At 40.3% G+C, this 72,089-nt stretch overlaps 4 protein-coding genes across 4 annotated transcripts; 3 read left to right on the top strand and 1 right to left on the bottom strand.

The window, feature by feature from the left end:
* The first annotated feature begins 6,091 nt into the window (after window positions 1–6,091).
* LOC122660006 (probable membrane-associated kinase regulator 1) lies at window positions 6,092–7,177 on the top strand. Its single transcript, XM_043855182.1, has one exon. The coding sequence runs from the start codon at window positions 6,189–6,191 to the stop codon at window positions 7,173–7,175; it is 987 nt and encodes a 328-aa protein (XP_043711117.1). The 5' UTR covers window positions 6,092–6,188; the 3' UTR covers window positions 7,176–7,177.
* Window positions 7,178–16,158: 8,981 nt separating this feature from the next.
* LOC122658441 (pentatricopeptide repeat-containing protein At3g05340-like) lies at window positions 16,159–18,321 on the top strand. The gene has a single exon (XM_043853412.1). It carries the CDS (start codon window positions 16,216–16,218, stop codon window positions 18,196–18,198), a length of 1,983 nt encoding a protein of 660 aa, XP_043709347.1. The 5' UTR covers window positions 16,159–16,215; the 3' UTR covers window positions 18,199–18,321.
* Window positions 18,322–24,631: 6,310 nt separating this feature from the next.
* On the top strand, window positions 24,632–25,514 carry LOC122648612. Its single transcript, XM_043841823.1, has one exon. The coding sequence runs from the start codon at window positions 24,705–24,707 to the stop codon at window positions 25,419–25,421; it is 717 nt and encodes a 238-aa protein (XP_043697758.1). The 5' UTR covers window positions 24,632–24,704; the 3' UTR covers window positions 25,422–25,514.
* A 1,950-nt stretch (window positions 25,515–27,464) lies between these two features.
* On the bottom strand, window positions 27,465–43,293 carry LOC122657079 (putative leucine-rich repeat receptor-like serine/threonine-protein kinase At2g14440). The gene is made up of 10 exons (XM_043851844.1): window positions 43,028–43,293; window positions 42,372–42,918; window positions 41,322–41,779; window positions 40,727–40,862; window positions 40,562–40,633; window positions 40,402–40,470; window positions 40,013–40,084; window positions 27,857–27,928; window positions 27,704–27,770; window positions 27,465–27,624 (listed from the first exon to the last, which is right to left on the bottom strand). Exons 1-9 carry the CDS (start codon window positions 43,128–43,130, stop codon window positions 27,719–27,721), a joined length of 1,581 nt encoding a protein of 526 aa, XP_043707779.1. The 5' UTR covers window positions 43,131–43,293; the 3' UTR covers window positions 27,465–27,624; window positions 27,704–27,718.
* Between the last annotated feature and the right edge of the window lie 28,796 nt (window positions 43,294–72,089).

The raw sequence follows: 72,089 nt of genomic DNA, 5'->3' as shown, positions 1-72,089 counted from the left end.
ATATGAAATCCTACAACAACTAAAATTCTCCAGATCTGTGATTTTTTAATCTGTTTTCTGTATCTGATTTCAGATTCTAGTTACTTGACTGAATAGTTACTTAACACCTTAATCGTATTCTATTCTGAAAGCCTAGAACTTGCCCATCGATTATGCAGTTCGAAGCCTTTCTACTTCCACTAGCTTTTCTACTTCCACTAGCTTTTCTCCATATCTTGAAATCTGGCCATCGGAAGTACATCAAACTTTGCAAGGCTGTACATCCAACTATAGTACTCTGCCAGACTTTCAAGCATTTTTGAATCCTTTTAACTGAGTTCTTGAAATTTCTCTAAAATCTGATTCTCCTAGCAGGGAAGGCGTGGTAAAAGGGTTGGACAGGGAATCTGATTTGGTGGAAGAAGGGAGGTGAAATTAGAGGTTTTTGACCAAAGGAGCTATTACTTGAATTAGGGTTTGAATTTGAAACTCCTGGTATTTGGATTTTAGAATGGCAGTTGAGTGGATCTTTAGGTTATAAGACAAGGATTGGAGAGCATCTGCAGAGTCGTTGGAGTTTGCCGGTGTTGCCGCAAAAAAGCCTTCTGATGACGTATGCAACCTGCAAGGTGGGAAAAGACAAAAAAGAGACTCGGAGCAGACTCCGAGGGGGGACTCTCCAATGCCAAAGTCAGTCCAGTGTACAGATAAATAGTTAGAGAAGGGGTACGAAGAGGAGTAAGTGAGTAAAGTTCTGAGTACCATACCTAGGTCCCCTCTTCCCTTTAATACCTGACGCAGTTATCAAGTCGGTTGGTAGCTTCCCAGTCTCCCACCTTCTGACACGTAGCAGTAGTGGAGCCGGTTATCTGCCTCAATGAGGGGGACGTCTGCTAGTGGGAAACAAGATTCTCTCCTATGTGTCATTGGTTCTAATGGCTCTTTGGGTCACGTTTGGAGTCAGTTGCTTGCCCCCCAAGGCAAGCTCTGTTCTGTGACACATGTCGTGTGATCGGCTTGGCTGCCTGGTGGGATCCTGCCATGTATCAACCGCTTCTTGGTCAGATATTTCTAGGTGTATCAGCTGGATTGGAGAGATTACTCCTTGCAGATCGCTAGAGAGGACAAGTTGATATATGTAAGTCGCCGGGGAAGAAAGAGGTGAGATGGAAGATGATGTTGGAACAATGGAACATTGAGGAGATGAGTTTGGGTTTTGTAATGTAAGGGTAAAAGGATAAACCTCACTAATGAAGGATAATATGGCCATTTATGAATTTTTTTACTTCAACTAATGGTTTCAACTTAATAGACTGGGGTGGAAACATGCTACAAAAGCAAAAAATTAAAGGGTAAATTACAAGTCACCCCCTAGTTTTGAAACGAAACTTAGATCACCCCCTGGTTTTTGAAAAAACTCAAATCACCCCTTCTACAGTAACGATGTTAGTCTGCTGTTAGTTATTGGTGTGAAAGGACTATTTAACCCTTGTACTAAAATATTAGAATTAAATTTACAATACTACCCTTCTTTCATCTTCAACATTGGTCAAGGGTAGTTTAGGAATTTAAATTTATTTAACTGGCTGACATCATCACTTAACAACATAAAACTAATAGCAGGGACTAGTTTATCATATAGGGGTCTAAACCAGAGGGTGATTTGAGTTTTTTTAAAAACCAGGGGTGATCTGAGAATCGTTTGAAAACCAGGGGGTGACGTGTAATATACCCAAAATTAAAATCAAAGAAGTGTGGTGCTGCAACAAAGACTTGTGCAACTTCCTTCACCCCACTGTCTCTCTTCGTCTTCCTTGGAACTTGGTTAAACTTTGTTTTAATCTTACTGATGAAACTACTAACTTCTCTAGTGTTAGTTTTTATCGGTGCAGTAAGGAGCTTTTGTACTACAAAGTCTTAGATGTGGCCTGTGAGATATTTACCAATCACTGTGCCATGACCCACTCTAAGCGTTTTGTAAATTCTACTGTTTATGTAATATATATATTTTTTTCTTTTCATCAAAAAAAATAAAACGTAATGGACTGGGGTTATTTGTAAGCCCCACCATAGTCTGAGGGAGGTCCATGTAATTGTTCAAACAATGGGAAGTTTCTTGAAATTGGATCAAACAATAGGGGAGGTACATGTAAATTACCCAAATATCATTAATAAAAAAAATGAAGAAGGATAAAGTATGGAATGATCATATTAGAGCAGACTTCGGAGTCGCTCTGATTAGTTACAAGCTCCGAGAAAGAAACGCCCCAATAAGGAGGAGTGTTATGATTCCGATTGAAAGAATTAATAAGCTAGGGGCAGACCCAAAATGACCATAGGGGGAAGTGGTCATGCATAGTCTAGGCCTTGTACCAAGTATGATCTCAGATAGAGCCTATTGGAGGGCAAGGATCCATGTAACAGACCCCATTTCGTTGAGATTCTCTCGACATGTTGGCTTGTGCCTCTTTCCTCTTATTATTTTTAAACTTTCATATTGCATATTTCATTTTTCTATGTATTTCCTTTTTTCCATTTCTCATTTTCTATTTTCATTGCTCCTCTCGTCCCCTACTTTCCTTCCCTTTTTTTGTGGTTAGAACACAGTTTTTCTTACTTTGTTTTATTTGAATCCATGTGGGCCAACTCCATTAAGTTGGGATAAAGCTGAGTTTCTTGTTGTTGTATCATCAATAAATAAAAATAAAAAGAAAAATTACCCAAACATTTACTTTAGAAAATGTAATTAATCGTCTTCCCTTAGCTCTCTCCCTTCTCACGTGATCAACATCTCCACCTTATACTCCTCAATAATCTCCAAGAGGCAACACCACTCATCTCTGTCAAATCCGCTAACGTATTTTTTATTTTTTATTTTTTATTTATTAATTAGTGCTTCTTTACTTAAAAAATAAATAAAAAATTAGTCCTTAGTAAGTGATATTAATTAAGGATTAAAAATCTGATTAATCTATAGTCTAATATACAGATACGAACGGAAACATCCGCCGTTCATTTTCATGATCACATCCAATCATCATATACTTCTCTCTCTCCACGATTATAATGACTAGATGATCCTTATAAAATAATAATAATAATTTGATGAAGAATAGTCAATATTTTTTTTTTTATGAAACCAACCAATCGAAGTATTGTGGTAGATATGAATTCACCTCTCGGCCACGAGCCGTGGAAGTGCATGTTTACGGTCATTCCGGGCAGCCGGGCATAGTATCCAATGGACCATGGCCGGCCTGGCCCATCAATCGTTAGTTAGGCAACAAGCCAACAATATGCATGATTCCCTGAAGCGACAATCTTTTAGAAATAAATGGAGCCAAAAGGTACACAGTAAACCATGGCCCACCTTGTGTACAAAAAAAATAACACATGGCCCACCTTGTTTGAGTCAGTTCAATTCGAATCGGCTAGTGCATGTATGGAATATAGAGTCGGGGTATTTTGTTTCATTTTTCACCAATATACAAATTATATGTCTACCAAAAAAAAAAACATATATAAATTTTGGGAAGCAGTTTTTTGTACGAGAGTGTGGCTTACACCAGCACTCCCATGTGTCTATCTCTCTCCTCCTTAAACCAAGGGGGCAGAGGTGTCTTTTCATATGGGAGGAGAGAGATAGACTCATGGGAGTGCTGGCATAAGCCACACTCCCGAACAGAGAACTTTTTCCCATAAATTTTATATTCATTAAGTAGGTAATTTTCTTGTTTACCAAAAAAAAAAAAAGTAGGTAATCTTCTTTGGGGAAATGTTTTCTGAATAAGCGGTCTAACCCACTCTTAGTAAAAACGCATTTAAAACACGTTTAAAATTTTGTTCCTGTTTCTTGAAGTTTTAAATACATTTCGCTGTGTACTTCTCAAATGAACAGAAAAAAACATATACATACTTTTAAAACGCGTTCATGATTAATTGAAACTAAAAAAATACCGCGTGTATCCTATGTGCAATTCACGTGTATAAAGTATATACCGATAAGGGAGCATAAGACTTCTATTTCCATGTGAGATGAGTCCTAATTAATATATAAAAATATCGAATCAATTGCTTATGTTGAAACAGTTCCTTGTGCAAGATTACAACCCATTTCATTTCATTTTTATGCTTAATTAATTGTTTTTTTATGAAACTTATAATGGGTTGTGAAATATATATTCATTAATGTTGGATATTATAGTTGTTTTGAACATTGATGTAGGGTTGATCCAGGGCTTGCTCTGGTGGTTCGCTACTCCCTTGGGAGAACTGCGTCAGGCGCTTGATCGGTGGTTCAAGTCTCCTTAACGACACTTAAGCCACATTTAATTGCTTTCCCAGAAGTGGAGCCTTTGGGTACCATATTTGACCCCTTGTGGATCCCCTCATTGCCTCCTTGTGGGATCCTGTTGAGGTTGATGGCCTGTGGGCCCTTGAATTGCACCCAAAAAAAAAAAAAACATGGATGTAGGTATTTAGATCGATAAAAATTCATAACAATGCAGTTTTTAAAAAGTAGAAAGTCATTTAATGGAGTATCTATGTGAAACGATGGACTTATCTCCATAGAAAAACTATAACTTTTGGAATAAGACAAAAGGACATTTGTACATAAGCATAAAATTCTAAATACAACTATAGAGTATCAGTCGGTACTCCTTTCAATTCTCCTATATATTCTTGGGGTTGGCGTTCTCTATGGGGGAGTGAGGCCCCAGGTGTGTGCATACAGGGGCCAATAAAAGCACGCACGTTGTCATCACGGGGACAAGATTTGCGTCTTTCATGAGGGCCGAGATGGTCATTTCGTTCCTCTTTGTGTCTGGGTGTGGGTGGTACACTCCTCCATAGAAAACTTTTCTCCATATTCTTGTTTCTCTTATTTTTTGTGCACGATCACCAAATAGCTTTGTCAAATAGGGGTGTTATGATTTTGATGGGGGGGTGTTCTGTCTCCATGGGTTTTCTTGTGCGTGACCGTAAATGCACCCTGCATGCACTATACCTCAACCATTAATAATACAAACCATTGACACATGCATGGTACATGGATGGGTTCCACACCCCATGGATGGTAGAGTTTTTCCCCACCCGTCCCCATGTGGGGAGCGAGTCTTTTCCCTGATACGTAAGAGTACTAACTTCTTTTTTTGGACACAAGATTTGGCAATCAAATGAAGTTATTTCAGCAACAATGAAGGATTTCCACGAGTATAGTGCTATTCATGTCACTGTCCTTTCCGCTCCTTCAACACCTGTTGCATCACCTCCTTAATGGATAGCGCCTATAGCAGGTACGGTGAAATACAACAGTGACACTAGTTATTCAGCATCTTTGGACAAGTCAGATGTTGGTTTTGTTTGTAGATCACAATGGTTTGCCGTTGAAAGCTATCTCATGTCCATCTTCTTTCTCGGATATTTTGGTTGGTGAAACTCTTGCTATTCAACTGGCGATGCAGGAGATGACCACAAATGGTTTTGAGAGGGTTGTGATTGAATCTAATAATATAAGTCTAATTACCTACATTAAGAATGGTGGCAGTGCTTCTCCTTTGCATATTCAGACTTTAGTGGACGACATCATTCATCTCTCTTTTCCTTTTGTATCTTGTTGTTTTGTTTCTATTCCACGACAGCTTTGCTAACTCCTTGGCTAGGAGGGCTTTGTCGTTAACATGCACCACTGATTGGCTCCTGACCTCTCCATGGTTGTGTGAATTATGTTCGTCACTACCTCCATGAGTTTATGGATGTCTTATCCTCAATAAAGACTTATTTAGATTAGAATATTTACACGTACGTGCTGGTGCACATACATGTGAGAGGCAAACCACCTGTCCTTTTGTTCCTATAAATATCGTTTTTTACTTTTACACTTGGTAAATGACAATCATATGACACGTGGTTGCCTCCCACATGTACCGATGTACCTACACGCGCATATGATCCAAGCTCTTTTACAAGCAGACGTACGTATTCAACTTTCATCTTCCCCTCCCCCATGTGACCCTTCTGTTGCCCTTCTTAAGCTTACATCCTCCATTATTATAATTATTATAATATCACTCCATATCTCTCTCACTCTCTCTCTATTCAACTCTTTATTTCCTCTCAAATTCTCCAAACCCATCTATGTAATCTTATTTTTTCTTTTCATTTCAAGCACTACTCATTTTGATAATGTAGTAAAGCAACAACCAAAGATGGGAAGAAGAAGTAGAAGAAGAGGAGGAGAGAATGAAGAATCATCAAAGTCTCTCACACTCCCTTCCTCTCCCTCTCACTCCTTCTCTTCATCATCTTCATCTGACTTCGAGTTCACAATCTCTCTCTCCCCTCGCAAATCTTCTTCTAATCTCTGCCCTGCCGACGAACTCTTCTACAAAGGCCAACTCTTACCTCTCCATCTCTCTCCTCGCCTCTCAATGGTTCGAACACTCATACTTTCCTCCTCCAGCACTTCATCTTCGTCCGACACCACAACCACCGCCTCTCGTGACTCCACCGGCAGTTCCAACGATTCCCACTCGTCTTTCTCCAGCGATCTCGGCTTACTCGTCGAGTCCGACTCTTCCCGACCGAGTTCCGTAACCGAAGAAGATGAGTTAAAGCGACATAGCAAGGTAAAACCCAAGTACTTCTCCTTGTCGAGATTCTCTTCTGTGTTCCGCAAAAGCAGAGATCAAGAGAACGTAACGGTGTCAGAATCTTCGGTTAAGAAAATGAGCTCATCGGCAAAGGACGTTTTTCGTAAGTATTTAAAGAAGGTGAAGCCTTTGTATGAGAAACTTTCACCGAAGCAACAGCAGAAGATTACGACAGAGGAATCCATCGGAAAAGACATAGAAACCGCCACCACCACCGCCGGAACCACCTCCACCACCGCAGTAGTTTCGAATACAAGGAAGGACAACAATGGTTTGGGTCATGTGATATCTCATTCATTTTCTGGAAATCTGAGTTTAAGATACCCAAGAAGGAGAAGCTGCATCTCGAGCTGCCCTTCGTCGATGCGGTCGTCGCCTAGTCATTCTGGAGTTCTTAGTCGAAGTGGTGTGGTGAGTGGAAGTGATGTCGGTGGAAAGAACTATTCAGATTCATCTTCAATGGAGGAATTACATAATGCGATTCAAGGAGCTATTGCACATTGTAAGAACTCCATGGCTCAGAAGGTGAGTAAGGAGATCTGAAAGCTTAAAATTAATTTTAGTTTAATCTGATAAAGTTCGAACCAGATTTCTGGGTTTTATTGAGTGTTGGGTTTGGTGGAGAAAGTAATAATTATGCAATTATCAGATAGATCTCCTGTTCTTCTTCGCTTCTTCGTCACATCAATTTGAATTGTCGCTTCTTACATCTCTGTGTCTGTTTGTGATATTTTAATTGCAATTCCGGGTCAGCGGGAAATCATCCATGTGCAAATGTTAGGAGATTTCAGATTTTCAGATCACTGGATATATTTATGACGAAGTGTCGTATTAGCTTCTAAGATAGCTTCTCTTGATAAACCCACCAATAGAATGGTGAGATTTTGAATATTTTTTTAAAAAATTTTGGGAGATAAGGAGATATTATGAAATATTTCCTTCAGTGGGCCTTGCCATACACACCGTACGTCCGGCCCATCAATTCAAGGGGTCAGGAATCAGGATCCTGTCACCTGGGGGTTTGGAATCGGAAGGGAGAGAATGAGAGTTACGACGATAATAGAGGATTCCTCTACTACCGAGTTGCCTAGCAGGGTTGTGCTGTATAGACATGGTGAGCCACACAATGATCATTTTATTTAGGCGATCATTGCATGATTCATCGTGTCTAAGCAACACGATCCTACTAGGCAGCTCAGCAATAGAGGATTTAAATTTTTTTTTTTTTTTTTTTTTGTAACAGTTGAGGATCCAAATTGAATACTAGAATAGAGACTAGAGAGTGTTTCTGTTAAGGGTATTTTGGTAAATAAAATATGAAAATATACATCTGTATATATGAATCTACATTGAAATTTGAAGTGTCAAGTGGATTGGTAGAGAACTTCCTGCGGAATTATGGGGACATAGCTCAAGAACCAAGACAAAGCTGGGATTTTTTTATTCTTTATTTTTTATTTTTTATTTTTGAGAATGAGCTGGGAATCTCTTTGGGTAATGAAATCAGTAATGAGTATTGACTTTTGTAACGTACGATATGGGATTATGGATTCTGTAGTTGCGTGGCCAAAGCAATTGATCGATTGAAGAATATTGTGAATCGACGGGTGGATGGTTAGAATATTGTGCGATTTGTGTCCATGCCTGTTCGATATTTTGTAAATTTGGGTATCGTGATCGGATTGGTGGATCGGATCGGTGTACGTCAAATAAGATGTAATTACTTCTGTTTGTTTTTTTCCATAAAAAACTGTTTTTATTATCATTTTACCCTTTGTTCGTAAAAGTGTATCGGATCGATATTGGGACTGGTCTTGACTCTTGACCAATAGTGATTCAATCTGGACAATTTTGTCGACCCGAAACCAAGATTAAAAACGTTATGAATGTGATACAAATTTAAAAGATGAAAACGTCAAAATAGTTGAAAAATCAGGTTTTTTGACTCGATTCGTTCTTTGTACATACTTGTGAGTTGGGCGAATCAAACCTGATCAAGGATGAGTCATGCTTTTTCCCTATTTTGAAGCATTTCTTCAATCATAAGATGAGTTGCAGAGAACTGGTGCTACTTTGAGTCTGTGAGTGAGAGAGAGGGGCTAGCTTAGAAATCCAATAAATAGAGAAGAAAAACGGAAGGACAGAATAACTTCTTGATTTCAGACGAAATAAATCTAATAGGACTAAGAATACAATTGAAATTAATACAATATATCACTCTGCAACTAGAAGGAGGCGGAACCCCTAGCTTGGTTGGGAGCTTCATGCGAAACTAAAACTAACTTTATTCACCACAGATTTGAGTTGGATTATGAAGACTGACTTAAACGACCCTTTTAAGATTGATTTGAATTTGCAAAAAGAGAAAACAAAGAATAAATTCGAAGTTGCAGATAAAGATGATTGAAACTCATTTGGAGTGGAACTGTTCAAATCCTCCAAACCTGGATGTTCGAAGGCAGAGTGATGGGTATTAGTCGAAACTAGAAAGAAAAATTGTGAGCAAACGATTATCATCACAAGATAAGGCTGATGCAGAAACCTTCAAAAGAACAAAACCCACAAAGAACATTTTGACACCATGACGGTGAAAGAGGTTTGACCTAACTCGGTGAATTTCATGTGAGAATGAAACACCGAGTCCCTTGTAACTCGAGTGACTCGATCGAGTCAAACTTGATTTTTCAACTATGGGTCAAATAAAAATTTATAATTTTTATTTTTTTATTTTTTGAAATAAAAATTTATTGATAGAAACCTCTAGGATGTTGGTACAAAAAATAACATAAAGAAATCATAACAACAAAAAGGGTGGGTGGGTGGAGATACATTAATTGGTAAGCTCCTTTGTCCCAAGAATCATTTTCATTTTTTTATTATATGCTCTCTCACCACTTCTAGGTGGAATAGACGATTTAGATTTAAAAATATCATAAAAATAGATGAATCAAAATTTTCTTGTGTTTCTCAGAAGCTTCACATTCCTCTATTACATGGATAACTACTACATAAAATAAATTAATCTCTAAATACATTCCCTCTTGTAACAAGAATTTTTGAATAAATAAATAAATAATGGTTTTGAAAATGTTTGTTTTTTCTTTCCGATCCTATTTTATACTGTTTTGCCTGATTCTCAAATCAATTTTTGAAATCAATGGAGACTGATCTATTGTTCGATTTCGAGTTTTAAAACCTAGGACATGAATTGGTACCATACAATACAACCTCTAAACAAAGTTTGGATAAAGAATTCAAGTTTGCAAAATTGCGAAATAAGGGGTGGGCGCTACGATGCGTCAAATAAGGGGGATTTGTCTTTTCGATCCCTTCTTTTGCAATCGTTATCCTCTTCTATTAAAGCATGGTGCAGTACTGCATCGTGCGGCGCTGTAGAGATCATGTGGCACAACAGGCCCCACATGGTGCACATGGCCTCTGCAGCCGCCGCACGATGCATTATTGCACCGTGCAGTAACAGGAGAGGATAAAAATTCCTTCTTTTGAGAGGGGGTTTAGGACCGTGCACATAATCTTTTGCCAAATAAAAAATTGAAAATTAGAACTATTAGTAGATATAGGATGCACAAGACTATAGTGGGAGTGCATCGAAATACATGAGAGCACATGAATATTAGATGAGAGAGTAAATGATTGTGTTGTGTTCCACCCACACCATTGGTTGCTAAAGGAGATGAACTGAATGGGAGACTTTAAAGAGTTAACACTTAGATTCACCAATTTTTCATTCACTTTTAAATTCAAAAAGGGTTTTCTTCATCGTTACTATGCTTAGTGAAGTATAACGTTTCAATATTTTTTATCTCGCAATACATGAGTTAGACCATATGATAGAGGATTAGGTAAGCATCTCATTCGTACAGTTCTCGCTTAAAATGAGTAGAGGAATTAGCTAAAATTAGAAAAGATGACATTTGTATTTTATATTCATCTCCATTTGTTGGCATTTTGGTAATTTAACTTACTTTAAATCAGTTTGAGCAACATTCTTTACGTACTTTGGACCAAAATTTGGCCATTGAGATGTATGTGTGGCCCTTTGTCACGTGGACTAATAAGACATGCACTGCCAAGTGGCAAATAGTGAAGCATTACACTTCATGACGCATAATGATGCCTAGAAAGACCCATTCCAAAATAACAAAATGATTTGGAATTTCTTTTGGGAAAAAGAATTGTGTGTGTGTGTGTGTGTGTGTGTGTGTGGGGGGAGGGGGGAGGGGGGAGGAGCATGCGTATTGCGTACTGCACTTAGACACAGAGGAGACAAATGACCACCCCACCCCCATGAAAGGCTAAAATGCTTGCTTTGTTGATGATTCCACGTGGGCAGTGACCACTCTTCCCCCATAGGGAACTCTCCCCCCCCCCCCCCTTTTTCTTTGGGTGGTTAAGATAGATGTGTTCATATGATTTGACTATTGGGGTATCATTAGAGTGCGTTTGGTAACGTTCGAACAGCAGTGCGAAGCGGTTCTTTGTTCAAAAAGAACAAAAAAACATGAAAAAGTGTTTGGTTTTGCGGTTCATTTTTCGTTCTTTTAGAACGAACCGGAGGTCTTGAGCACCAAAAGAGCGTTCTTTGCGGACCGTCTTGGAGGGCATGCAAAGAACAAGAACGAAAAGTTGTCGCGATCAATCGTCAAAACCCGTGATTTTGGGTTAGAAGGCAAAAGCTTGCGATAGATGCGGGGAAGAGAAGGGAAGAGAAGGGAAGAGAAGTAGCAGGCAAAGAAGGTAAACCGGTCGATCTCATCTCTCTCTCTCTCTCTCTCGCCTTCTCTCTCTGTCTCTCTACCTCTCACTCTCTCTGTCTTGCTCTCTCTCTCTCTCTCTCTCTCTCTCACTCTGTCTAGCTCTCTCTGTCTCGCTCTCTCCCTCACTCTCTCTGTCTCGCTCTGTCTCTCTCTCTCTCGCTGTCTCGTCTCTCTCTCTCGTCTCGCTCTGTCCCTCTCTCTCTCTCTGTCTCTCTCTCTCGCTCTCTACAACTCTTTATCGCAATCCTCTGCAACTCTCTCTCTCTCTCTCTCTTTCTCTTGTCCCAGTTCTTCTTTTCTTTGATTTGTTTGTTTCCTCTTCTATTTCATCTTTCTCTTGATCCTCGGTGATGAAGCTGATGGGGAATCTAGTTTTGGAGGGAAATTTGCTCATAAAGGTTCTTCATATGGGTTGCATCAATCTCTAGATGGTTTTTAGGGGATCAAAGAAGGAGTCCAGCTCCGTAAGGGACGCCATGAGTTGCGTGGGGCTCTCTCGAGTCGAAAAAAAGGAGATCATCATTCGCATCTCAAGTCTCGGGCTCATCGACATTCTCCTTTCGAGGTAAATATTATAGGTGGTGATCGTGTTTCTCTTTCACAATCTGATTTCTCACTTTCTCTGCAACCCCCTTTCTCTGCAAATTAGATTTTATTTAATTTGAAGCGGAAGTTATGCTCATCTCAAGGTTCTCAAGTGAAAAAGTCACCTGTGATATCCGCTACTATAAAGTTTTAATGTTATTTTGCATTTTCGAAAGAGTATGGACATTAGGGTTTGCCCAAGCCTATTTGATTTTTACGATTGTCTCTGTTTTAGGTATACATTTGTTCAATATGTTTGGTCTTTGCTCTATCTCTCCTATGGATGTTCATATGACCACCCAATGCTTGGGCTATGTTAATAAATCAATCAAAAGGCAGAGGCTAGATTCCAACCAAGAGATACCAAGAAAAAGCAAAGACGTTAAAAAACAAACATAGATGATGATCAGGAACACTGAGGTTGATTGGGGGTTTCATTGAGGTTTATTGAAATTTTGAATTGAAAACAGTGAACAAGGCAATAATATTGATTGTAGCTATTAATGTGTTTTAAAAACCACATTGTATCATGCAAAATATAGGGTATAAAAAGTGAAATTTATTCCTTTGAATTGTACTATTCTAATAAAAGTTCTGAAGATTTTAAAGGAGAGAGATCTTTCCTCAGTCTCTGTTTATAAGCTTTGACTATGAGACTTGTTTTTCTCGAGACATGAAAGCTTAGTGACATCAAGCATTTGTGTACCTATTATGCCCATTGGTCTCTAGCCATGAAAGCTTAGCAGACTTGTTGTTCTATCTTTGTATAAAAGATTGGTTGGGTGTGACTTGCGAGGCCAAAAGGTAGAAAGCAGGGCCATAGAGGGTTCCTCAAGCACTTCTATTTGAAAGAGAATATAAATAAAGAACAACCATACTATACTCTGTTGTTTTCATGTATTCATGTTTTAAAATTTCATTGCTACTTAATAAAGGCCTCTGAGAAGTATCAAATATCAATCCCCTCCCCTGTTAAGTGTGAATCGAGAGAGAGAGAATGAATGATGCATTGGTGTGTATCGGCGTGAGGGATATGATGAAGAAGATCTGTTCCGAGTTGCGAGCCAAGGGAGGAGGAATGATGTATTTCGTTTTAGACCTTTGCCCATTGCATTCCTCATGTAGAGATTCATGCTACTTAATTTTTTTGTTATATTTCTCTTTTGGTTCTCTATTTGATGGGTCTTTAGCTCAAATTGGTAGAGCACTTGGCACATGAGCATGTTCCAAGGGGATGGTGGTTCGAATCCACCAAGGCCCTTTTTATTCAACTATTCATAGCATAGTCAATTATGACACTAATCCACACAAGAACCCAATTTTAATGGCATCTTTCAAATTTGAAATATTTTTATACTTACTTAGGTTATGTTAATGAGATATTTTAATTTTATGCTAAGGTTGGTAAGAGAAAGGTTTTTACAAGTATTTTTTTTGGTATAATTGACTAAGAATGGCATTATTGTAATTAATATCAAATAAGGAAGAATAGATTTTACCAAACACCATTTTCGTTCTGAACAGCGTTCTTGAGAACGTTACCAAACGGTCATTTTCGGTCTCAGAATGCCGTTCTATACCAAGAACGTAAAAGAACGTTTCTAGTCAAGAACGGACGTTCTTTGTTCAGACCGTTACCAAACGCAGCCTTAGAGTCTGGCTGTGTCTGGTATGCATTTTTGGAATGCATTCTAGGTTGATTTTGTATTCTCGGACTATAAAAACAACTATTATTATCCTCCGAGAATGCTTAATCGACCTAGAATGCATTCCAAGAAGGCATACCAAACACTGCCTCTAACTCCTTATCGCTATTATTGCTACAATCAAAATTACCTCTTCCTAATGCAATCCGATAGCATCGATAGACGTGGATGTAGAAATTTCTATTCACCGTTATCGAAAGAAAGTCGGTCCAAATGACCTTTTACAAAAGGAAACAAATCGGGATCCCCCCCCCCACCCTTCTTCTTTCTCAGTTGGCCGTCCAATCCCTAGTCCCTATACATTCTTCTCGATTATGCAAGCCTTTACTCAGAGTAAAAATATAATAATAGGGATAAAGAACGCCACCCGGTTGTGCAACGCACGCTGTCCTTGCACCCAGACACATGGGCACACAAAGTGATCACCACACCCCTGGTCATTCCCATCTTTCCAAGGGGTGCCACGATCATTTCATGCGCCCTTGTGTCTTGGCGCAGGGGCGGCGTGTGCTACGTGACTAGGTGGCGTTCTTTCTCCCATAATAATAATAAGGGAAGAACAACGTTGCTGATCATGTGGCCCCTACACTAACGCAGGGGCATCGACCAGGTTTTTTTTTTTCATTTTGTAGGGGGTAGGGCAGTCATTTTAGGGGGCTGTGTCTAGGTTAATAATAATAATAATAATAATAATAATAATAAATAAATACATAATGGCAAGATATCACTACTTGGTTGCGTAGCCCCTACACCAATGTGGCGGCCAATGACAATGCACATGGGCATATACATGAATTTGATTTGAATTTCATAGGGGATGAGGTGGTAATATCACGAGCTCATGTGTCTAGTGTAGGAGCTACGCAACCAAGCAACGTTCTTTTTCCTTAATAATAATAATAATAATAATAATAATACAGAGAGGATTCCCTCTGATGCCCGTATACAGTTTTAGGTGTTGGAGGAGGGTAATTATGGAAAACCTTTAAAAAGGGTGTGTTTTGGGGATTTCAAGGGGGATGTTGTAGTCAAATGGGGGACGGCGTGCAAAAGGGGTTGGGACATTGGTGATGTGGGGGGTCTTTTTTTTGTTTGGGTAATAAGTGAGCTCTCTATCCACAAAAAGAACGTAGGTAGCATATGCTAGTGTTCCCTTATCCTATCTCTTTCCTCTCACAACAAAGTTAAATATATCATTTCATAGGAGGAGGAGAGAGATAGACATTGGGAGGCACTAGTGTACGCTCTTCTTCAGGACAGAGAACATTTTCCCTCACACTAGGATTTCGTATGACTTTCAGAAAGAGAAAGAAAAAGAAGATGTTGCAGCCAAGTGCTAAAAAAAATCATGTTGAAAATCTTAATCATGGAAACTTCACCATTGACCATTCCCTCCTTGTAAACTAAGGCTGTGTTTGGAATGTATTCTAGGTTAATTTTGCATTATTGAACGATAAAAACATATTTTTTTCACATTCGAGAATGCAAAATCGACATAGAATGCATTCCAAGAGTGCATACCAAACACAGTCTAAAATTGTGTCAAATTGAAATCACAATCGAAAATAGAAGCCAGACCAAAAAAATCAAATCGGACCAAACAAAATAAGTCTGTTCCAAATTCGGTTCTGAAATGTAAGTTTTAAATTTGGTTTGGTTTCAATTCCGATTCCGACTTATGAATCGTCAGGTCGAATCAAAACCGAAACCAAATTGAATTAGGGGAATTGCCAAATGATCTCAAGTCTCCAATTCCTCGCACGTGTGTTAGGTTTTTGGTTTTTGCGTAGGGACTTGGGACCTTAGCGGCTTAGCCCAACTGGTCCTCGACACTTGCATATGCCCTGAAAATTTATCTCCTCTAGTTCCTTACTCGACCCAATTCCCCTAGTGCCTGTAATAAGGGGGGGGGGGGGGGTGGACCCCACCTGGGCAGAGTGTTCGGCCAGGGGTAAGGTGGTCATTGCGCCCCTTTATTACAGGCACTGGGAGAACTGGGTCAGGCAAGGAACTGGAGGGTACAAAGATCGCATATGCTCTACACATGTGTACCAAATCAACGTCGGATCCGAAAAATTATCTCCTCCAGTTTTCTATCCAACCCAGTTTCCCAATGCCTTTAATAAGAGGGGGGTGGACCCCACCTGGGCAAAGGGTACGGAGGTCATTACGGCCCCCCTTGTTAAAGGCACTGGGAACTAGGAACTGGTCCATTTCCCCAAGTCCCTCTAATAGGAGGTGGACCCTATCCATGTTCGGGCAGGGGGTAGGGTGGTCATTTTCTGCCCCTATTGGAGGAATTGCAGGAAATGGACGGGCAGAAAAATTGTGAACCGGAGCGGATCATCCGCTAGGACAGAAACCGTGGAGCTGACCGAAGGGAGAAGGTGAGTTGAAGTCAGGACGCACGTCGATTTAGGTATGCTCCCTTGCCAAGTGTGTTGTGCTCGCTTGCTTCAGTTGCTTTAAAGGCCGTTACCGCTTCTTTTCAAACAGTGAGGCTGTGTTTCATGGATGAAAGCGAGATGGGTAATGAGCAGTTTCAATTATCACCTTTCCTCATGTCCGTTATCTTCTTTCTTGAGAAACAGATGTCTGAGTTTGCGAAATCTTTCTCTCTATACGAGAGATGTTGGCATTGCCGTCAATTATGTGGAGACAAGCCGTCTTCTTTCCCTCTGTGGAAGAGAAAGACATCTGGGTGTTGGGTCTTCTCTCCATGCCTGCATCATTAAGCATTCTGAACATTTCAATCTCAGGGATCAGTTTAATATACGGAATGTTCTTGTTGTTTGGAATTCCCTCATCTTTATGTACTCAAATTGCGGGGAATTGTCCTACGCGGCCAAGGTGTTCGATCGAATGCCTATCAAAGACACCATTTCATGGAATTCACTGATATCAGGTTATTTAAGGGTTGAAGAATTCGAAACGGGATTTGGTTTCTTTAAAAGAATGCATAGTTCGGGTAATTTCCAATTTGACCCTGCAACTCTGACTGCCGTTTTATCTGCATGTGATAAAACGGATCTTCTTTCTGTGATTAAGTTGATACATTGTTTGGTATTTTTAAATGGGTATGAGCAGGAAATTCCGGTGGCAAATGCTTTGATTACTTCCTATTTCAAATGTGGATGCGACATCTCAGGGAGGAGAGTGTTTGATGAAGTGTCTGAGAGGAATATCATCACTTGGACGGCTGTGATCTCAGGCCTTGCGCAAAGACATTTTTATGAGGAAAGTTTCAATTTTTTCTTGAAGATGCGGTCTGGATCAGTAGTGCCTAATTCTTTGACATACTCAAGCTTGCTGTTGGCATGCTCTGGTTTACGGGCTCTGAAAGAAGGGCGTCAGGTACACGGACTTGTCCTGAAATCAGGATTTCAGTCAGATTTATGCATTGAAAGTGCACTAATGGATATTTATTCCAAGTGTAATAGCGTGGAAGATGCATGCCAGATTTTCGAGGCTGCTGAGGAGCTGGATGAGGTTTCCATGACTGTGATTCTTGTGGGTCTTGTTCAAAATGGATTAGAAGAAGAAGCTGTCCAGTTCTTTGTAAAGATGGTGACAATGGGCATTGAGATTGACCCAAACATGGTTTCTGCCATTCTCGGGGTGTTTGGCATGGATACATCTATGGCTCTTGGCCAACAAATTCACTCTTTGGTGATAAAGAAAAACTTCGGGGTTAATGCATTTGTAAGCAATGGGCTAATTAACATGTATTCCAAGTGTGGGAATTTGGAGGAGTCTGTTAAAGTCTTTCATCAGATGGTCCACAGAAATTCAGTCTCATGGAATTCCATGATTGCAGCCTTTGCACGTCATGGTCGTGGCTTTGAAGCACTTCAATTGTATGAAAAGATGCAACTTGAAGGTGTGGAGCCAACGGATGTTACATTTCTATCATTACTTCATGCCTGTAGTCATATTGGATCAGTTGAAAGGGGCATGGAGTTCTTGGATTCAATGACTAACATTCATGGAATTAGTCCAAGGGTGGAGCATTATGCTTGTGTAGTTGACTTGTTGGGCCGGGCAGGATGTTTGAATGAAGCTAAGAGATTCATTGAGGGGCTGCAGGTGGATCCTGGCGTGCTAGTCTGGCAGGCGTTGTTAGGTGCCTGTAGCATACATGGGGATTCAACTATTGGGAGATATGCAGCTGACAACTTGCTTTTGGCTGCACCTGAGAGCCCTACGGCTTATGTTTTGATGGCAAACATATACTCATCTGAAGGGAAATGGGAAGCGAGAGCAAAGGTTATCAAGAGAATGAAGGAGATGAAGGTAAAGAAAGAGGCAGGGATGAGTTGGATTGAGCTTGAAAAGACGGTCCATAGCTTTGTTGTAGGGGATAGGACTCATCCACAAAGTGAGATTATCTATCATGTTTTGAAAGAGTTGATTAGGCTCATGAGCGATGAAGGATATGTGCTGGATGAGAGGTTTTTGCATTATGATTTAGATCAAGATTGCAAGGAAGTTTGTTGAAGCTAATTAGGAGCATGGTTTGGAAACTAATGTTGGAAGCCCGAACTTATTTCAGTATTTCATTAGAAACAGAAATTTCATAAAGGGAATAGAATAAGAAAGAATTAAAGGTTTGCAATACAATAAATTTCCTAAAGTTCCATGTTCCATGTTCCATAAACTAATAGCCTCTTCTTGCAAATTTAGTTTCAGAAAATTGAGTGAACAGGTGCAAGTGGGCGGGCCTGGGTTGGAGAATTGATAAATTATGAACCACATTGAGCCTGAGCCCAGCTCACCTGCTCATTGCTGTTCGAAAATGCCCGAAATCAGCCTGATTTGCACCCCTAAATTGAGGATACTCTGTGGTTTATTGTTTAGAATTTCCTATATTCTGCTAGAATATAGTTGTTTGGTATTCTGATAACACTACTAGAATTGAGAATGTTGTCATTTATTTATGAAACCATTGGTTGTATAGTTGTTTTTGTCAACTAAAACTCCACGTTCAATAGAGTGCTTGTACTTTGCAGCCCATTAGTAAATTATTTGGAGGACCAAAAGGTTACTTCATTCAACTTTCTGATTGAAATTTGCCTTACATTTGCAGGAAGATTTGTGATCCTTTCAAACATTTGGATTAAAACCCATGGTGAGACTCACTAATCACTAATACTTAGATTTCTATTCAATGTATTTACATCCAGCATCATGTGCACCTCATTTAATGCATATCCTTCCAATATCACCTGACCTGGACTGATAAAATAAAAATATCTTGCCATTTCCCCCATTATTCTTCACATTTAGATACTTTTTGTTGCATAGTTTTTTTCCCCTTCATGTGGGTATGGGGTAAATTGGTAGAATCAATTACATTAATCATACTCAAAATTTAATGATTTCTTGACTTGTAATCTCTTAAAGTTTCTATGACATAAAAACTAAGGTTGTTTTTGGTCAGATGTCCTTATCATTCTTCAATGAGAACAGAGGATTCACTAGCTTTCACTGCGTCAACTAAGTTTGAAGATTTAGATACTAACTCAAAACCTGGAATCATCATTTGTTGGATAACAAGAAACAAACTCAGCCTTATCCCAACTTAATGGGGTTCGCTACACGGATCCAACAAAACAACGTAGTGAAAACTAAGGTCTAAACAAGAAATAGGAGCGTGGATCAAGTCCTTGTACAAGTACCCGTCCAATGCCCTCTAGGGTCAGTCACATGGAATCCACTGCTCCTGGGTCCCACAGTGGATTCCATGTGATTGGCCCTGGAGAGCATTGGACGGTACTTGTACAAGGACATGATCCAGGTTCAAAAAAAGGGGGATAAAGAGATGGGAAAGAGAGGGATGGGGGTGGGATGAGAAATGAAAAAAAATGGAAAATAACAGCATAACTAAAGATGAAATATGAAAGTAAGAGGAAGGAGGCACAGCCCAGCAAGTCAGGAGAATCTGAGCTAAATGGGGTCTACAACATGGATCCTTGCCCTTCAACAGGCTCTATTTGTGGTCCTACTTGATACAAGACCCAGACAGTGCATGTCCTTCCTCACAACTTCTCCCATGGTCATTTGTTGGATGCTTCAAAAAATTTATTTTTCTTCTATCCATCTTGATTACATGGTTCAGAAGGATTAGTGGTAACTTAATTTTTATTAGAAATAAGATGAATGACCTGATATGTGTCCATCAAACTGATATTGAGTGACCAGCAAATTGAATGACATGAAAGCAGGGGTAAGGCTGCATACATTATGACCCTCCTCAGACTCCCGCAGTGGCGGGAGCCTCGTGCACTAGGTATGCCCTTTTTTTATCTTGACGAAGATATCAGGCCTACAATGTAAAAAAAGATGAGTTCATGAAGCAGCAGACAGTGACCCTTAAGTTCTTGTTTCCAACTTCTTATGATTCACTGGTAGTTTAAAGTCAAACCTCCATTGCTTCTCCATCTAATTAGTGATTACAGCTAATCATAGATAAAAAATAAACATTTGAGATGAAGGGTTCACGTTAACAGCTATGTTCTACCTCAAACTAGACTCACTGAACCTCTATATTAACAAATTCAAATACAGGAATTGTGGTCCTCTCCGGCAGTCTGGCACTCTTGGGTCTCTCACATTAGAGTGTTTTCCGGGTCAATTGGCATCTGGGCCCCCCTCTCTTAAGAAGCTCTAACTCTGTAAGAGATAAGGTAGTTGTTGTGAACTGGTCCCAGAGAAACACCATTTTTTCTGCTTCAGATTCTCTGTTTCAAAGTGTGAGCTTAAGCTGTGTTCCATATCCTCCATTGGTTGATTAATTTAAATGTAGCCCACAAAAGGGAAACCTTAAGAATTAACATTCTTGTCTCTCCTTCTTCCCTTTTTTTCCCCTCAATTATAAATGATGCTTATTCTCCTTGTATTCAGACATGGTTACCAAAAGAGTACTGTAACTAGTTTTTTTTTTCCCCAGTTATAGACGATGTTTATTCTCCTTGTAATCAGACATGGCTACAGAGTATGTAACCTGTTTTTTATGTCTCTCACGATCTGACATGGATCAAATAAGACAAAACGAGTATTACATAAATGTATTAATCCAAAAAAGAAAAATTTTAATTATGGTTTGTAATATCATGTTTACTAAAAATAAGTGTGTTACCTATCATTAATATCCTTCCCTATTATATGAGTAATGAAGAATAATTTTTTTAGGTAGAGGATTGGGTATGGTGTCAGTTTTCGGTAAGCTAGTGGCATACATCAATCACAGGACTTAGACATGAGAGGGCAATGAGATCTTTTCCAAATGGAAATAGAGAGGATGACATGCTGGGAATCTTGCCGTTTCCCAATTTTTTGTTTAGTAGAAATGATGTGTAAAGAATAGCAAATTTGGTATGGTGACACTCAAAATTTGTCAAGGTGATGGTCGCACTATAACCGACTGTAGCTTATATTATACAAAAAAAGAGACCCATAAAAGATAAAGAACTAAAAAATAAACAGAGATTTTAGGTATCTATATATTTTTGGCCATATCAGCCTATCGGTATCGGTATTGATGGTGAGTTAGTGATCAATACCGATGTCGATACTTGATCGATACGAATCAGCCAATATGGTATTGATATGTTTTTTTTTTTTTTTTTTTGTATTTATGAAAAATGATGTCTTGATCTTGTATTGGACCGATACAGCCCAATATGGTGAAATATGTATCAGTATTAGTATTGATATCTATATTAGTACCATTGATACTGATGTCAACCACCTGTCGTTGTGGACGAAGAAGTGCATGTTTCTATGGCATTAGATTGTGGTATTTGTTCTGGGGTGTACTTCTCTTATCTAACCTAGCGATAGTGCTCCATAGAGTTGATCATTACGAATATTACGATTCATTCGATTGAGAGGTTCAATGTGTTTCGAAACCTTCCTCCCAGATCTATGACCACCCTGCTCCTGCATCGAGAATTAGGAGTCTCAGTTCGCCCCTATATTATTCTAAAGGAAGTCTTATTGGACCACTTCAGGAATTCATTCTTCTTGGCGGCTACCCATAGTCGTTTGGGACCAGGGATTCTACTAAAGAAATTCCTGGATCAAGATCGTCTCCAGGGAGCAAGGAACACCCAGGGCGCTGCAAGCAGTTGGGCTGTACCGCACACATCCCTTGGTGTGCACTGAGATGTGTGCAGCACAGCTCAACCGCTAGATGCCCCCTGATAGCACCCTGGGTGCACACCTCCCTGGAGACGAGCTAAATTCGAAATTCCTGGTTAACACAGTAAGTTTTTCAAGGTGGATCCATTATCTATGTTGATATAAAGCTCCTCAGAATAAGCTGAGTATCTTGCGTAGCATTAATAGATGACATTAATTGAGAGTAATAAAAGAACATAATCTATATAAAAGAATGTGTGATTACACTCTCATCAAAAAAATAAAAGAACATAATCTATATAAAGTGCGAATTACAATTAATATATGAGTTGGCTAATAAATATGAACAGTTATTAATGACTCCAGTTAATTTTAGCACATTAACAAATTACATTTTAGTAGTACTACGAGGAGTGGAACGTTGGAAGTAGCTCAGATTTTGAGAAATTTTTTATAGAAAAGGATTAATTACCTTTTGTCGATAGTTTTCCTTCACCCAATGAAGGATTCCCCCCCCCCCCCCCCCCCCCAAAAAAAAAAAAAAAAAAAACTGCCACATAATTACCTGCTCTCCTATATGTTGGATGTCCAAAATGTCTTTCTTGTTGAGGTTTTGATTACTTGACTTCTGATGATGGACTGTTGTGGTTAATTTGGTATTTTTCTTGTACAGGGTTTCGCTATAAAACATGTAACAAAAGTTCTTTTTCTGTAACGAAATTCTGAGAGAGGTGTGAAGATGAGCAACTGTAACCCTATTCTCCATTGATAGTGAAACAGATCTCATCTCACCATGGACGCAGGCAACCTTGTCGAACCACCTAAATCTTCATGCGCATTGTGTGATCGTTGTGTTTGTGTTTCCATTCTTCATTGCATCATGCTAGGTTTTACACTTCTCTACTATTTCAAGCCACTAATAATAGTTCATTAATTTTAAGGGTATCAAAAATCCAACACGAACTCATTGAACAAAATCGTATTAGTTTTTTTTGGAGACTAATACAAAAAGGGACTGATAAAACCAACCGAATTACCCGATGGGATCAGAAATCGAACCAAAAAATTAGAACCAAACTGATTAGAAACCAATAATAAACTGAAAAATAAAATAAAATCATGATTATATTACTTTTTTTTAATAAGTGTATGTAACACCAAAACCATATTAAACTAATAAATTAACACCTTAATAAATAATAATGGCCAGCCATCGGTGAAGGAATTCTTCTTTCATCATGGGTGAAGGAAATCTCGGTCCCTCTATTATTTGGACCCCTCTAATGTGTCCTTATCTTTTATGTCTCATACCACATAATTATAGTCTAAAACCTACAAAGTGTAGAGATAATGAAGTAGGGGAAGTGGTTATATTTACCAAAAAGACATCCAACGTCAAAATTCTATCTATTTGGACATTTGTAATAACCATCAGATCTGTCATATTCCTTGGGACAATCTTCCTCGAATGTAGGATATTGATTGCATGCATGAACAACACGTGTCCATATAAAACCCTAAAATTTTACTTAGCTGTATAAGATACCATTGGAGCTACCAAAATCAGCTTTCCTAAGGAGATGAACGTGATGCCTACTACTTGTAGATCTATTCAAATGACCAAACCACCCTCCTACTCCTCAGTGAGATGTTTAGGGGATATAGCATCACTGACCAAACTCTGAAAGGTTATTTCTGTCATTTAAAAAAATATTTAATAAATAAATAATCTAAGTGGTGGGTGCATGGGCCGTCACATGGCAAGATATTTCCATAATGTGCCCACATGGTTGGGATTAGCCCACGTTAGAATCTTGTAAACAAGTAGGTCAAAGCTTCCAAAGCCTCATCAGCCTTATCTCTTTGAATGATCCATATTAAAATAATTTTATGCCATTAATAGAGCTAATAAATTACCCTAGTTTAGTGAAATACTAGAATACCACAAGCCCACTTCCCCATCTTTTAGTTTTTCTCTGAAGTGACTCCTTAATCTATGAAGAGTAAGCAAAAACTTCTGGTTAAGGGAAAAATAAAAAGTTTAAAAGAAGAAGAAGAATAGTTTTCCCCTAAACTCTTTCCTTTTTTTTTTTTTGCAAACTATTTCTGACTCTCACTGATTCCTCTTTCTACTGTTATGGGATTTCTCATTAGCCCCTTTTTTTCTCTAGTTTTCTGAGGCTCCATTCTATTGCAAATCTATTAAGTGACCAAGCTCAATTAGTGCCATGAGAGATGGATAATGATACTGTTATACATAAATGATATTTTGCTAATTGTTGGTTATTCATTTAAGCCAAATTTGCCAATATAGATTACATGTAGATATTAGTAATAGTTCTGCAAAGATAACATTATTATTTAAAAAAAAGACGCACTCAGTGCACAAGGCTCCCACCACTGCAGGGTCTGTGGAGGGTCATATTGTACGGGCCTTACCCCTGTTTTCGCAAAGAGCCTGTTTCCAGACTCGAACCCATGACCACTTTGTCACAATGAAGAACTCCATTGCAAAAGATAACATTATAAACATTTGCAAAACAATTCCATGCAAAATTTGAAATGTCAATTTGTTAAAACTTGAAAAAACTTTTGTCTTTTACTTCCACTGAGCTCCATGTGCTGTTCCCATATTCTAAACAAAGCCTAGCTCACCTGTTTCAGCTTCACCAGACCATTTGGTTTTTATAATCTCACCGTCCCAGCATCTACCAGCCAAAGAGAAGATTAAAAATACAAGGAAATGAAAGCACCACCTTCACTCTATAGAACACAGTTAACACCCCCATGCACCCCTTAAAAACACAACTAAAGACTTTTTCAGTTCTCAACACCCTCTCCAAAACACAAACACTACCACCATGGTCTCCCTAGAAAGTGTTCAGGCAACCTTTAGATCCACAGAGCTTACATCGAGCCCTCGAATCTCTTTCTCTTCCGACTTCCTTGATGACAAGAATTTCATCTCCATAACCCCAAAAGCTGATCAAACCAGCAGAAACCATGATACAGAACAAGAGAAAGCACGTAATCTAGACTTTGAGTTTCTCTCCAGCAATGCTCCTAGTGATACCATGTTAACAGCAGATGAGCTCTTCTTTGAAGGTAAGCTGCTTCCCTTCTGGTCAATGCATCATGCTGAGAAACTCAACAGGATCTCCCTTAAACCAAAGGAGTTGGAGGAGGAAAATGAGAAGAAGAAGAAAGAGGAGGAGAGTAGAGTCAGCTGGTTCACGGATGATGACCCATCTCCTCGGCCCCCTAAGTGTACTGTTATATGGAAGGAACTACTAAGACTGAGGAAACAGAGGGCATCTTCATTGTCACCATCTTCATCTTCTTCATCATCTTCTTCGGGTTCACTTGCTGATATGTGCTCTATGGATGATAGGAAAGAAGGCAAGGAAAGACCATGGAACAGAGAGAAGCATGTGAAGAGGATAAAGAAAGAGGTGGAGAGGACAAGATCAGCTAGTGTAAGAATAAGGCCAATTGTCCATGTTCCCCCTTGCACTCAAGTAAAGACTACTGCATTCCCATCCTTGTTTTCTCTTAAGAAAGGAAGTGTTGATAGGTAAACAGGGTGTAGGATTGCAGTTAGCTTGTTTTATAGGATTTGTCCAAAATATTTATCATTTCTTTTTTCATATTTAGATGAATTATGTTGAGTTGTAGATCCGGTGCTTTTTTATGTAAATGTGCCTCTTTCCCCCCACCCCCTCTTTGGTGGGTTGGATGACATTAACATTTTGTATCTTATCTTTTTTCCAACTATGGGTAGATCTAATGTGAGAATTCAGAAAGGAAAGAATACACAGATACAGGCATTTAAGACTGCTAATTTGATGGTGTCTCATCCAACCAATGTATGTTTTGGGTTGATAGTCGATCAACTCGAGAAGATGATTACAAAACCATATTTGTTGTTAAATTATATGTGATCTGCTGAGAGAAATCTACTACCAGATGTCCTAGAGATTAGGTTGATTTAACAAAGAAGATCTTCAATGGCTCATTAGGAAGTGGAACTTCACGGTTCTCATAAATTGGAATCCACAGTTTACAATTTCAAAAAACCATTATTGAACTCTTAATGCAGTTCCGGCTTTAGTAACAAAGGGAAGACATACAGATCCTGTGTGCAACCTTGAGGTCAAAGGTTCAAGGCTTGGTAGAGAGAGAGAGAGAGAGAGAGTAATTTGGTTGAAGATATCCCATTAGTATTCACAGGACGGACGTTATATGATAATGCACTAGACCCTGAAATCGCTCATTGCAACCAATGCCAGTATTAGTCCACGGAAAGCAAATAGGCCCTACTTAAGACATTTTTTTTGGCCAAAAATGAGCTTGAACAGATAACTCCAAGCATGTCTCTTTTTTTTTCTCTTTTTTTTTTTTTTTATCTTTCTTTGATCTTTAAAATTAAAAGGAGTGAGAGAAACTCCATTAGTAAATCTATTGATGTGGATAATTGGGGCTTCGAGTTAATTGAGCCAAATCACATGAGGTAAATTGGGGTCACTGGGTGTTTGGGCATACATTCTTCCCAATCTGGTTCAAGTTTATTAATGGTGTTTCCTCCAACATGCTGAAACAGTGAAATTAGACCTTCCATCTGATAGAGGACCTCCAGAATAACCACAAGGGCAGTGTCTTTTCCAATTCGACCCAAATCTAGGTCATAAATACTTTGGATTTTTAGAGGAACAAGGATGTTTCATGTTCTTTAACTGGCTGATCTATTTTTTTGTTTGTGAATTAATATATTTGGCTACTCATGGTTAATAATAGAATATGGACAGAATGAAGGATTTTACAATTTCCAAGTAATGAATGTCAGAAATGATATTGATTGAGGTTGATCTAAGAATAGGGATTTGTTCTGTATTTCCGTAATCTTTCATGTTCCTAACAGCTAATTAACATAGAAGATATAGAAGGTGCTCAAGCAGATGAGCAATTGTGGTTGAACATTGAATCAGGGTATAAAGAATAAAAGAAGGCAAGAATATGAAACATTAGTGATATTTTAATACTTTTCCTTATTCCTCCATGAAAGTTGCAACTTGAAAAGTAAATCATGCAACCTAGGAAAAACCTTCCCTCCACCCCACCAATCCCCTCCCCCCCACACCCCCCCCCCCCCAAAAAAAAAAATTCAACAATTATCCTGTAAATGAAAGGAAATTCCTGATTTGACCATCGATGACAACATTGCTCTATTAGAAACCATGCATTTTAGCCAAGTTATTTTATGTTTCTGTGCACTGAACTCAGCTAAGCCCTATCTCAACTACCTGGGGTCGTTTTCATGATCTCTGTGACAAAAACTAAGTATCTGCATAAAGCGCAAGGCAAGCCTAATACATATAGTTCAACCATATGATATTCCAAGTTCAAATACATTTGAGCTCTATACAAATTATGGTACACATACAGAAGAAGGAACCAATATTTACACTAAAAAACCGGATCTCATTCATCATTTATTTCTTTCTTCCCTCCACCAAAAAATTATGAGCTTTTCCAAAGGAGATTGGAGAATCTGTATATTCAAAAATGAATAAATTTGACTATATGCAGACAACAATTTCAAGCACAAAGTTTTGTTAACTATATGCAGACAACAATTACAAGCACACAGTTTTGTTACTTCAAATTGCAGTGAGGAGATCTTATTTGGCAATTACAGGGCGCTTAGGCTGGAAAACTTTTGATTCTGGCTTGCATGTATTTGCATCTCTAAGCCTCTCTCATGTCAATGTCACACAGATGGTTCTGTAATACATGAAAACAAAAGAAATGAATAAATTTTGTTAACCGAAAGATTGTCAATTGAAAGAGAGATGTACTTTACCTACAGTTACCCAAACTATGCTGCAGGAGGAGGTGACGGCAATAAAAAGTTATTTCCAGGAGCGGTCCTAAGAAACAAATAACATCGATTAATTGTTTGATATGAAATTTAAGGTAAGATGTGTGGCCATGAGTTGAGGTGGTTCACACTCACTTGAGGTTCAATCCAGGTTTTGTTTTAAGACTGTCCGGAATTTGTCCAGTCAGGTGGTTGCTTTCTATGAAGCTGAAAAACCCAAGCAATAAAACTATGTTATGGCTAGTATCAAAATAAGTTGCCACAATAAATCATAAAGAAACATAAAGTAATCATCCTCGCTCCCCCCCCCCTTGAAAAGAAACAAAAAGTTGGGGGACAGGGTGGGTTGTGGACATTGTCAACGCAGGTAAGAAAAAGACATACATACAAAAATATCTATTCTTCACTTGAATGTTTGAATAAAGATGAAGAAAAAATTTAGGGGGAAATATACCTCCACCATTATATATGGCTAACATGCTAAACATTCAACTTAAGTTACGAAAATCATGTTGTAACCAAGCTTGATGGAAAAGAAGTTGTAACCTCACTTTTTTGCACTTCTAGTATGACACATTTTTTTTCCTTTCAATGAGGGTAAAATCCTGTCATTTCACATGTCAACACGAAATGCGTGCAAGAAAATGACAGCTCTTGATAGTGTGACATAATGGAAAAAGCCCCTTTCACCCTTGACTTAGAGAACTTTTGGGAATAAGACAGGAAATCAAAAGAAGGTTACAACATAAGATACAAAATTTGATCATATAGACGAAAACAGACAGCGATAAAGCATCAAAATTGGCAATACAATATACCAGCAAACAATGCATTAAGGTTGACACTACAATATGCTACTAAACGGAGGAAAATATAGACCAATTTTGAATTCCAATAATGAACTTGACATTGACCAGTTCAATCTGTTTAAATAAATTGGTATTACACAGTGAGCAAAAAACTAACAAGCATGACAAATAGCAAGAGTTCCAGGCTGGGGCATCAGATATGGGATAAAATCATCATTAAGTGTATAAATGTATTTGGTTTCTTCCATTAAATCTGACTTCAATCATTTATAGTTCAAGCAAACAAATCATAGAACAGATATGGACAATCAAACATTTGCAATAACTAATGTATGGACCAAAACTGCTAGATATATTATAGGAACTTATCTATACAAGGGAGATAAGAACAATCTGTTTCTCCACGGCAGAAAAGGATAGATATGCAGCTATTCCAGAATATCAAGCTGCAAGAGTAGAGCTCCCTTGGCTCCTAGTCGTACACTCTTACTTCTGAGTTTACTTTATTTGCTTTCAGCCATTACCAAAACATTTCCCTCTCCTTTTGGGCGGATTAGCAGGGCATTCCATTTCGACATGGATCCTGGTAGATTATCCTGGGCACTTGAGATTAAATGTTTTTGTTGTAACATGGGTTCAAGGGTATTTTTGTCCTAGTGGTATTTTAGTCCTTGTACCTATTCTAGAATGTTCTTCATATCATTATAAATAAAGAGAGGCTGTAATCAATAACGTCACAAGCCATTATTCCTATTCTCAACATGGTATCAGAGCTAGGATCCATATTGGGATCCTAACCCTAATGCCCACCATCAAACCCTAGAACACCTTCCTCTCCCTCCTCCCTTTCTCGGTTTTTGCACTGTCAGCCACCATCAAGCCTTCTCTCTCTCTCTCTCTCTCTCCAGCGTCGCCAAACATCACATTCACCGTTATTGCCTCCTCTTCCTCTCGGTCTTGACTCCACCGCACGCCTCCGCATCCTCTTCTTCACCCTTGGTGGTGTGGTGAGTTATCTCCCACCAAGGCTCTTTGTCCCATCCCTTCCATGTTTTAAATCCTATTCCATTGGGATTTGTTGATGTTCTTTGTGGGATCCATTGCACGGTGTTGATGTTTTGTTAAATTCTCTCCTGACCAGCAATCATGGACTCTAATCTAACCACTACCGCATCTACTGGACAGGAAGGAGTCAGTCAGCATGATTTTACTTCATTCCCTATTAGCTCCATTAAATTAGATGGGAGCAATTATTTGATGTGGTCGCGGTCTTGCTATCTTGCTAATGGTTTTCGTGGTCTTTCTAGCTACATTACAGGAGATTCCATTAAGCCTAGTACTGCTGGTCCTTCTCAAGATAAATGGGTAACGTCCAATTTTCTTGTCATGTCATATCTCATCAACTCCATGGACCCTACCATAGTCGGGGGCTATCTCCTTCTTGATATTGCTGCCAAGATTTGGAAGCCAGCCAAAGACACCTATTCTTAGGTTGGTAATGATGCCCAATGTTATGAACTCCGGAAAAAAATTCATGAGACCAAGCAACATGAATTATCTGTGTCCCAATATTATTCCACCTTGCACAGTATGTGGCAAGAGTTGGATTTCTATGGATCTTTTACTGCTACCTGTGATACAGATACTACTGCATTTAAAAAATGGGAAGATGGTCTCCGTGTGTTCGATTTCCTTGCCGACCTCAACATAGAGTTTGATCAGATTCGGGCTCATGCCCTGAATCGGGACCCCTTTCCATCCCTTGAGCAGGCTTATGCAATGGTGCAGTCAGAAGACAATCGTTGTAGTGCCATAGTTCAGCCAGTTAGACAGGAACGTTCAACTCTTTACTCTGGTCCTCCAAGTGCATCCCATGGGGTTCTTTCTCGTGGTATTGGTGATCGTTCTACCTCTGCCAGTGTTCCCATGAAGTGTGACTATTGTGGTAAAGAATGGCACACTAAAGGAAAATGCTGGAAATTACATGGGTGTCCCACTGATACTCATGGGCCCCTCTTCATCCAATTTAATTCCATTTGGTTTAATTCATTCTGATGTTTGGGGCCTTGCTAGTTGTGTATCTACATCTGGTTACCGATGGTTTATCATCTTTATTGATTGTTTTAGCCGTACCACTTGGGTTTACCTTATGCGCCAGAAGAGTGATGTTTTCTCCTGCTTTCAACTATTCCATAAAATGATTCAGATTTAGTTTGATGCTAAGGTCAAAATTCTTCGGACTGACAATGGGAAGGAATACATGGACGGATCTCTTCAGGTCCATCTATCTACTCATGGAATAATACACTAGACATCTTGTGTAGACACTCCAGCTGAAAATGGTATTGCTGAACGGAAGAATTGCCACCTCTTGGAAGTAGTCAGATCTCTTATGTTTACAATGTCTATCCCTCCTTGTTTTTGGGGTGATGTGGTGTTTTCAGCAGCCTATCTTATAAATCGTCTGTCCACACGGATGGTGGCAGATCGATGTCCCCTTGACGTATTATTGAGATCTTCTTCCTTTATGGCACCTCCTAAGGTATTTGGTTGTGTAGTATTTGCTCGAAATCATCACGTCAGTGGGAAATTTGATCCTAAGGGGCTTCGTTGCATTTTTGTGAATCTTCTGCTACCTAAAAGGGGTATAAGTGCTATCACCCTCCTACCCAAAAGTTACTTGTCACCATGGATGTAATATTCCGGGAATCTGAGGCCTATTTCCCAACCCATGGTGGACCTCTTCAGGGGGAGTCTACAAGTGAAGAGGTGCCCCTCATTGCACCATTGGTGGATGTGCATGTCCCTACAGTGGAAGATCCATCCATAAAGCTTGAGGATGGTATAACAGGGCAAGAACAGGAGCAGCCTTTAATTCAGGGGGAGCCTGGGGAGCCCAATACCTTGAAGACATTCACTCGAGGAACGTGGCATAAAAGAACCACCACTACTGCCCCTACACAATTAGCACTACCTGTCCCAAGTTCTTCTAGTAACTCTATTCCTTCTGGTGAGTCTGCTTCTAATCCTAATATTGACTTACTAATTGATGTTCGTAAGCCACGTAGAACTTGTACTCAGCATCCCATTTGTAATGTTGTTTCATACGACTTTATTTCTCCTTCTTTCTATGCTTTTGTTTCCTCTTTGTCCCTTGTTTCCATTCCTAACACCTGATAGGAGGTACTAGCTAATTCGAGGTGGAAAGAAGCAATGGATAAAGAAATGAGTGCCCTGGAAAAAATGGCACTTGCGATTTGGTGACACTTCCTCCAGGAAAGAAACCAGTAGGCTACAAATAGGTTTTCACCGTAAAACAGAAGGCTAATAGATCGGTGGAAAGATACAAGGTAAGGCTGGTTGCTAGATGCTTTACCAGACTTAAGGGATTGACTATCAGGAAACATATGCTCCAATAGCAAAGATGAACATTGGTAAGGTAATTATTTCCTATGCTGTTAACCAAGGATGGGATCTTCAACAACTTGATGTGAAGAATGTGCTTCTCCATGGGGAGCTCGAAGAAGTGTATATGGAAATCTGTAGAGAGACTTGAACTTAGGGAAATACAAGCAATGTGGGACTAAACCCATATACAAAACGCAAACATAAATAAAGGAAAAAAAGGTCCAGAATACCCCCCACGGTATTCTGGCCCATATCTAACACTCCCCCTCAAGTTGGAGCATATATATTATGCATGCCCAACTTGACTAAGATAGGATGAAACAGCTTGCTATTCAGCCCCTTAGTGAACATATCTGCCAGTCAGTAGAGTTCACAAAAGGGAACAAAAATGAGGCCAGCTTCAAGCTTTTCCTTAATGAAATGTCTGTCAACCTCCACATGCTTAGTGCGATCATGCTGGACAGGGTTATGAGCAATGCTAATGGCAGCTTTATTGTCACAATAAAGCATCATTGGTAGATGGACAGCAACACCAATATCCTGTAATAATCCTCTAAGCCATAGAAGTTCACAAATGCCTTGGGCCATCGCACGAAACTCGGCTTCAGCACTAGACCTTACCACAACATTTTGCTTTTTGCTACGCCATGTGACAAGGTTCCCACCCACAAAGGAACAATAGCCAGAGATAGATTTTCTGTCAGGAGAACCAGCCCAATCGGCATCAGTATAAGCTTCAACCTTGAGGTGACCATTGGAAGATAAGAGAATTCCCTTTCCTAGAGCAGACTTCAAATATCTCAAAATACGACGGACTGCATCCATATGAGAGGAATAGGGATCATGCATGAATTGGCTCATCATACTTACGGCAACTTTTATGTCAGGTCTAGTGTGAGAAAGATAGATTAGTTTGCCCACTAACCGTTGATAACCACCCTTGTCAATAGGTTCACCCTCTTTCTCCCTAAGTTTTGTAGTGGCCTCCATAGGAGTATCTGCAGGATGACAACCTAGCAGCCCTGTCTCAGTCAATAGATCCAGGACATATTTTCTTTGAGAAAGAAAGATGCCCTTTGAAGAGCGAGCAACTTCTATCCCTAGAAAATATTTGAGAGAACCTAGATCTTTGATCTCAAACTCACGGCCAAGGAGAAGCTTCAAATCCCTGATAGCAACATCATCATTACCAATTACCACGATATCATCCACATAGACTATGAGTAGAGTAACCTTGTCACCAACTCGTCTGATGAACAAAGTGTGATCAGCATTGCTCTGCTTATAACCTGCTGAAATCATAGCCTTATGAAATCTGCTGAACCAGGCCCTAGGTGATTGTTTCAACCCATATAGAGCACATTTCAACTTACAGACTTTGCCCCTAGTCTTGTAATCAGAGAAGCCTGGTAGAATGTCCATATATACCTCTTCCTCAAGCTTCCCATGGAGGAAGGCGTTCTTTACATCTAACTACTGAAGATCCCACCCAAGATTTGCAGCACAAGATAATAACACCCTGATAGTATTGAGCTTTGCCACTGGTGCAAAGGTCTCCTGGTAGTCAACTCCATAAGTTTGAGTAAATCCCTTTGCAACCAGACGTGCCTTATACCGATCCACTGAACCATCAGCCTTCTGTTTTACCATGAAGACCCATTTACATCCCACTGGTTTTTTCCCTGGAGAAAGTGCCACAAGATCCCACGTGTTATTTTTGTGTAATGCTCTCATTTCTTCCAATATTGCAGCCTTCCACTTTCCATCTGTATATGCTTCCTGCCAATTTTTAGGAATAGAGACAGAAGAAAGAGAGGATGCAAAAGCAAGGAAAGAAGGAGAAAGAGAACTATACGAAACAAAGCGAGATATGGGATGTAAAGTGCAAGTCCTAGTACCTTTGCGATAAGCAATAGGTAGGTCAGAAGGAGAGGGATTACCAGGAGATGAAGGATCCGGGTCTGGAGCCGGCAATTGGATGGGTACTGGTGCTACAGTGGGTTGCAGCTGCCCTCTGTTGGATCTGCCCCTTGTATAGGTGATGATGTTGGAGTTGTCGATTCTCTTCTGAAATTCACCAATAGTCCTCTGGACAGGAGTCAGCTCCCCCTGGATAGGAACATTAACAACACTATTTTCTATGGTCTCCCTCTGTAAAGGATTCCCATCAGGTGAGGGAGGAACAGCCAGAGGAAGTTGGGCATCCAAAGTAGGCTGGGCAGCAGCCGTGGGTGATGGTAAATTAGGCTGGACAACAGCCATGGGTGGGGATAAAGTAGGTTGGACAGCAGCCTGAGGAATCTCAAAAGGCACATCTTCACTTGAACTCTCCCCCTGAAGAGGTGGCGAAGAATAGTAAGAAAGGGACTCATGGAAAATAACATCCATACTAACCATGGTCCGGCGGGAAGGGGGATGGTAACACTTGTAACCTTTCTGGGTCCGAGAATAACCCAAGAAAATACAACGAAGTCCCCGAGGTTCTAGCTTGCCAGGAGATCTTGTATCCCTAGCATAATACACACAACCAAAGACCTTGGGGGGCACAACAAAGGAGGAAGTTCCCATTAAAACATCAGAGGGGCTACGAGAGTTAAGAACCCTAGAGGGCAGCTTATTGATGAGATAGGCGGCAGTGAGTACGGCATCCCCCCAATATTAAGATGGGGCATTCCTTGTAAACATCAAAGCCCTGGCCATCTCTAGCAAGTGGCGATTTTTTCTTTCTGCCACACCATTCTGGGCAGGGGTATCAACATAACTAGTTTGATGAAGGATGCCATGGTTAGCCAAATATTTTTGAAATTGTGACTCAGTATACTCGGTTCCATTATCACTTCTCAATACTTTGAGAGTAGCCTGGACCTGAGTTTGAATCATTTTATGAAAATGCTGAAAACATGAAAAAACTTGATTTTTTGCATGCAAAAGATATACCCATGTATTCCTAGAATGACAATCAATGAAAGAAACAAACCATCGATGGCCAGAAATAGAAGGTTTACGACTAGGGCCCCAAACATCAGAATGCACCAAATTAAAACAAAAAGAACTCATTTTATTAGAAACTGGATAATTTGAACATGTCTGTTTGGCCAGAACACAAGCCTCACAAAAAAAGTCATCCTTAGTACGAAGGGTGACCAGACTAGGAAATAAATGAGCTAAGATTCCTAAAGGGGGGTGACCTAACCTAGAGTGCCACTGGTAGAGTTCAGAAGAGACCATGGAGTTCTGGTGTAGTGGAGAATGTAATGGTGGTGGAGAGAAGCGACCGTCATCAAGCAGATACAGGCCACCGTGCACTTTACCCAATCCAATCGTCTTCCCAGACTCCAGATCCCGAAACACACAACGAGAAGGAAAAAAGGTGACTTTGCAGTTAAGATCACGAGTAATACTACTAATGGAAAGAAGGTTAGTAGTAAAATTAGGAATGTGCAAAACAGAAGTCAAGGGAAGAGAGGAAGTGCAGTGGATGATTCCCTTTCCAGATATGGAAGAAAGAGAACCATCAGCCACTTTGACCTTATCTTTCCCAGAAGTGGGAGAGTATTTATGAAACAAGCTAGAGGAACCGGTCATATGATCTGTAGCTTCAGAATCTATGATCCAAGGATGGGAAGCTACAGAAGCACAATGACCTCCAAATGGAATACCTGACCGGGCAAAGTGTGAACCTGAAGGAGCAGAGGAATTGGCAGTAGTTGATGTAGCAGAGGCAACAGCAGCGGAAGACCTTAGCATACGTAGAAGTGCATGTAGATCATCCTGGGATAGACCAAGGTCAGTAGCAGGGGCTGCAGTAATAGTCTCAGTCTGATGGGCCTTGGTCTTTGTCTTATTCTTGGTCTTGGCAGCCCTTTTTGCTTCAAAATCAGCTGGTTTCCCATGAAGTTTCCAGCACTTCTCTTTGGTGTGATAGGGTTTGTGACAGTGCTCACAAACAACATTCCCTGTAGCAGAATCACCAAGAGAAGCAGTGCCACTAGGAGCAGGAGTGGCAGGGGCAGCAGCCTTGAGAGCTGATCTGTCTGTAATAGGAGGGGGCAACATAGCAGCCCGCCGGTTCTCCTCAGAAGACACCAATGCATATGATTGTTCAAATGTGGGAAAAGGCTTATGGCCCAACACCTGAACACGGATCTGATCATACTCCACATTCAAACCAGCCAAGAAGTCATATACTCTGATCTTATCCACGTGCTTCTTATAGGAAGCAATATCAGCCACTGTAGTAGAGTGAAAGTCTGAGAAATGGTCCAACTGTTGCCACAGACTGCGGAGAGTAGCATAGTATTTTGACACTGAAAGTTCTCCCTGAGTGGTGTGAAGGGCCAAGTTGCCCATATGTTTCCTTGCATGCAGCCCAAATCTGAGAGGCAGTGTCCAGAAGAAGAAAGTTATGCTGTAAATCTGAAGTCATAGAGCCTATCAAATAAGACATCAGAACACCATTATTGGCAAGCCACTTTTCCTAAGCAGGCCTTTGGTCAGTAGGCATAACACAAGTGCCATTAATATGACTGGTTAGACCACGGCCTGCAATGGCAAAAGAGGCAGATCTGGACCATAGAAGATAATTCGAGCCATCCAGTTTAATAGGATTTGGTGGGAAGCTATGGTACTCTATCTTGTTGTGACCATCATGAAGTGCCTGATCTGAAGTAGCTGAAGAATTGGTCGAATCACCCATACTGGCAGCAAATAAGTCCAAGAATAACTTCAAAGTAAAGGCTGAATCACCTCTCAAAAAATCAGAACCAGCAGCACAAGAAGACCCCTATATCGATAGTGGCAGGGTTTTGAAAAAAAAAACCTGTTATAGTGGAGGATCGATCTAGGGATGTCTTCAAAAAACTGAACTGATGAAGCCCAAATTGCAGTCAAGTGATGCCTTAGAAGTGGAGAAGCAGCTTCCAAAAAATCAGAAATAAGAGAGGGCACAAACTCCTAGATCGACAATTATCAGGGTTTTGAAAAAAAACCTGTTTAGTGAATATTGATTGGAGCAAGTCTTGCAATGCTGTGAGATAAGAACTGAAGCCAATAAAAAGAAATCCTGCTGCAGGTGTGGTCTTCAAAAGGAGGAATTGATTCCTTGTAACTGAAGTAGAAACAATTCTCAAAAGACTGAAGTTCCAGATATCGCAGAAGGAAGTGGCTGGTTCCTATCGATCAGAATTATCAATCATGGTTGAGGTAATAAGGGCAGCAGCTGGATCGCATGATCACCTCATCAGTGCTGCCCTATATGGGACGGGAGAACAAGGGAGAAGAGAGAAGAGAGAAAGAGAGAGAGAGGGAGGAAAACTGAAATCGAAAGAAGAAAAACAGCCCCTAGTTCGAAATCAGCTTTGATACCATGTAGAGAGACTTGAACTTAGGGAAAGGCTTGGATGATTTCTTCACCCCAAGCCCCCACTTTATTTATAACAACAGTTAAATCATAAAATAATGTGTACAAGCAATGTGGGACTAAACCCATATACAAAACGCAAACATAAATAAAGGAAAAAAAGGTCCAGAATAACCCCTACGGTATTCTAGTCCATATCTAATAAAATCCCTCCTGGCTTTGCTGCCCTAGAGCACAGGGAAAAGTGTGTCGTCTATAGAGAGCTTTATATGGTCTAAAATAGTCCCATAGAGCTTGGTTCGATCGTTTCCATAGAGCCATGGTATCTATTGGCTATAAACAAAGCAATGCTGATCATACTTTGTTTATCAAGAAGACGGGCCAACATATTATAGTTTTGATTGTCTACGTGGATGACATAGTAATCACTGGGAGTGATGTTGATGAAATAGGCAAACTAAAAGTCTATCTGGGGACAGAGTTTGAAATTATAGATCTGGGAAAGCTTTGATATTTTCTTGGGATCGAGGTTGCTCATTCAGCTCAAGGTATCTTCCTCTCTCAACGGAAGTATACACTGGCCCTTTATCTGACACAGGAATTCTGGGATGTAAGCCTGCCGATACACCAGTAGAACCTAACACTCATTTAAAAAGTAAGGATGGAGAACCAGTGGATAAGTGCAGCTACCAAAGGCTGGTTAGGCTACTGATTTATCTATCCCACACATGGCCAAATATAGCCTTTGCTATGAGTGTGGTTAGCCAATATATGCATGATCCTCACTCAACTCATTTAGAGGCAGCTATAGGATCTTTAGGTATTTGAAGTCTTCCCTTGGAAAAGGTATACTCTTCTCTCCTTAATACCATTTGCAAGTTGAAACTTTCACTGATGTGGACTAGGCGGGATGTCTAGATGACAAGAGATCTACTTCAGGTTATTACACGTTTGTCGGAGGCAACTTGGTTACTTGGCGGAGCAAGAAAAAAGCTGTAGTTGCTCGATCCAGTGCAGAAGCAAAGTTTCGAGCTATGTCCCATGGAATATGTGAACTTCTTTGGCTCCAAGGACTTCTTCAAGATTTAAGTATTCATGTTGAGCTACCTATGTGCCTTTATTGTGACAGCAGATCAGCAATAAGTATTGCACATAATCCAGTTCAACATGATTGCACCAAGCACATAGAAATTGATCATTACTTCATCAAGGAGAAGCTAGAACAAGGAGTCCCGCTTTTATACAATCTAGTGATCAGTTAACTGATATTCTCACCAAGGGAATTAGTAGTAAGAGTTTCAGTTCTATAGTTAGCAAGTTGGGCATGTTTGATATTTACGCACCAACTTGAGGGGGAGTCTTGTAATATGGGTTCAAGGGTATTTTTGTCATAGGCTTATTTCAGTCCTTGTACCTATTCTAGAATATTCTCCATATATTTATAAATAAAGAGAGGCTGTGATCATAAAGTCACAAGCCATTATTCCTATTCTCAACAGTTCTATAATAAAAAAACATAAAATGAGATCTTATATACTGCACTCTAGGGCTGCAAGTTTGGCCCTGTCGGCCCAAACCCGCCCTGAGCCCGAACAGGGCCTGGGCTAAGATTTCTGGCCCTGAGTCAGGATCGGGTCGGATCAGGGTTGAGACATCGGGTCAGCCCGACCCTGATTTTGGCCCTGAAGAAATTTCTTTATCTATTAAAAAATAGAAGCTATTATTAATATAAACAAGTGCTTAGCGCACTTGGCAGTTTGTGTTGTGTAAAAACCAACTGCTATCAAAAGGTCTTAGGTTCAAGCCTCCTCTCTCACATCTTCCATAGTCTTGTTATTTTAATTTAATTATTGCAGGGTCAGGGCCAATCAAGGCGGGCTTGGGCTGGGCTTGGCCCGTCAGGGTCAGGGTTATGGTCAAGGTATTTAGGCCCTGAGTCAGGGTCAGGGCGGGCCTGGGCCCAGCTAAGGGGACTCAGGGTTGGGCTAGGGTTTTAAAAAGCCCGGCCCAACCCGACCCTGTTGCAGCCCTACTGCACTCTGCTATTTTTCTTGTCAGAGTAACTGACACTGGAATACTGAATGGTCTAAAAATATACCACCGGCTAAATCTTTGGAATGGTATGCTTCAGTTCCAGAGAAAGTGTGGCTGATTATACAGAAAAGAGATGAAAAAGAATCTGTCCCATATATCTCTAACTTGGGCATAACTTCTAACAGTACCTGGGATAAATCTTTGAAAATCCAACCCAACAAAATAAAGTTTAAATTCAAAGAAACAACTTATTAGTTTAAACTCACAGTTCTAGTGACCTTGCAAAGTAAACAGATCTACTCCAAGATGGATGACCCAAAAGGCATACATCATTCATAAAAAGATTTGCAATATTGTGGTTAGCCATCTAGACCTTTTAAAGGACTCAAATTTCGAAGCTTTGGATTGTCAAAAGTAACCAGGTTTCTGTATGTCAGTAATATTAACAATCATAGCACAGAGAAGAAGACTAGGATAGAGCTCCTTGACTATAAAATCACTGAATCAGGCCCTAAAGATTATCATTCGTGTTTTTTTATTTGTTTATTTATTTTTTTTTATTTTTTTTTGGGGGGGGGGGGGGATAAAATGCTACTAATAAATAGCATATACAGGTGCGTATTCTTAAGATGTGAAGAGACCCAAATGCTTGCATGTTATCATAAGAAAGTAAAAACTTACAGTTCACGCAATCTTGTGATGTTCCCAAGTGATGAAGGAACCTCTCCGCTAAACTGATTGTCCTCCAAATGCCTTTGAAAAATGGTAGCAATAAATTAAACAAGGGAACAACAAATTTCACAAAATCCATTTTATAAGGGTGATCCAAAAGGATATTATTTCCAACAATGAAAATAAATATGGACCACTCAATCATGAGTTAATACAGGCAGCTAAAGAACATATTATATAGCTCAAAGTTCAAACACTATTGGATCAAGTTTCCCAGTGTTAAACAGCAGAGACTGTGGAGCCATTTAACATGATGGCTCATGAGCTACCACATTCATCTTTGTTAATCCAAAGCTAAAAATTAAAGCACGCAGGGAATATATAACTTATAAACATACAGCGTCTGAAGCCTCTTTAATGGGCTGAGATCAGGAATTGGCCCAGAGAAATTGTTGTTCCCAAGCCAGCTGTCATTCACAAGATGAAATTATTGATCAGAAATATCTTTGTCACCGAACGTTCAGCTTACCCAAGATCCATTAATTTTGGAGAACCTACATATCAGTCAAAGCAGTCAATTTGGCAATACTTGGTGATAGAGATCCTGAAAGACCCATGCTCGAAAGATTCCTGGTAAAACCACCAAAAGAGTAAACACCGTCAGAATAATTAAAACGAACAACAATAGAGTACAAGCTACTCATGATCAAGGTGCCAACTCACAAAGCCACAATACGGATCTGAGGGCCATTAGAGCATGAAACTCCAGTCCATGAGTATTCACGAGGGAAACAAGGATCACCACTCCAATCAAGTGGGAGATTCTGAAGATTATTCCTCACTCTCTCCAAAGCAATTACTGCAACAGGCAATGGAAATGCCAAGTCAGAAAATGATACAAAAAGTAAGAGAACAATTAACTCAGAGTAAAGAAGAAACCTGGCTCATTCTCTTTGAGATGCCCCCCTCAGGGGATTGCCTTTTTTCTGGAACAAATGTCAGATGGGCCATGGCCCAAGAATCGCTCAGGTAAGACAATTCTGTCCAAAGTTATGCAGATTACAGAGTGCCCAAGATGTTAGATTGCATCACAGTGGACAGAATTTTTTCACAATCATTTACACTGTTTTCAAACATTTTTATTGGTTTCAGGTCAGTTCTTGATTATATGACTATGTCAAATTGGTGCTATCTTGAGTTATGTCCCATCAAATCTGGGCCAAGACAAAACAGCCCGTGGATCCTGGAAGAAGTTTTAGAGTACTTCCAAGAAAATATGCCAGGTTTATTCAACAAGAAAGAATGTTAGTAGCCAAACCATCTCGTGTGATCGTTCTTCCTCCAAGGCGCAACACACCAAAAATCTCCCCAGCATTGATCAAGGGACCAACATCTGATCCGGCAGCAGGAGTCAGAATTATCTTTGTTTGCCCTGAAAGAGGCCATTTAGTGCCAAAGACAGCTGTGCCAAATGGAGTCACCTTCATATTGCGGTAATATTCAATTCCATTTACTGTGATGTTCAATACCCTGGAGCTCCCCAGCGAGGCATTGCTATTATCCGCGAAATATAATGCAATGTAGTAGGTATCATTTAGAAGAGGTCCTGGAGGCCAGTGCAACTCCATGGGCTGTTTAGACATCAACGCTGTGTCAAAAATCTTCTCAGGTGGAATGTTCCAGAAACCAGAAACAGAGACATTTCTGATGCTTTGTATTTTAGGATTACTATCTCCAAATGGCTCCCAATATCGATCAAATTGGTCATCAGGGAATCTGATTATTCATGATTTCAAGCAAAAAAACAATTAGATTACTACCCTTTCACATTTTACTCCTAAAAAAAAAAAAAATTCCAGTTAATAGAAGAAACAAAAGAAGTGGCATCTACAAACAGTGCCTGTTTCAGCATCTTTCTACTTTTTTTCGTTTCGACGGTCCTATTTTTGGGTTGGTTCTGTTTTTCCTGGGTTTGTATGTTTTCTTTTGGGTGTGTTGTAAGCTCATTTTTTAGCTATGTATTTCTTTCCCATCCTTAACAAATCTTTCATTTTTCAAGATTAAAAAGAAGAAACAAGAAGGGACGAAAAAAGAATTCAACATTAAGATTCAATAAAACTAACAAAATTAGTTTAAACACCCCCCCCCCCCCCCCCAAAAAAAAAAAAAAAGAAAATCACATTACATCCAGTTTATAGACCAATTACTTGATAAAGTTCTATTTCCAGAGTTTATATATATATTACCATAAAGTTATCATTGCTTCTCTAATTCTTCAATGACAAAGCATGAGAAAATAGCTAAACTGAATCAAACAAAAAATATATATATATATATATCATTTAAAGAAAGAATTGGCTCAACTTACTTGATGATTGGTCCTCCATATCCAAAACTGTGCCTGGCAACCAAGCTGAGACCGTAATTTCTGAAATCCGTAGAATTGTAGACTGAATCCCCTAAAATCAAAAATTCCAATGCAGAGATAAAGGGGTCAGAATTGGTATAGGTGTTCTGAGCAACACAAACGCTCATGGTCTTTCCCTTAGCAAGAAAAACCCCTTCGTAGTAAGAAGACATCCCGTTGGCATAATCATCGGTAGTGTTCACGACACTCCAGACTGTCCCATCCACAATCTGATCAAACACCGGTGGCAAATCTACGCCATTGACTCCCCCATAGAAGTAGGTGGTCCGGACAAGGTACTTTGCACCTCGGAACACCGGAACAACGTAGCAGAATTTCCGATGAGCACCGGCGAGAAGAGGGAAAGAGCGGAGAGTGGAGAGAGTTGGAAGGAGGCCTGAAATAGATAATGTTTTGGGTAACCCAGCAGAGACGTAATTGCCGTCGGGTAGCCATTGCCGGTTGTCGATTACGGATGAAACGGTGGCGCCACAGTCGATGAGGATCCCTGAAATTAAGACAGCACGAAACGGAGTAATGAGAAAATGAAATTGAGATTGAAATTGAAGAAGTAGAAGAAAATGAGAGAGCTGAAGGAGTGGAGATTGAAGAAGTACCTTTAGGAGGTGACGGTTGGCAACGTACGGCGGCGAAGAGGGAGAGAGCGACCAGTAGAGAGAGAAGTGCCATGGCTGAGGGCGTGAGAGAAGTGGAGAGCATGTCAAGGTTTGGACTAAAGCTTTGAATGAGTCATTGGCGAGTTGGGAAGAAAAGAATCGAGACAGAGAGAGAGAGAGGAAGTTTGGGTGAGGGAAAAGGAATTTTCAGGATAGACGGAACGCGGGAAAATGGAACGGTTACTGTCAGTTAGTTTGTCTCGTACCAAATAAAAAATTCCCACCATCCAATGGAAAGATTTCACATTTATTAACAACGTCAGAGCTGAAGCTAAATTGGTCAATTGAAATCATATGGATTTACATATCGGTATTGTAACGGTACAGCTGATACGTATTGGTATTGGTATTGGTATTGGTATTGGTATTGATATCTATCGATGCTGATATGTAACTGATACAGACATATTGATGGTAACGGTATTGCCGGATGGTAAAAATAGTCCAAAAATTGGTGGTACTGAAATTTCTGTGGTAAAATGATCCAATCTGTATGAATGGCCGATCTGTATAAGTATTAATATCAGTCTGATACGGCCATTGATACCATATATTGAAACAATGATTGAAAGACTCTTTTAAGGGAAAAGGGGCTTCTCACGAAGCTAGTGTAGGGGAAATCTTCCATTTCACATCAATGGCGATGCAAAAAACAATATCATACATATCAGCTTACATGGTCAGGACATGTGAGGGAGCGAAAATCAGGAAACACCCATGTGAAGGGGAGATAATAAACCAGTATTGTAGGAAAGTTTTTCCCATCTTCTTTTAGGCACTCAATGCTCATAGAGAGCCAAGGTGACAGCCCCAATGTGGGGATGTGGGGGTGAGGCACATGCCAAGCCTCATTGTATGGGAGGGGTTCAAACTCGAGACCGAGATCCTCAGCCCTAAAACGACCACAAAGGCACAACCAATTGTGCTAAGCAAAAGTCCATAATTTTATAATTATTGTAACTCTTAAATGTTACAAAATGTATGGCATTCCTTATATAGTAACCAATTATCCCTAAAACTCGGGCGTGCAAGTTTATACACAGTTGGTCCTGCACATGATACATTCATGTAGAAATACCATCATGTGAGAATTTTACACGAGAGAAATGACTAATAAATCATGGGCTCTGATACAATGTTAGCGAAGTAAAACTAAAAGTGTCCAACCAAAAAACTCGAGCTTTAAAAGACCTGAGATTATTCTCAAATACAAACCACGCCATATAAAGCCGAAACCAATTCCTTTTTTCTTTGTTTTTTGGGTACACCCGAAACCAGTTCCACGATCCATCAGTTGTTAGGCACACATCAGGTTTCTCATTGAAAGAATTAATAAAATTATATTTTATATAATAAATTTAAAAGATTTTCAAACTCCAAACTGGAAAGGAATTGGTTTAATTATTTTTAAATATATTATTAAATTAAAAAGGTGTTGGTGCTGGTTTAGTGTTGGAGTTGGAGAGAGAGAGAGTAAGTGGAGAGAAGGTAAGAAGAAAGGGAAGAGATTAGAATCATTGGAGACGTGCAGAGTGGAAGAGAGTGGGTGGGAAGTTTTAGCACCAACGCCCACCAACTCCACTCTCCACCGAGGTGTAGTAACGCAACCAGTAAATAACATAACACTAAAACTAGGGGTGCAAGAGCCTGAACAGGGTCTAGGCTGAGATACCTGGATACCTGGCCTGAGGCAGTGTCAGGGTTGGAAATTTCTGACCTCAAGGGAGGGTTGGGTCAGACCATGGTTGATGCCTTAGGCTGAACCCAGCCCGATCCGAGCCCAACCCTGTTTTAAGTTGTACAATAAAATATATATTGATATACTATATATATTATAAACTTTAAATATTACACATGTTTTGTTATATGATATATTATATATGAAGATAATAAATGATAATATATTTTATAATAATATTATTTTATATAAAATTGATAATTTTCTCTCCAACCCAGTCCAACTCAGTCCAATCCTTGTATCTCACACTTCTCCCACTCCATGATTAGGGGCAATCAGGGTTGGATTTTGAAGGCTCTGAGTCAGGGTCGGGCCGGGCCTAGGCCCAGCTAAGGGGACTCAAGATTGGATTCAGATTTTAAAAACTCGCCCCAACCCGACCCTGTTGCAGTCCTAAATAAAACCAACAAAAAAAAGAGAGATAAATTTCATTGGGTATATAAGGTTTGCAAAAAATTACCTTTAGGGTATTTAATGTTTGATATATTATGTTAGTGGTACTTTTTTTCTATATTTTTAATGGGGAATAGAATGCTACTCGGTCGTGCACTAGGCGTTACGACCACGCCTAGACACATAACCGTCTTGGGTCACATAGAATTTTCGCCTTTACATGGGGGTAAGACGGTTATGTGTCTAAGCCTGGTCGCCACACCTAGTGCATGACCGGGTACCGTTCTCTCTCCCATTTTTTATTTTATCCATACCACCATAACCACCTCTTTATCCTCCAATGGCATTAGTGATTTAATGTGGCATATGATCTTAAGAATCGACCACTTGCTAGTTCTACTTGGTGCTCAAATATTCTGTGGATGTAAAACAGCATATGATCTTAAAAATCGACCACTTGCTAGTTCTATTTGGTGCTCAAATATTCTGTGGATGTAAAACACTTACTAAAACTACTACAATAAAAGCTCAATACATAATGAGTCATATGGTTGAAATCACATTCTTAATTTCAAAGATGATTAATCCATGTTGTGTGTATTATCCATCCAATAGTTAGTTTTAATATCAACCCGCCATAGTACTCAAAATGATGGTTAGTTACTTAGTTAAGCTAGCTTAACCTAAATATGTATGTGGAACAATTTGACCAAACATCTTCACAAAGCCCCATGAAAACAGTATCCCCCCCCCCCCCCAAACCACAGAAACCCTTGATTTGAGCTTCAAAATTTGAAACTTTCAGTCTTTGCTATTAAGTTTGAAACCATTTGTACATTCAAACAAAATAAAACTTGCATATATCAGGTGTGACAGTAACATTTCTCACAATTCTTGGTGATTCTTTGTCCTCGAGCTTAATATGCAAAAGAAGTGCTCTGGGGGAAGAAATGTTAAAACAGTGACATACGTAGCAATTGTTATACTCGTCATAGGCACATTCCACAACTTAATATAATTACACCATATAATGTTTGATTAACAAGGACTACTTATCCACGAAAATTCTGATTTATTGGTGAAGAAGCGAAATAGATTCATCATTCCATTCCAATCTAATCAAGATTTGGAGAACGAACTAATGTCCGGTTAGGGCCATACACATACAAATATAATAAACCAGAAATCATATAGAAACTTGCTTAATGGTCACAACATCCACTTTCTTCAATTCATTTTTTTATTTTGGCTCGCAACATCTAAGGCCATACTTTACAAGGTTTCAGGAAAAAAAGAAAAGGAAAATATGTTCAGTTGTCTTGTTTTATATTTTTTCTTTTTTCACTCCAAAGATACAAGCATAGACATTACAAGAAGGTGGAAATTCAAGATTCTCGCAATACAGACCACCAATAGGACACTATTTTGTTGAAAAAACAATCCAATAGGATAAGTGTGAGAACCTGTTCTCTACTTTTCACAATGATTTTATAAGAAGATGCAATTACAAGTATAATTCTCAGAATATAAACAATAAAAGTAGAAAAACACTGTGCAACTACAAAACCAGCATATCTAACCTCTTTAACAGTGGACTGGGAATATAAAAGTGTAGAATCAAATATCTGCAAGTATCTGCAAGTATTTCAATTTCAAGGGCTTCTGAACTTGTCTTCAAATATCTGCAAGTATTTCAATTTAAAGGCCCTGGAACACTAGGAAACAGAAAATATGCCATAGGATCCATTCGCTCTACATCTGAATGCTTATGCTTACTGAGAGTCCACCCTAAATATTCACAGGTTCAGTCCAATAAATCCTAAATATATTAAAGAATAAACATTTCCACACCTTAGATGCAGAACTAGGAGAAGGCGATCAACCACATGACCAGCTTGTGCAGGGACACATTTAGCAGTTAATAATCAAGGATTCCCTCTTGAGATAAGGTGGTCTGCAGGTATAATTTCTTGAAACAAAACAGGGTGGGTAAGAAAACAAAAGTAGGTACTAAAGGAACTCATTTTCAAGAGCAATTGATTGAAATATCCATACCTGTGGAAAGACCACTAGCAGAGATTGAAAGACTGAATTGAAACCCATAGGCAATAGCTATTAATTCTGCACAAAGACTTAATATTAACAATTTCTTATTTTAGCAAGGGAATCATTACAAACATAAGCATTAATGAATACCCAATAACTCTCTAAAAAGGAAAAACCTTTAAATTTCAAATATTGTCAGAGATTGAAAGCTAAAATATTGCAGCATAGCAGTCTCCCCTAAACTGGAATATCAAAACTAGCCTAAAATATCCTATATCTATATATCTACATATTAAAATGAATCTCTCTATCTCTCTATCTATATCCATAAATAGGAAGCTTCTCTCATTTAACTAGATGCTATCCTCTATCCATATCCATAAATAGGAAGCTTTTTGAATTTTTATAGATATTTATTTATCAAATGAAAGATGTTAAGTAGAACGTGTCTGTTTGGCACCAATTGAAAAAGTAAAGAACTCCTTTCATTTGAAATTGAATAAGTAGAACGTGTCTATTTAGCCAGATCACAAGCCTCACAAAAAAAATTCGGTCTTATCACATGTTTTGACCAAAGTAGGAAATAAAGATGCTAATATCCCTAATGGAGGATGACCTAATCTAGAGTGCCACTGGTAAATTTCAGAAGAGACTAAGGAGTTCTGATGTGGAGATGGTAATGGGGGTGGAGTGAGACGACCATCATCAAGCAGGTACAAGCCACCATGCACTTTACCCAGTCCAATCGTCTTCACAAAGGCCAGATCCTGAAAAACACAATGGGAAGGAAAAAAGTCACTTTGCAGTTTAGATCATGAGTAATACTACAAATGGAAAGAAGGTTAGTCGTAAAATTAGGAATATGCAAAACCAAAGACAAAGTAAGGGAGGAAGTACAGTTGATGATTCATTTTCCATATATGGAGGAAAGGGAACCATCAGCTACTTTGACCTTGTCTTCCAGAAGTGGGAGAATACCGATGCAATAGGCTAGAGGAACCGGTCATGTGATCCGTAGCCCCAAAATCTATGATCCAAGGATGGGAAGCTACAGAAGCATAATGACCGCCAGATGGAATACCTAACCGGGCAAAGTGTGAACCTGAAGGAGCAGAACAGGTGGCAAGAGCTGATGTAGTAGAGGCAGCAGCAACGGAAGACCTTAGCACTCGTAGGAAAGCCTGTAGATCATCCTGGGATAGACCAGTGTCAGTAGCCAAGGCTGTAGGAACAGATTCAGAGTGGTTTGCCTTATTTTTTGTCTTCTTCTTGGCAGCCCGTTTAGCCTCAAAGTCATCTGGTTTCCCGTGCAGCTTCCAGCACTTCTCTTTGGTGTGGTAAGGCTTGTGACAATGCTCACAAGTAACAATCCCTATAGTAGAATCATCAAGAGAAACATGTCCGACAAGTGAAGGGCTAGCCTAGGTAGTAGTCTAGAGGGTTGATCTGTCAGTAACAAGAGAGTCGAGTATAGCAGCCCGACGGTTCTCTTCAAAGGAGACCAAAGCATAGGATTGTTCAAGTGTGGGAAAAGGGGAATGACCCAACACTTGAACACGAATCTAGTCATACTCCATGTTCAAACTAGCAAAAAAATCATACACCCTGGTTTTGTCCAGATGCTTCTTATATGCAGTGATATTAGCAGTTGTAATGGGATGGTAATCAGAAAAATGGTCCAGTTGCTGCCAGAGACTGCGCAAAGTAGCATAGTACTTGGAGACAGATAACTCCCCCTGAGTTGTATTATTGGCCTTCTTCCGGAATTCATACACCTGTGCATCATTACCGAGCTGTCCATATGTCTCCTTGCAAGCAAACCAGGTCTGATGGGCTGTATTAAGGAGAAGGAAACCATTGGCAAGGTCTGATTGCATTGAGCCAATCAAATAAGACATAAGTATACCATTGTTGGAGATCCATCTGGTCAAGAGAGGGCCAAAGGCAGTCGGCATGGTAATAGTACCATCAATATGGTCAGTAAGCCCACGGCCAGCAATAGCAAAGTATGCCGAGCGAGACCAGATCAAATAATTGCTCCCATCCAGTTTAATAGGATTAGGGAGGAGATCACGGTTGTCATTCCTACCAAGCCCATCAGCAGCAAAGGTGCCAGTAGAGACTTCAGAGTCACCCATAATGCAGAATACCAACCATGGGGGTATTCTGGTCTTTTTCCCTTTTTATTTTTATGTTATTATTTTGTTTTATGTATTCCTAGATTCCTAGTCATATTTCGGCTAGAACTAAGGCTTCCTTTTTTATTGTTTTTCCCTCAGCTGAGTTCTCTATTGGATTCCTAGTTGTATTAGGAATTCCTAATAGGATTAGGACTGAGGCAACATTCCTATTTTTACTTTGATTAGTTGTAATTCAATCTATTATAAATAAAGGGCCTGGGTGATCTATTTCGATCACTCAAGCATTCTCCCAATTCTCTCTTCTAATATGGTATCAAAGCAGGTCTCTCTGATCTAGCCTGGTTCCTAGCCCCTCCCCCCCTTCTTCCATTGTCCTCTTCTCCATCCTTTTTCCACTCGATCTCCATTCCCCTCCCCCCCCCCACTCGAATTTCTTCACTTTTTTTTCTGTTTTTCTTCTCCAATTAGGGCAGATCTAATGAGGTGATCTGTGAGATAGATGTTGCCCTATTTTATCACCTCAGCAATTGATGATTTAAGAAGGTTTTTTGGATCGATAGCTGCTGCCCACACTTCTGCGATTTTTTTTGGAGTTCTCCCCTGTTGAAGATCAGATTCTCCTTGCAATTAAAGCTGGTTTTCTTGGGATCCAACACTGCAGGTTTTCTGGACAGCTGCTGTCTCTGTTTCTCTTCCCACCATTGAGGCATCTATCCATATAGATCTTCTCTCCAGGTTTTTGAAGAAAAATAAAAACCTGCTACTTCTCGATCTGGTTTGTTTCTCCTCTCTGCATGGGCTGTTGTTTTGAACACACCTGCATCAACTTTCAAGACAGATTCTGCAGTATTTTCTCACTGTTTGAAGACCTTTCAATCTCTATATGAAGACCCTTGAATCTCAATCGATTTCTCTTCTAGGGTTTTACTCAAAACCCTAACTATCGATTTTGGATTTAGGGCTGCTTGTTGCTGCCAAAGGGATTCATTCATCTATCAATATTTTATTTCTGTTTTGTCTGCAATATGGGGGACTCAGAAGTGACCACGGCCAACTCTGGAGTTGATTCTCAGCCGCGGACAGAATTTCTCCCTTATGCTGCATCTATTAAACTTGATGGATCAAATTACCTCATCTGGGCCACATCTCTCTCCTTGACTGTGGCTGGTAGGGGACTCAATGGGAATCTTAATGGCACCTCCAAACAGCCTACTGAAGCAGGCACTGCCAAGAACCGATGGGCTGCCAATGATGTATGGTCATGTCTTTTGTATTGAACTCCATACCCCAAGAGCTTTCCAGCCAATATCTTCTTCTTGACACGGCTGCACAAATATGGGCTGCTGCTAAGGGCACTTATGGACAATTGGGGAATGATGCACAGGTGTATGACATTCGGAAGACTCTCCATTCTACTGCCCAAAAGGAGCTGTCCGTGACTAAGTACTATGTTGTCCTCAAAAGTCTGTGGCAACAATTGGATCACTATGCCCCCTGTTAACAAAACCAGAATGCTGAGAATGCTTGAATGATCGATAGTGATCAGTCAAGCCCTTTATATATATGAAGGTAAATAATGGAAAAGGACAAAAATACCCCTGCCATAGTCGACATAACTAGGCAACAAGTAAAACAGCTTAAAACATAAAATAAATAGACCCAAAAGACCAGAATACCGTGTGGGTATTCTGGTTTACATTATTCAACACTCCCCCTCAAGTTGGAGCAAAGATGTCGATCATGCCCAGCTTGACTAGATTAGGATGAAAAGTCTTTCCAGGCAGGCCCTTGGTAAAGATGTCAGCAAGCGGATTAGACGAAGTTACAAAGGGAATACAAATCTGCCCATCTTCTAACTTCTCCTTGATAAAAGCCTATCCACTTCAACATGCTTGGTACGGTCATGCTGTACCGGGTTGTGTGCTATGCTGATTGCCGCCTTGTTATCACAGTATAGTAGCATAGGAAGTCGAATAGGAATACCCAGGTCTTGTAGTAGCCCTTTAAGCCAAAGTAACTCACAAATCCCTTGTGCCATAGCTCGAAACTCAGCCTCGGCACCAGAACGAGCAACTACATTTTGCTTCTTGCTACGCCAGGTGACAAGATTTCCACCTACAAAGGAGCAATACCCAGAAATAGATTTCCGATCTGCTGAACCAGCCCAATCAGCATCGGTGTATGCTTCTATCCGTAGGTGACCATGTGAAGACAAAAGAATGCCTTTTCCGGGGGCTGACTTCAAATAGTGAAGAATGCGAAGCACAGCCTCCATATGAGAGGTGTAGGGATCATGCATAAACTGACTTACAGCACTCACAGCAACAGCAATGTCTGGACGAATGTGTGAAAGGTAAATCAGCTTCCCTACAAGTCTTGGTACCGGCCTTTATCAATAGGCTCACCCTCTTTTTCCTTGAGTCGAACCGTGGGATCCATAGGAATATCTGAAGGGTGGCAGCCTAGCAAACCAGTTTCAGCCAACAAGTCTAGGACATACTTCCTTTGGGAGAGAAATATTCCCTTCGAAGATCTGGCCACTTCAATCCCAAGAAAATACCTCAGTTTCCTTAGATCCTTAATCTCAAATTCTTGGCCAAGAAAGGTCTTCAACCGTCTGATCTCATCACCATCATTACCCGTAACCACTATGTCATCAACATAGACTATAAGAACAGTGAGGTTTTTCACCAACTCTCTTGATAAAGAGAGTATGATCAGCATTACTCTGCTTATAGCCCACAGAAATCATGACCTTATGGAATCGACCAAACCACGCCCTGGGTGACTGTTTCATCCCATACAGTGCCCGCTTCAACTTGCACAGTTTTCCTTTATTTCTATCACAAGAGAACCCTGGTGGGATGTCCATAGATACCTCTTCCTCCAATGCTTCATTTAGGAAGGCATTCTTGACATCTAGCTGCTGCAGATCCCAACCAAGGTTGACTGCACATGATAACAACACACGAACTGTATTCAACTTTGCAACAGGTGCAAAAGTCTCCTGATAATCAATGCCATATGTCTGAGTAAAGCCCTTGGCCACTAGTCGTGCCTTATACCTATCCACAGTGCCATCCACGTCACCACAAACACCCCTTTACATCCAACGGTTTTCTTCCCAGGTGGAAGGACCACAAGCTCCAATGTGTCATTTTTCTTTAAAGCCTCCATTTCTTCCATCATGGCTGCCTTCCACGTTCCATCTGATAGAGCTTCCTGCCAATTGTTAGGGCCATGGACAGAAGAAAGGGAAGAAATAAAAGCACGAAATGATGGGGAAAGGGAGTCATATGAAACAACATGAGATATGAGATGCTGAGTACAAGACCTGACACCTTTGCGAAGGGCAATAGGTAACTCAGGAGAAGGAACATTATCAGGTGGAGAGGCAGGTTCTGGATCCAGGTTTGACAATTGGATGGGCACGGGAGCAACAGTTGATTGAACCTGCTTATGCTTCCTTGCATAGGTCTTTGTATTACTTGCATCAATCCGCCTCTGAAATTCACTAATGGTTCTCTGGACAGGAATCTGGGCTGGAGTAGTTTGCTCCCCCTGAATGGAGGTTGTCTCCCCTTGCACAGGAACCTCTCCCCCTGACTCAGGGGGAGGACAAGGAGTAGGCTGAGGAGGAGGAAGAGAAGTAGGTTGCACAGGTTCAGACTCATTATAAACATACTGGAGAGGAGGAGGAGAGTCCATAGTTAACACATCTTCACTAACACTCTCCCCCTGAAGAGGTGGGGACATATAGTAGGATACACTCTCATGAAACACAACATCCATGCTGACAAAAGTCCTACGGGATGGAGGGTGATAGCATTTGTACTCCTTCTGAGTAGCAGAGTACCCTAAGAAAATGCATCGAAGGCTGCGTGGGTCAAGTTTGCCAGGGGACTTTGTATCCCGGGCATAGCAAGCGCAGCCAAAAACCTTAGGGGGAACAACAAAGGAAGAAGAGCCAAGTAACAGCTTAGCAGGGGGTCTGGAATTAAGGACCTCACTGGGCAGCCTATTAATCAAATAGGCTGCAGTAAGGACAGCATCCCCCCAATAAGTGGAAGGGACATGACGGGCGAACAAAAGGGCCCGAGCAACCTCCAAGAGGTGGCGGTTCTTCCTCTCAGCCACACCATTTTGGGCTGGAGTATTAACACAGCTGGTCTAGTGGAGGATACCATGGGCAGCCAAGTATTGTTGGAACTGACCTTCCAAATATTCTCGCCCATTATCACTCCGTCAGATCTGAACAGTGGCATTATATTGAGTCTTAACCAGCTGGTGGAAGTGCTGAAAGCACAAAAAAACTTTACTTTTGGTGTGCATAAGGTAGACCCAAGTGAACCTAGAGTAGCAATCAATAAAGGTAACATACCACCGATGACCCGAAATAGACACTTTTCTACTAGGACCCCACACATCAGAATGAACAACATGAAATAAAGAAGAAGATCTTTTATTAGAAACTGGATAATTTGAACGTGTCTGTTTGGCCAAGACACAAGGCTCACAAAAGAAATCTCCTTTATTACAAGTAGTACGTAATGCTGGAAATAAAGTAGATAGGGTACCTAAAGGGGGATGTCCTAGTCTAGAGTGCCATATGTGTAATTCAGAGGAAAAGGATGCTGGTGAACAAAGCCTAAAAGGTAAAGCCTGAGTAGGTGTAGGATCTCCATCAAGCAGGTACAATCCGTCATGCACTTTACCCGATCCAATCGTCTTTCCCGAGTCCAGTTCCTAAAAAACACAATAAGTAGGAAAGAAGGTCACTTTACAGTTCAAAGATTTGGTGATACTGCTAATGGAGAGAAGGTTAGTAGTAAACTTGGGAATATGCAAAACTGAAGTTAATGTCAAGGAAGGAGAACAACCAATGGATCCTTTCCCAGATATGGAGGAGAGGGACCCATCAACAATTTTAACTTTGTCCTTACCAGAAGCAGGAAAATGTGGTTAAAAGACTGGAGGAACCTGTCATGTGATCAGTAGCTCCGGAATCAATTATCCAATGAGTGGAAACTACTGATGCACAATGACCAGCAAAGGAAATACCTGTACGGGCAAAGAAGGAATCTGAATTGGCAGCAGATGTAGTGGAGGCACCAGATGTATTTAACAGGCGCCGGAGAGCTTGAAGTTCTTCCTGGGAGAAGCCGATGTCAGTAGTGGGAGCTGGAGCTATGGGAGCTGGAGCTACACTTTCAGTGTGATTGGCTTTGTTTTTAGGCTTGGTACGACCCCGTTTACTCTCAAAATCAGCAGGCTTCCCATGAAGTTTCCAACACTGAGCCTTAGTGTGATAGGGTTTGTGGCAATGTTCACACTTCACAGGCTCCTTAGTAGTGGCAGCAGTAGCAACAATATCAGCAGAAGTGTCAGTAGTGGCAGTCTGTAATGCTGATCTTTCAACCTTAGGAGTAATCATCATAGCAGCCCTCCTTGTCTCTTCACTGTGTACATAGGAGAAAGTTTCCTCCAGAGTAGGAAAAGGAACCCGACCAAGGACCTGTACCCGAATAGGATCATAGTCATCATTGAGTCCAGCCAAAAAGTCATACACCCGAAACTGATCGACATAGGTGTGGTAGGCAGTGATGTCAGCAGCAGTGGTAGGCTGAAATCGAGCATAGTGATCCAATTGCTGCCATAAACACTTCAGGGCAGCATAGTACTTGGTGACAGTCATCTCCTTCTGAGTAGTATTTTGGAGAGTTTTCCGGATCTCATAAACTTGGGCACCACCCCCTGACCGACCATAAGTGCCTTTGACAGCTGTCCATATCTGAGTAGCAGTGTCAAGGAGAATATACTGACTAGAGATGTCAGTGGTCATGGAGTTTGTAATAAAAGACATCACCATTGCATCATTGGCAGCCCACTTATTATGAGCAGCTCCTGCTTCAGTTGGTTGAGTGGTAGTACCAGTGAGTCCCCTACCAGCCACGGTCAGGGATAATGATCTGGCCCAGATTAAGTAGTTTGTGCCATCAAGTTTAATTGCAGCAGCATAGGGAAGAAATTCAGTCCTATTCTGATCTCCTCCAGAAGTAGCTGAAGTAATCTTTGAGTCACCCATAGTGCAGCCAGGAAGAAAATCGATCCTTGAACTTGTAAAAAATCAGATCTTCAAAAAAACAGCAGCAGGTAGGGCTGAAATGGAGGTCGAGTGCAGCAGTAAACCAAGGGAATAAACCCCTAAAAAATCTTTCCAATCGACAGCCTAGAAAGCCAAGATCGATAAAGTGTCAGGGTTTTGAAAAACCCTGACAGTTGAGATCGATAAAGGGAAAAGAGGGGCTGGATCTTGGAGTCTTCTGTTTCTGAAAATTGCAGATGTAATAGCTGTTGTCTAGAGGCCTGCAGGTGGAGCTCGAAGGTGAAGAATCAACTTTCCATAGCACTGATGTCGATCTTCAAAAAACTGAAGCAGTCCAAATCGCAGAGAGAGAACAGCAGCAATCGTGAATCTGAATTAGGGCATAAAGAGATGAGGTGTGATGGAGGGCAGCACTTAAACCATTATAGGATCACCTCAGCAGTGCTGCCCTTGAAGAATGGAAGGAACCAAGGGAGAAAAAAAGGAGAGAGAAGAGATCAATAGAGAAGTGGAAAGAGTAGAAGAAGAAGGGGGGGGGGGGGGGGAAGGTTTTGAAATAACCTAGATCAGAGAAGATGGCTCTGATACCATGTTAACAAAACCAGAATGCTGAGAATGCTTGAATGATCGATAGTGATCAATCAAGCCCTTTATATATATGAAGGTAAATAATGAAAAAGGATAAAAATACCCCTGCCATAGTCGACATAACTAGGCAGCAAGTAAAACAGCTTAAAACATAAAATAAATAGACCCAAAAGACCAGAATACCGTGGGTATTCTGGTTTACATTATTCAATACCCCCTTTCAGCCCACTACAGCTACTGATGTTACTGCTTATTCAGCCTATGTGGATAAATTTCGTGTTTATGACTTCCTGGCTGGTCTCAATGCTGATTATGATCCAATCCGTGTGCAAGTTCTTGGTAGGGTCCCTTTCCCTACATTAGAGCAGGCCTTCTCTTATGTTCTTACTGAAGAAACACATCGGGCTGCAATGATGTTGGGTCCTTCTGTTGAAAGATCAGCCCTACAGGTTGTTGGTTCTAAACCTACTTCTTCTGATTCTACTGCTACTGCCACTGCTACTGCTGCTGCCCCTCCAAAGGAGCCTATCAAGTGTGAACATTGCAATAAACTATATCACACTAAAGCTCAGTGCTGGAAATTACATGGGAAGCCTGCTGATTTTGAGGCTAAACGTGGCCGTGCTAAACCTAAAAACAAAGCCAATCACACTGAAAGTGTAGCTCCGGCACCCACTGCTGACAATAGTTTTTCCCAGGAGGAGTTCCAAGCTCTCCGGCGAATGTTACAGTCTTCCACTACATCTGTTCCTGCCGGTTATTCCACACCATCAGGTTCCCACTTTGCCCGCTCAGGTATCCCTTTTGCTAGTCATTGTGCATTGGTTGTCTCCTCTCCCTGGATCATAGACTCCGGTGCCACTGACCACATGACAGGTTCTTCTAACCTTTTTTACACGTATTCCCCTTCTTCTGGGAAAGATAAAGTTCAGGTGGTTGATGGTTCCCTCTCCTCTGTTTCAGGCAAGGGGTCCATCAGTTGCTCTCCCACACTTACTCTATCCTCTGTTTTGCACATTCCAAGATTTACTACTAACCTTCTTTCTATTAGTAGTATTACCAAAAATTTAAATTGCAAAGTGACTTTTTTTCCTACTCATTGTGTCTTTCAGGAACTGGACTCGAGGAGGACGATTGGATCGGGTAGGCTGCATAGTGGATTGTATCTCTTTGATGATGGACCGCAACAAGCTTTACCTTCCCAATTATGTCAGTCATCTTCTTTTTCTTCTGAATTACACCAATGGCATTCTAGATTAGGACACCCCTCTTTGAGCACTTTAGCTCTTTTGTTTCCTACTTTGTTTAAAGATTGTACTAAGGAAGAATTTTTTTGTGAGCTTTGTGTCTTGGCCAAACAAACACGATCCATCTATCCTATATCTAATAAACGTAGTTCTTCCTTATTTCACTTAATTCATTCTGATGTATGGGGCCCTAGTCGTAAGACCTCTCTTAATGGCCAGCGATGGTTTGTTACCTTTATTGACTGTCATTCCCTTTTCACTTGGATACACCTTATGCATAACAAGAGTGAAGTCTTCTCTTGTTTTCAGCATTTTCATAAAATGATACAAACTCAGTTTAATGCCTCTCTCAAGATTTTGAGAAGTGACAATGGGACAGAATATATGGACGGTCAGTTCCTAAGATACCTCTCTGCCCAGGGCATTTTACACCAAACTAGTTGTGTCGATACTCCAGCCCAAAATGGTGTGGCTGAGCGCAAAAATCGCCATCTCTTGGAGGTGGCCCGGGCCCTAATGTTTGCCCATTATGTTCCTTCCTTTTATTGGGGGGGTGTTGTCCTTACTGCAGCCTGTTTGATTAATAGGCTGCCGACTTGGGTTCTTGCTTCCAAGTCCCCTATTGAGCTTTTACATGGCTCTTCCTTTTATATTGTTCCCCCTAAGGTGTTTGAGTGTGTTTGTTATGCTAGGGATACTAGATCTCCTGGCAAACTTGAGCCCCGCAGTCTCCGCTGCATTTTCTTGCATTACTCTGCCACCCATAAAGGGTACAAATGTTATTATCCTCCTGCCCGCCGTACCATGGTCAGTATGGATGTTCTCTTTCACGAAACTCTCTCCTATTATTCGTCCCCACCTCTTCAGGGGGAGAGTTCTAGTGAAGATGTGTTGACCGTTGACCCCCCTCTTAGGCATGTTTATGAGGAGTCTACTCCTGCTGTTCCAAGTGCGCCTACCTTGCCTACCCCTACCCTTACCGCTACGTCAGGGGGAGATATTCCTACACAGGAGGAGGTTCCCCATTCTCCTTCAGGGGGAGATGTTCCTGCACAGGGGGAGGTTCCCACAATTCCTGCTCAAGGGGAGGTCACCCCAGTTCAGAGAACCATTGGTTAATTTCAGCGAAGGATTGATGCGACAAATTTGAAGGTTTTTTCAAGGAATAGGACCAGAACTAGGGAGCTTCAATCCACTGTGACACCTGTTCCCGTCCAATTGCCAACTCCGGCTCCGGAACCTACTTCTCCACCTGGTAATACTTCTTTGGATCTCCCCATTGCTGTTCGCAAAGGTGTGAGAACTTGCACTCAACACCCTTTATCTCATGTTGTTTCTTATGATGCTTTGTCTCCATCCTTTCGTGCATTTGTTTCCTCGCTTTCTTCTGTTCGTATTCCTCAAAATTGGCAGGAAGCTCTTACAGATGGAAAGTGGAAGGCTACAATGATGGAGGAAATGGACGCCTTGAAAAAAAATAACACATGGGAGCTTATGACTCTTCCACCAGGGAAGCGAACTGTTGGATGCAAATGGGTGTTTGTAGTGAAACAGAAGGTGGATGGAACTGTGGATAGGTATAAGGCACGTCTCGCGGCCAAAGGATTTACTCAGACATATGGGATAGATTACCAGGAGACCTTTGCTCCTGTTGCTAAGCTGAATACTGTCCGAGTACTATTATCTTATGCAGTTAATCTTGGATGGGACTTACAACAGCTTGATGTCAAGAATGCCTTCCTCAATGGGGAACTCGATGAAGAGGTTTACATGGACATTCCACCAGGGTTTTCTTCTGACAGCAATTGAGGCAAAGTTTGCAGATTGAAACGTGCTCTTTATGGGTTGAAACAGTCCCCCTGAGCATAGTTTGGCCGTTTTCACAAAGGAATGGTTTTTGTAGGCTACAAGCAAAGTAATGCAAATCACACTCTCCTTATCAAGAGAGTAGGCGAAAAACTCACTATCTTGATAGTCTACGTTGATGATATTGTGGTCACTGGCAATGATAGTGTTGAGATCAGCAAGTTGAAGGCATTTCTTGGCCAAGAGTTCGAAATTAAGGATCTAGGAAAACTAAGGTATTTTCTTGGGATTGAAGTTGTCAGATCTTCAAACGGCATTTTTCTTTCCCAACGAAAGTATGTCCTAGACCTATTGACCGAGACTAGTTTGTTAGGATGCAGTCCTTCAGATACTCCTATGGATGCAAATGTTCGTCTCAAGGAAAAGGAGGGTGCTCCAGTTGATAAAAGACGATATCAAAGACTAGTGGGAAAATTGATTTATCTCTCTCATACTCGTCCCGATATTGCGGTTGCTGTTAGTCTTGTCAGTCAGTTTATGCAGGATCCCTATACTTCACACATGGAGGCTGTTCTTCGGATTCTTCACTACTTGAAGTCCGCTCCTGGGAAAGGAATTTTCTTGGCTCTTCATGGTCACCTACGCATTGAGGCGTATACTGATGCTGATTGGGCAAGTTCTCCAGACCGTAAGTCTACTTCTGGTTACTGCTCTTTTGTGGGTGGTAATCTTGTCACCTGGCGTAGCAAGAAGCAAAATGTGGTAGCCCGTTCTAGTGCTGAGGCCAAATTTCGTGCTATGGCACATGGTATTTGTGAGCTGCTCTGGTTAAAAGGTTTGCTACAAGATCTTGGCGTTACTATTCGCCTTCCTATGATGCTGTATTGCGATAACAAGGCTACCATTAGTATTGCACATAATCCGGTACAACACGATGCATGAAGCATGTTGAGGTGGATCGGCATTTCATCAAGGAAAAGTTAGAGGAAGGCCTTATTTGTGTTCCTTATGTGAAGTCTGCTGATATGTTCACCAAGGGACTGCCTGGACGGGTCTTTCATCCTAACCTAGTCAAGTTGGGCATGCTTGATATCTTTGCTCCAACTTGAGGGGGAGTGTTAAGATATACCAGAATACCAACCGTGGGGGTATTCTGGTCTTTTTTCCTTTTTATTTTTATGTTATTATTCTGTTTTATGTATTCCTAGATTCCTAGTCATATTTCGGCTAGGACTAGGGCTTCCTTTTTTATTGTTTTTCCCTCAGCTGAGTTCTATGTTCGATTCCTAGTTGTATTAGGAATTCCTAATAGGATTAGAACTGAGGCAGCATTCCTATTTTTACTTTGATTAGTTGTAATTCAATCTATTATAAATAAAGGGCCTGGGTAATCTATTTCGATCACTCAAGCATTCTCCCAATTCTCTCTTCTAACAGGGAGAATATGTGTCTCCAAAAATCAGCAGCAGCAGACAAGTGTAACCCCTAGATCGATATTTTCAGGGTTTTGAAAAAAACCATGTTTGGCTGAAATCGATGTAAGGAAGAATGGGCCCAAAAATTGAATTGTTGAAGCTCAAATTGAAGTCGAATGTGCCTTTATAAGTAGAGAACCAGCCTTCAAAAAATCAGAACCAATAGAAGTCACCAATTCCCAGATCGACAATTGGTAGGGTTTTGAAAAAAAACCTGTTTTTGTGAAAAATCGACCTTAGGAGGTCTTGAATGCAACTAGAGATAGGAACAGAATCTGAAGAGAGAGCCTGCTGTAGTTCTTGGTCTTCAAAGAGGAGGATTGGTCCCTTGTAGCAGAGATGGAAGCAATCCCAAAAAACTGAAGTTCCAAATATCGCAGACAAGTAATCTTTGTCCTTATCGATCAAAAAATTGCAGCATGGAAAGAGGTATTTGAGGGCAGCAAATGGATCTGTAGATCACCTCATCAGTGCTGCCCTAGTGGGAGAATGGAAGCAAGGGGATCAAGATAGAAGAAGAAGAAGGGAATAATTCATAATTCATAACCTGCTTTGATGCCAAGTTGAGAGAGTTTAGAATTAGAGAATAATGCTTTGGTAGTCTAAGGTAGACCCCAAGCCATATATTTATATTAAGAGATAGAAAATACATGGACAGAATTGTCCCTAACATAGCCGACATGGCTGTACATGAAATAAATATAGGAAAAAGACCAGAATACCGTGGTGTACATAATTCAACACATAATCATATTTCTGATCATAGCCCTCCCGAGCTGGCCCAACAACTTATCTGCCAGGCTGCTAAATCTCCCATTCATACAGACCTTCCACATGTGGATCCATCAGCCCCTAAACATTGTGTTGGTAGTTCCTCTTCACCTTGGACTGGTCTATTCTCTGCTTCTAAGTTTATAGAGGATGGTTACAAGCTTAAATTCATTCCCCCTGGCTCCCTTGAGGGGATCCTATTGCTTTTCTCCCTACCCAGACTTTAATTTCTGGTTCTGCTGTTTGGGCAACTGCTGCAGTTGGATTCTTCATCGGTAAACGTCCCCCTTTCTCGACTGTCAAGGCTTCATTATCTTGGCAATGGAAGCACTGCAAGGATGTTCAATTTCAAATGCTGGACAACGGAGTTTTTATCTTCACTTTAAGATGGAGGAGGACATGCACTTCACCATTGACAAGGGTCCTTGGTTCGTTTTTAGGAAGCCAATCTTTATCCAACCATGGTCGCCAAATGTTCAAATGCAACCAAACGTTCTCAAATCTTTGCCTTTATGGGTTACTTTTACAAAGCTCCCGCTGCATCTATGGACGAAAGAAGGGTTTATTATTGGAAGTCTCATTGGGAAACCTTTTTACTCAAAATGAGAGAACAAAGTTGAAAGATCGTCTATCATATGCTAGAATTTTAATTGAGGTCTCTGCAGATTTCAGTTTTGGCTCTTCAATTTCTATTCTTCTTGAAGATGAGCAGGTTTTTTCTCAAGAAGTCAGATTTGAGTGGCTTCCTCCTAGATGTCTTCTTTGTAAGTGCTTTGGTCATTTGGATAAAGATGTTTTGTTCTAAGAAAGCTCCAATTCAGTCTCCATCTAATGAGGATCAAAAGCTTCATATTTCAGCGTGTGGGATGTCTGCTGGCATTGTTTCTGAAAGTTCAGATTTGGATTTGGCCGCTAGGTCCTCCTTATCAGCATCTGAGAAAATCATGTTGGGAAAAAACGATAATCCTTTTCCTACTTGTGTGTAAAGAAAAATGGAGAAATACGGCAGCACATGAATAGTAAGTGTGAATAGTATCACATGAATAGTGTCACATGAATAGTAATTGTGAATATTGTCAAGTGAATAATGACTATTTGGGGTCCACATGTACACAAAGTGATGATGCACAAAATGATAAAAGAAAACTTAGACACAAGTATTTACGTGGTTCGGCTATGCCTACATCCACAGGCGTAATTAGGACTTCTTCACTATGAGAAAACTGAGAGAACAATAGTACAAGTAACAAACTAACAACACTTTGTATTTAAACCCAAACCCAACCATGTAGCCAAAACAAGATACCCCTTGTACACCCTCTCTCAACTTACACTCTCAAAACCTTGAAGAGATATTCAAACCCAACACTCCACAGAGCTCTACCCACTCACAGCTCACTTGTTCACCTCTTGAACTTGTGTTGTTCAGTGTATAGAGCTCTTCCCCTCCACCTATTTATAGATGTTAGGAGGGGAGGAATTTCAAATGCGCACACCATGCAATGTGCGGTAAGTGTTGACGAATGGACGGGTAGGTGCAACCCCCTCCCCAGTTTTCTTCTTCTTTAATGGCTGGATTCTCCTTTGGCCATTTGCATATCAATCCTCCTCCCGTCACTTTCTTCTTACCTTTTCTTTTTGTTTGACTTTTGCTCTACCCAGTTTCCACCTTCTTTTGGTGGAGACACACGGTCCCCCTCCATGTGAGGACCCCAACAGAGTTGGAAGTTAAGGGATGCAGGAGAACAAGGAGAGAAATGAAGGTAGAAGGTTGAAGAAGAAGAAGGAGAAGAAGAGAATATGGTGCAATGCTTTGTATTGGAGAATAGACTCCAACACACCTATATTACTTCACTAATGAGCTAAAAGAAATTACACCTCCCTATGGAGGTAAAAGGTAAAACAGAAAAAATTCAATATAAGGCAACTAGTTAACTAACTACTTCCTAAAGTACCCCTACAAGATATAAACTCTAACAAACAGATCATTGGTCGGATGACTGCAGTCCAGTCGAATTTGGCAGCTGGAAAGTTGGGTTTGCAGGTGAAAAACCACCATGACAGTTCTTTACAGCAACTTCCTTTTTCAACCCCTTGACCCTCCCCTTCCTATTACGTTGGATAACCTCCCTTCAAATTCAAATTTGGTTTCCTCTAATAGCATTGTTAGCTGAATCAATTCCCTCTGATTTAGGCATTGATGAGTCAGCCAATTTAGTTGTTTCAAATTTGAATTTGAATTCCCACTCACTTAACCATTCTAGTCACCTGGAATCCACTCCATTTTCCCATTCTTCAAGCCCATGTATTACATCTAACCCGTTTCCATCATCTCTCTCTTTGAACCAGTGTGTAGACCAGTCCTTGTCTAGTTTGGAAGCCCCAACATTTATTGGCCCTCCTCAGCCCATTTCCACTGACCCAACTTCTCATTTTATTTTAACACAACCCATTCTTAGCCCACTTCAATCTTAGAACTTCACCATTCAGAACTCAACTCAAGCTGCCTCCAATCTGTCCCATCACTCATTCCTAAGCCCCCCCCCCCTCCATTCAACCCACCCCTTCTCACCTGAACCCATCCTACCTATGCCCATTTTATCCTTTTAAACCAAAATGAACAACCACCATTAGAACAGAATCCAATCTCTCTCTCTCCCCATCTCATCTAGTCATAACCCAAGCCCACTCAACCAGTCAACCCTCACCATTTGAGCCAATCTCATCCCTTCTCAGCCCCCCTAGTCCTCATCACTTGAATCAAACCCATATTTTTAAAACCCATTTAAACCCAATCCATTCGGCACTCCAACCTATTTCAGAGCATCCACTTTTTTTATGAGAATCCTAATTTCCGAATCATGTCCCAACCCATCCCTCAATTCATTCCCTCACTACTCATCCTGGCCCTATCTCTCTTTCATCTTCCTAATCTACCTCTAACCAGATCATGGCTATTCATCATATCTCTCTTCAAAAGAATTTGGATGTTTCTTGTCCCTCTTTCCAGTCTGATTCTGCTCTCCTTGTCTTGCCTGTTTTGGAATCCCTTCCTTCAACTCCTCGTAGATCTGGTAGGGTGCGTAAACCCACTCGTAGAGGAGACTCTTGGGAGCCGTCGATTCCTCATTCTAATGGAAATGGTTCTGGCCTAATTAGAAAAGCTTCAGCTCCTTATGGAAAAGTTTTATCTCCTAATGGAAATGGTCCTGGCCCAAATGGAAAAGTTCCCCACCCCCCAAGGGAAAGGGTATTGTTCCTAAGAGGAAACAGGGAAATCGGTGATTTATTTTGGATCTCTCTTTAGTTCTACTTGCTTCTTCTTTTTTCTTTCTTTCTTTTTAAGGTAAATGGATTCGATTCTTTGTTGGAATATCAGAGGGTTGAATAATCCTTCAAAGCAGGCGGAAGTTAGAAGTAGTTTGCATCTTCAGTGTTTCTGCATTTGTGTTCTCCTGGAAACAAAAATAAAGCAGCCAATTCTCAAGTCGTTTGTAATTCATTCCCTCCTTCGTGGGGTTTCCTCCATAATTTCTTACCAGTTTATGCATTTCAAAGTCAATGTTTTGCAGAGCAACCAGAATTTTTCCTTCAGTGTGTCATATATGCTTCCAATTCTCTGTCAGAAAGAGGTACTTTCTGGTTGTCTCTTGTTAATATTTCTAATCAGGTTGGGAATGAGAATTGGTATCTTGCTGGGGATATCAATGTTATTCTGTCTGCTCATGAAAATTTGGGGGGTTCTTCCTGTGGTTGATAATATTCTCAATGAATTTGTGCCTGTCTGGATGCTTTAAATGTGGCCGACTTTAGATGGACTGGTTTCAAATTTACTTGGTCCAATCGTAGATCTTTTACTTCTAGAATCTCCTGTAAATTAGACCGTGTCCTTGTAAATGATAGATGGTTATCCTCCTTTCCTTCTTCTTAGGCAACCTTTGAGCCCCCTCGTATTTCTGATCATAGCCCTGTTGTTAGCCCTATTGGCCGTTATATTTCTTTTGGTCTATAGCCATTTAAACTTTTTGATATGTGGGCCAATCATAGCGATATACTCCCGCTTATTAGCCAGACCTGGTCCTCTCCTATAAAAAGAAAAATCTTGTTCCCTTATCATCTTTGCTCAAAAGCTTAAAGCTGTTAAGCTTGCCCTTCAAAGCTGGAACAAGGACAGTTTTGGTAATGTTTCTCAAGTTGTTGATGAGTGTAGGTCTCATCTTTCTAACATCCAATCTAGGCTTCATGATGACCTTCAGAATCAGAGTTTAGCTAATGAGGAATGGACTCTCTCTTCCAGGCATGGTTCCCTTAAGCAAGAAGAGAGCATTTTTAAGTAGAAACATAAGATTAATTGGTTAACTCTTGGGGATTCAAATACGGCTTATTTCCATAAGTCTGTGAGGGCTCCACAAAGTCTTAATTCAATTTATAGCCTTAGAAACTCTGAGGGCTCCCTACTCTCTGATCCGGAGGAGATTAAATCTGCTTTTGTTTCTCATTTCTCAAATCAATTTAATCCCTCCATCCTCAATCCTATTGTTTCTTTTTCGGAGGATATGCAATTCTCAAAGGTCCCCCCTAACCTGAAAAGTAATGCAAGAGTCGACCTCGAACCAGCGAAAACCAGGGAGAGATCGATTGCAGCCAGGATTAACACAATAATGAAGAACAAATTAACTAACTGAAACTTTTATTGCTTTTCTTTTCTGTTTACATATGAAAGGAGAAGAACCAAAAAGGATAAGAAGAAGGGGGGAAGGGATAGTAGGCTATCTCAGCCTTGGGCCTCTCACCCACAGATATCTCAGCTGTTGAAACAAGGATATTATCCCATAAACGATGGCAACATGGCCTGAAAATTCTATTCTCTAAAATCTGATCCTTCCTTAAAATAGGGGGTCTATTAATAGCTTAGGCAAGCTTACAAAATAGAAGGTAGAAAATAGAAACTTCCTAAAATAGAAACCAACTAGAATTAGAAACTACTAAAGCTTTATATTTCAGCCTTCTAAAACAAAAGGAAGGACACTGAAATAGAAACTAAATAAATGAGAAAGTAAACAAAAATAGAAACTTAAGTAAATAGTAACTAACTAAATCAGCAATAAAATCTGCCTTGTCTTGCTATCTTCAGTGGGGCCCACAGAATCTCAAATATTTGCTTGATTTCATACACCATACAAGGCTTATGGATCCACAACACTGTTCACGTGAACAGTAGTTCGGGTACTGTTCATGTAAACAGTAATTCTCTTTTTTTTTTATGGTCTGTTTTGTCTTGTTCTTCATGCTTCTCTCTGGACTGGGGCTGCCTAGGTGATGCTCCATCAAACCAACAGAAACTTGCCACATCATCAGACCAGGCTGCCTCTCACAGCAGTCGAATCCACAACCTTTCTGGGCTGGTTTTGGGGCTTGTTCCTGCAGGTACATATGGACTTGTGATCTACATCAGAGAGATCCTTGTTGCTATCAAATCCCATATAGCTCAGAAAGCTCCTGGCTCAGATGGCTTTAGTTACAGGTTTTTCCTTGCTGCCTGGGAAATTATTAAAGAAGATCTTGTCAAGGCAATTCATAGCTTCTGTTTCCAGCCTTTTAAAATTAGAAGCATCAATCAGACGTTTATTTTCCTTGTTCCCAAGCATGAGGGGGCTGATTCAGTTTCTTCTTTGCGCCCCATTTCTCTGGCTAATCTTCTCTATAAGTTTATTTAAAAAATCATTGCCAATAGAATTAAGTTGGTGATGGATGACCTTGACAGTCATAATCAGGCAACTTTTATCACGGGAAGGAATGGTGCTGACAATATTCTTCTCTATCATGAAATTCTTAGGGTTTGATTCCATCAAATGGGACTATATTGATCAGCTTCTGTCTATGATGGACTTCCTTCCTAATTTCATCTTTTGGATTCATTGTTGCATATCCTCTGCTCATTTCTCTGTTTTAGTTAATGACTCCCCTCAAGGTTTCTTTGAATCAAAATTAGGGATTCGTCAGGATTGCCCAATCTCTCCTCTGCTTTTCTTTATCGCTATGGAGGGCCTTTCCAGTATCCTGAAGATTAAAACTGAGGTAAACTCCATTCAGCCAATTCCTAAGTGTAAGTAAGGCTTTGAAGATCACACACTTATCTTTTGCTGATGACCTTATGATCTTCGTTAAAGCCTTATTATTTTTTTTTTTTTTTTCAGCAATCTCTAATGCATTAAATTCCTTCTCTACGATGTCTAGCCTCTCCATTAACCCTCATAAGTCTCTCTCCTTTTTTGGAGGTGTTTCCAAGGATCTGAAAGCTCATTTAAGTGACATCTTAGAGTTACCTGAGGGACATCTTCCAGTTATCAATTTGGGGCTCCCTCTGATCTCTTCCAAGCTTATTGCCCATCATTGTTCTCCTATTCTTGATAGGCTTTGAAAGAGACTTCAATTATGGAAGAGTAAATTACTCCCTTTTGCGGGTCATATTGAACTCATTAGATCAATTGTGCAAAATTCTTATATTTACTAGTCTGGAGTTTTTTGTCCCCCGGCTTTTGTCACTTCCAAGATTGAGCCTCTTATGTCCTCTTTTTTCTTTTTTTGGAAAGCTCAAAAGCTCTCTAGATTTCTTCATCCCATGAGTTGGGCTAAGGTTTGTCTTCCTAAAGTCAAAGGTGACCAAGGGCTTCGTAGAGTCAAGATTCAAATATTGTTGGGATTATTAAGCTTATTTGGAATATTGCTTCTAAAGAGAAGAGCATTTGGGTTGACTAGGTATACTCCAGATATCTCAAGTCTGATTCCATCTGGACTATTACTTGCTCTCAGGATGCTTCTTGGGCCTGGAGAACGATTTTAAAACATAGGCATCTTGCCTCTAATTACATCCAAACATCTCTTGATGATGGTTCTGGCTCCTTCCTTTGGCTTGATAATTGGCACCCTAATAGTGTGCTTATCTCTAAATATGGAGATAGAATCAGCTATGATGTTGGTTCTGATAGATTTGCTTAGGTGTCTTCCATTCTTCAAGAATGTTCTTGGAAGCCTGGTCCCAATAAGTCTCTTGTTCTTTGGGTTGCAAACTCCTCCAAAAAATTCTCCTCTTTTCTGCTTGGAATCTTATGAGATCTAGAGCCCCTAAAGTCCCCTGGTGCAGGTTGTTTTGGTTTAGCTAATACATTCTTAGGCACTGCTTTACTGTTTGGAGAACCATGACCAAAGTGCTTCCTACCTAGGAATTTCTCCTTCATAGGAACTTGTCTATTCCCAATTGTTACCTCTGTTGGAATTCCTTTGGAAGTGTTGATCATCTTTTCTTCTTGTCCTTTCTCCAAATCAGTTTGGAAAGGTATTCTTAACAAATGTTGGCCGTATTCTAGGGTTATCCTTCCTTTTGGCAGAGAATGAACGTGGGTCCAGAAATCTTTTAATGACAAATCTTCTTGTGACTGTCTTGGCAAGTTGGCTTTTAATGCGGTTATTCAGCATAGCTGGTGGGAGAAACAAAAGAAGATGGACGCCCTCGTCGCGTTCAATTGAGAAGATTTGGAATAATATTAATTTTGAGATCAGAAATAAACTTCTCTCAAAATGCTTTGTTTGTCCTGGCACTGTTAGAATTTAGAAATAGGGACATGGCTTATTCTTGGGATCTTCCGTTCCTCCTCCCCTAACTTTGTTGTATCATCTTTGGTTTTGTTTGTTCCCCCTGTTTTATTAAATTTCTCCCCCCCCCCCCCCCGGTCTTTGTTTTTATCCCCTTTTGGTGGTTGTTTTTGTAGTCAAGGGCTCTCCCCTTGGTTAGCTTTTTTTGGCTCTTGGGTTGCTTTTGTTTCTATTAATATATTATCCATTCACGTAAGAAAAAAAGTTTGTTTCTTAGCCTTCTATGAAATTTAATCTAAACCTACCAATTTTCCAAAAGACCAGAAGAAGAGGAGGAGAACATAGATAGTCCTTTGTATGTATTTCTCTCTCTTTCTCTTTCTACCTTTTTTTATTTCCATCAAAACAAAACTCGAATGATTTAATTTTTAAATGTTCTACAAGAAATGCAGTAGCCAGAAATATAAGAGGCACTCCTTCAAAATTCACAGACTATACACTAACTGTAACCATACCTGCAATCTACACGAAGATGCTATTTTCAACACTTGTTTATATTTCTCACTTGAAATTTAGGTATTGTTCACAAATATGAACCTATGTATTCTGTATAATACCAGTGTTTTACATCTCTTTGTCTATTCTTCCATGTTAATTGACAGCACTATTCCATAGGTGGAACTCAATGCATCCAGTGATGAACTTAACAAGCCTTGTGTGTGAAAAGTCAAAGAATTAGGAAATACTAATCTCAGTGAAATACATTGAGTACAACTATTCGGACTTATGAATTATGATATGAAGCTATCATTCATAGTCACTTTCAAGTTATATGAAGAAGATTGAAAATAGTGAAATTAGTACAGGTAGATAGAGAGAGAGGTAAGACCAACCTTTCTGCTTTCTCAAAGAGTCTTCAGCTGGCTAATGGGGAGGACGTAAAACACAGAAACCCCACCTTCAGGCCTACAAAACGATAGTGTCTACATGAATCGGATAGAGAGGGTGGGGAGCGGCTAACTGTAATTTGATCGGAAGCCGTAGATATGACTGTGATAGTGATACCAAAATGCGATCTTTGAAACTCCCACACGGGAATACTTGTTTGAAAATTGGGACATAATAGGGATGTGGTTTAAGCCATTCAAACATTTTTCAGAACAGGATGCCTGCTGGAGGAGACGAACCGAACTCAGGGGAAATGGTTCACCACAGGCCAATTGCTCTAATGATCGTAGATGCAGTAGGAAAATGGGATATGAAAAGATTATACGGTAATGTTTGAACTTTACTTTTTAGTCAAATTTTGTTCCTTTCTTCTAATAATCAAGTATTAGAAAATCAATAAAAAAATAGAACGGTGGTGTGATTCACCCTAATCTGATGATTGCTGTCTCCAAGATTGTGAGATGAGAAGGTAAGATTTTAGTGGATCAAGAGTTAAATGGAAACTCATTCAAACTAAGGTCGGGGAATCCGCACCGAGGGTTTTGAAAGTTCGATTAATCGATGTTGTTGCCTATCTTCCACTAATTTCAGCCATGAATCCTAATTAGGATGACGTTGGGCGTTTTCGTTTTGAATCTGTAAGGCAAATGCAAGAAGGTTAATTTCTAGAGTTTCTCCGCCTTTTGTGTTTGTAGTTTCAAATGTTTCTCCGTCGTTTGTGTATGTTACATCTCTGCCTTAGTGCGTGTAATACATCTTCGCTGTTTGTGCGTGTTACATCTCCTCCTTCTTTCTCTGCTCCTTCAGTCATGATTCTTGGAACCGTCGTCGATGATGATGCCGACGATGACGACGAACCTGCCTAGAAAAGAATTACCCCTTTCATGATCATCACCCCCTTCCCCCCTTCCCTTCCCCCTCCCCCTCCCCTGAAGCAACCTGTCGTGCCCTATCCATTTTACCCTCTCACCTTATGAGCATCAGCTCTACGATTTGGTTATGGTTTTTAGCCATCGTCGGCAAACAATCGCAGTTTTTGTGGTTCAATTTTGGGTTTCAATTTATGGGCTCTATATGGATAACGCCGATGGGTTCTCAAATAAGGGAGGTAATTTTTTTTTCTTTGTGTACGTATTTGATTAATTTAAGTAAAAATCAGAAATGAGGGAAAATATCTCATTCTATATCCCTCTTAAACCTTGGGTGTGAGAAAGGAAGGTTATTAAAATCGGAATCACGACCAGATCGGATCCAGCCAATTACTTATTCCAGACCGATTCTGATTCAGTCGGAATCGACCTAAGGGCCTCTTTGGTTATACTTTTCATTTTCATTTGGGCCTATATATATATATATTTTTTTTTAAATCATTATTATAAACCATTTTGATCAAAAATAAAAAATCGTTTGGTAACTATTAAACACACTAGATTGTAGAATAAAAAATGAGTTTAGTAACTACCTATGTGTAAATAATTTTCACAATAGATGGTGAAGAAAGTCTCCCATCATCCATCTTCTTCTTGCTCATGATGTTATCAATAGACATTGAGTTTGAAGAAGTTTATCAGTACAACAAAAGCCCATCAATACTTACTACCCAAAACTCTTCCTAACGTTAGTTTTAAATACAACTCTTTTTCTTCTTCTTTACCGCCCCTTTATGTTTTTTCGATCCAATTCTTCTTCTTCTTTTTCTTTGCTATCGAACTTCAGATGCAATTCTTGTCGTCCATCATCGAAATTTTTCAAAATTGAGCCGAAACCAATTTTTTCCTCTGAAATTCTTGATTTAGATTAGTGGGGTCTGTGAATATAATTGGGTGGTTTGAAATAAAAAAGAGAGATTGCAGGTAAGGAAAAAGAAGAAGAGATTACCGAATGGAGATCTGGGCAATGTCAGAGGCCATGGTTTGGTTTTCTGGAGGGTTGGGGGGGAGTGGGGTTGTTGAAAGAAGAGGAGGGGCAAGTGGATGGTGATAGGGGTGGAACAGAGGATGGTGGGGCGGGTGGGGTTGCAGAAGGAAGAAGAAGAAGAAGAATACCAAGGGGTCGTTCAGGACTTGTTTTTTTAATTAAAGATGGAAATGACGCTTCTACCTTCTATTTTAGGACTTATAAACACGTGCTACTTAAAGTCAGTGAAAAAA

Source organism: Telopea speciosissima, chromosome 1, assembly GCF_018873765.1.
Source record: "Telopea speciosissima isolate NSW1024214 ecotype Mountain lineage chromosome 1, Tspe_v1, whole genome shotgun sequence".
NCBI classification, from domain to species: Eukaryota; Viridiplantae; Streptophyta; class Magnoliopsida; order Proteales; family Proteaceae; genus Telopea; species Telopea speciosissima.
This window is presented reverse-complemented; position numbering and strand designations above follow the sequence as displayed.

What these genes read in the sequence shown, in the direction of transcription:
- LOC122660006 (XM_043855182.1), top strand. Translation starts at nt 6,189, where the DNA reads ATGGGAAGAAGAAGTAGAAGAAGAGGAGGAGAGAATGAAGAATCATCA.
- LOC122658441 (XM_043853412.1), top strand. Translation starts at nt 16,216, where the DNA reads ATGAAAGCGAGATGGGTAATGAGCAGTTTCAATTATCACCTTTCCTCA.
- LOC122648612 (XM_043841823.1), top strand. Translation starts at nt 24,705, where the DNA reads ATGGTCTCCCTAGAAAGTGTTCAGGCAACCTTTAGATCCACAGAGCTT.
- LOC122657079 (XM_043851844.1), bottom strand. Translation starts at nt 43,130, where the DNA reads ATGCTCTCCACTTCTCTCACGCCCTCAGCCATGGCACTTCTCTCTCTA. An exon ending in CCAACCGTCACCTCCTAAAG is followed by an intron (nt 42,919 to 43,027) that starts GTACTTCTTCAA and finishes TCTTAATTTCAG; the next exon opens with GGATCCTCATCGACTGTGGC. An exon ending in AAGAACGATCACACGAGATG is followed by an intron (nt 40,863 to 41,321) that starts GTTTGGCTACTA and finishes TGCCTGTTGCAG; the next exon opens with TAATTGCTTTGGAGAGAGTG.